At 51.9% G+C, this 69510-nt stretch overlaps 3 protein-coding genes across 7 annotated transcripts; all 3 read right to left on the bottom strand.

Annotated features, from left to right (window-relative positions):
* Positions 1–17181: 17181 nt before the first annotated feature.
* Positions 17182–26296, bottom strand: SERPINA3 (serpin family A member 3). 3 transcript variants are annotated; one of them, XM_032837420.1, is made up of 5 exons: positions 26219–26296; positions 24052–24705; positions 20615–20888; positions 18557–18707; positions 17182–17571 (listed from the first exon to the last, which is right to left on the bottom strand). In XM_032837420.1, the coding sequence occupies exons 2-5, from the start codon at positions 24686–24688 to the stop codon at positions 17368–17370; spliced, it is 1266 nt and encodes a 421-aa protein (XP_032693311.1). In that variant the 5' UTR covers positions 24689–24705; positions 26219–26296; the 3' UTR covers positions 17182–17367. The 3 variants fall into 3 exon arrangements, with proteins under 3 accessions (XP_032693311.1, XP_032693310.1, XP_032693312.1); XM_032837419.1 differs by having other exon boundaries at positions 26215–26288; XM_032837421.1 differs by lacking the exon at positions 26219–26296 and adding an exon at positions 25386–25406.
* An 11524-nt stretch (positions 26297–37820) lies between these two features.
* Positions 37821–48038, bottom strand: SERPINA5 (serpin family A member 5). 3 transcript variants are annotated; one of them, XM_032837382.1, is made up of 5 exons: positions 47948–48038; positions 41626–42258; positions 39997–40267; positions 39488–39635; positions 37821–38881 (listed from the first exon to the last, which is right to left on the bottom strand). In XM_032837382.1, exons 2-5 carry the CDS (start codon positions 42239–42241, stop codon positions 38693–38695), a joined length of 1224 nt encoding a protein of 407 aa, XP_032693273.1. In that variant the 5' UTR covers positions 42242–42258; positions 47948–48038; the 3' UTR covers positions 37821–38692. The 3 variants fall into 3 exon arrangements, with proteins under 3 accessions (XP_032693273.1, XP_032693270.1, XP_032693271.1); XM_032837379.1 differs by having other exon boundaries at positions 47958–48035; XM_032837380.1 differs by having other exon boundaries at positions 41626–42358; positions 47958–48019.
* A 6400-nt stretch (positions 48039–54438) lies between these two features.
* SERPINA4 (serpin family A member 4) lies at positions 54439–63305 on the bottom strand. Its single transcript, XM_032837378.1, is given in 5 exon segments — positions 54439–54994; positions 55940–56099; positions 56935–57208; positions 60918–61583; positions 63292–63305. Coding segments are annotated over 4 exon segments (1284 nt in total). The 5' UTR covers positions 61567–61583; positions 63292–63305; the 3' UTR covers positions 54439–54793.
* Positions 63306–69510: the final 6205 nt, after the last annotated feature.

Below are 69510 nucleotides of genomic sequence, written 5' to 3' on the forward strand. Positions count from 1 at the left end.
TCCTTCTTTTTCCTTCTTCTCCCTCTCCCTAGCTTATTCTTCCTCCCTTTCTTTCTCCTTATTTGTATATATGAAAACTGTTGGTCCCTCTAGCCCCTTTTGCAAATAAGGTGGGATAAGCAGGGCCCCATGTTAACATAAACATGAGGTAGCATTGCTCACAGACATGTTTTTCCCCCATGTTTAACCTCTATAGATCATAGGACAATGAACTTGAGCTCTAGGGTTGTTATTTACAAAGTTAGTTTATTTGAAAAGTTGGCAAGATGGAGGCAGGTTAATAGCAAAGGAAGAAAAGCACCTTACTTCAGGACTCCCAGCTTCAGCCACATTAGGCATCTCCCAGGCAGATAAAAAGAAGGAGAGCTTCCCTGGGCCAGACACCTAACACAGCACCTGAAACCCACTAGGTGCTTTATCAGATAGTTTCAAAATCCAGCTAAGTCCATCCACAAAGTGTGAGCACTGGAAGAGGGTTTTCAAATTACCTAGAGCAGCAGTTCTCGACTCCACTCGCCCATGAGAATCACTAAAGGAACTTTCTGAAAACACTGATGCCAAGGCCCATTTCAGAGCAGTGAGGTAAGAACCCGGGGGAGTGAGACCCCCAGGGTGGGGGGCAATTAACACCTTTCAAAACTTCCCAGGTGATTTCAATGTGCAGCAGAGTAGAGAACCACAACTTTAGATCCTTTAGACCACATTGTCGTTGAGCAGAGGAAGGGTGGGGAGTGAGAGGCGGTGAGGTGTCCGTGGTCAAGCTGAGAACCAGTAGTAGATCTCCTGGGTCCCCAGCCCAGGGAATGGGTACTCTGCCTCCCCAGGGTGCCAGGCCCATAGGCTCCTAAATGTTTTTGGGTTAGAACTTGGTTTACCCTGTCAACAACCCCAGGACAGAGGCACTATGTTATCCCCACAATAGGGGAAGTGAGTTCTTCCCCTTGCCTGAGGTTATACAACTAAAAAGGTCAGAATTCAGGAGAGAACCAAGGCCTGCCTAACCCGGAGGCCCTTGCGACCCAGGTCAGCCTAGTATTACTCTGGCCATGAGGCCTTGGGACAGTGCCAGCCACTTTCCCCTCCCTGGAGAAATAATAAGTTATATAATATGGTCATTAAGAATTGTTTCCATTTGAAATATTTTTTGCAGTGTCAGTTGAAACCTTACTTCAGGAACAAGGAGCAGAACCCCCCGCTTCGTCAGTGCACGCCACCCGCTGGGTCCCTCCTCCCCATCAGCCCCTGGCGTGCGCCCCGTGTGGAAGCGTTGTACTTGAAATGCACAGGGATAAATGCTCTAACGTTAGATGCTGGACAAGATAATGAAAAGAATGGGAGGAATTTGTTATTCATTCACCCGCCCTTGGACATTTAGATTGTTTTTACCTCTGAGCTGTTGTGAATAATCCTGCCGTGCACACGGGAAAGCAGACATCCCTTTGAGATCCTGACTTCAGTTCTTTCGGAGGTGTACCCAGAAGGAGGATTGCTGGATCATAGGGTAGATCTATTTTTAACTTTTGGAGGACCCTCCATACTGTTTTCCACGTAGCTGCACCATTTCGCATCGCCACCAGCAGTGGGTAAGGGTTCCAGTCTGTGCACATCCTTGCCTACCCTTATTTTTTGTTTTTTGATAATGGCCAGCCTTACGGGTGTGCCGGGATACCGTGCTGTGGTTTTGATGTGCATCTCCCTGATGATTAGTGGCATTGAGCAATCTTCTCATATGCCTGCTGGCCATTTGTAGGTCTTGAATATCCTTTTGAATGTCTATTCAAGTCTTGGTCCATTCTGCAATAGGGGTCATCTGCGTTTCTTGATGTTGAGTTGTAGGTGCCTTACGTCCTTGGGACATTAACCCCTTATTAGATAGATGGTTTGCAAAAATTGTCTCCCTTTCTGTAGGTTTCCTTTTCACCAGATACATGCAATGGAATATTATTCAGCCTTAAAGAAGAAGGGAATTCTATAATGTGTATGTGTGACAACATGGAGGAGCTTGGGGGACATTATGCCGAGTGAAATAAACCAGGCACAGGAGGGCGAATTCTATCTGACTCCACTGATGCGAGGTATCAAAAATAACCAAACTCATAGAAGTGGAGAGTGGAAGGGTGGTTGCCTGGGACTGGGGGAGGGGGGCGTGGGGAGTTGCTATTTAATGGATGTAAACTACAGTTACGTAAGATGAAAACGTCCCTGAGACCTGCTGTACGATGTTGTGCCTATAGTTAATGGTGCTGCGCGAACACTTTGTTTGTTAAAAGGGTAGATCTCGTGTTAAGTATTCTCACTATAACAACAACAAAAAGGAATTCAGCTGGATCTCCTCACTTCTCACTGTTTTCCCTCTAGAACCGCATGTGAGTTTTTTGTTTTTTTCGTTTTGCCAACCGCAGATCTAGCCAACGGAGTCCCCCCTGCGTCGGCAGGGCCTGGTTTTAAGGGCCACACCTTCGGGGCTCTCGGGTTACCCACCCGGCCTCTCGTAATGAGCAGACGGGCATCTGGGGTATGCGTGTGCACCAACCATATTGGACCACTTTTCTCGGCCACCCCTCCCCCAGGCTCAGGGCAATCAGAGGCCCAGATGCCAAGCCTGGTTTGGGGAGATTTTCTCCAGCAGGCCCTGACCGCCCCTGCCCACCCCCCTCCTCTCAGTCCTGGCAGCTGCAAGGGGGACCTCTAGACCTGCTAAGTGACAGGACTGTAGGGGCCAGGCGGGGGCCAGCTCCAAAGTGCCTCTGGAAACAATTTCTTCTGCTCTGCTTTGGGAGTCTGTGAAATTTTCTCTCCTGTCTCCCTGTTGCCTTCCTCTGCCTCCATTTCTGGGGTTCTGCCTACCCCCTCGCCCCAGCCTGCCCTCTACGTGCACACGTGTGTGTATGTGTAAGACAGAGGGTGCTCTGTGTTAACACTGCTCTCCTTGAACTCCATCTTTCTCTCCTCCGATCCTCGTGTGGGGACAGCCCGGGTTTGCCGGGGATTCCAGCCAGCGAGGGTCCCCCAACGGCCCACCCTGGCCTAGGCACCGCCTCAAGGTCCAGAGGATTCAGAAGTGGCTCAGACATGGTCCCGTCTACTGTAGGCATGACAGGTGGACACTACAACCAACCTGCCCAGGAGAGAGGGGTCAGGGCTCCGGACAGGTGTGGAGGGCACTGAGGGATTTGGAGCAGACATTGTTTCCAGTTGGGAGCTTGGAGGGGGAAATTACTTGAGCCTCTCTGTCCCTGAGTTTTCTCCACTGTCCAAGGCGAGAAGCCGTCCCTCAGAGGGTTGTGGTGAGGACTGAATGAAGGTATGTCACCTTCTGAAAGCCTGCCTGCAGGGGCCCAGGGTCATTCCAGCCTCCAGTTTACCCTTGTACTTGCCACAGTGCCATAGCTCATGGCCAGCATCAGGTGCCACCTAGGACCTCCCAGCAGGGCCACACTGCATCCCTGTCCTCCCCGTCCTAGCTGCGCCCTGCATCACAGCCAAGATCACTCACATTCTACCTAGGGGAGCAAGGCTCCCCCTGTGAGCTCTCTGGGGTGCAGGGTTGGTATTAGGCTGCCCTTTGCCCGGCGGATGGTTGACCCCACGTGGCCTGTGTTGCCAGGAAGTTTGCTGGTCCCAGAAGGCTGACGGGCTTTAGTGAGCTGCCTTGTTGCTGGAATTTTGTGTCACAGGACCAAGAGCCATGTGAGCAGATGGCCAGAGGGCCTCTCCTGGCTTTGGTAGGGTGGGTACTGGAGCTCACAGTGGGACTTTGGATCTGAGCATCCCTCAGGTGTGGATCGGGAACGGGGGCTTGGCCAGATCACGTTCTTCTTCTTTTTTTTTTTTTTTTTTTAAGATTTTATTCATTTATTTGCCAGAGAGAGAGAGAGTGAGCATGAGCAGGGGGAGTCACAGAGGGAGAAGGAGAAGTAGGCTTCCCACTGAGCAGGGACCCCCCCTCCCCGAGTTGGGACTCGATCCCAGGGCCCTGGGATCATGATCTGAGCCAAATGTAGATGCTTAACAGACGGAGCCCCCTGGGAATCCCACCAGATCACATTCCTTAAACCTGAGAAGGGGAGGTGGCCCATTGAGCAGGACTGCCCTCCCCACTCCCTTGCAGAGGCCCAGGGCTCCCAAAGCCTTGGAAAAGGTCACTCCAGGGTAGGTGGAAATTGCCTGGGAGCTGTGCCCTGAGGTCCCCCAGCACCTTAGCAGGGCCTCTGAAGGCAGAGCACCACCGTTCCCCAGGCGGGGCCAGGGGAGGAGGCCCAGATGATTGAAACGGACTCTCCACCAGTCCCAAAGAATGGGGTCCAGAACAGTTCTCATTCATCTGGGGAACGCAAGGGACACAGCTGACTCCAGAGGTGGGGATTCGAGTCATTTCTGCTGCGTCTGAACCCCCATGGGGGCATCCCTCAGCAAACAGTCCCCACTATGGTGCTCTGCCAACACTGAGGCCATCGCAGACTGCTGACCCCGGTCGTGCCCCGCTGCAGCTGGGCTGCGGGGACAAACGACCACCAACAAAAGAAATGTCTTCTCTCATAGTTCTGTATTCCCGAAGTCTCAAACCTGGCTGTCAGCAGGGTGTGGGCTCCCTCCAAATGCTCTTGGGGGGAATCTCTGCTTGTCTTCCGCTCCCCTTAGTGATGGCTGACATCCCGGTATAACCTAACCCTGTGTGCAGGACAGGGGTGCTTGGCCCAAGCTGTTGGGCAGACACTGAGTTTTCCTTCTAGTCATGCTTCTGCGGGAGGCTGAACCTCCCCTGGGGTTGGGGTCAATGTGCGCCGCCCCAGACTCTGGTCATCCCTTCGAACACATGATTCTGGGTTGACTTGCCTTGGTAAATTCCTTCCTCTTAAACCAGAAAAGTAGCCCCAACCCCTAACATGCCTCATCGTATGCCCAGACTCTCTGCTCAAGGAGCTCTGGCCCTTCATCGTGGTTGTTGGAGCAGTGAGTGCTGATGTCAGGACCCCTCCCCTCTGGGACTTCTGGCATCAAAACCTTGTGTTCTCTACAGGGGGTCCTTCGGGGTGGGGTCCTGCCTCTGACCAGGGAAGCCTGAGCCCCGGTGCTTGGCATGCCGTGTGTGTTCAACTGATGCTTGTGGAATGAATGATGGGTGAACCCTTCAGCTACAAAGGTCCTTCTCTGCTCTGGGACCCCTCCAGCTCTAAGCTGAGGCCTCTTGAGGCCCAAGGAGTCCCGGCTTCATCCACATCTTCTTCCTGATGTCAGACCTCCATACCTTACCCCCACCCAGAGGGAGCAGGTGGGAGCCCCTCGTTGCCTCTCAGCCAGAGCAAAAGGCCCCAAGGACAAAGTACAAAAGGCAGTCAGTTTTCCATGCATATCTGGAGCCCCATGAGCTCCCAAGCAAGCCAAAACCAGCTGCTGAATGAAATGGAAAAATGATACCTTCAAAACAATAGAATCGAAAGTTCTGTACACAGCTGGAGTTTTGTGTGACTGCAAATCAGCAAAATAGCAAAGGTGATTGAATTTAATTATGATTGTTCATGTCTGGGTGTCTGTTGATGGGCCGGTAATGTTGGATGGGAAATAAGGAAAGACACAGATGGGGGTGGGCGTCTGGGTGGCTCAGTGGATTAAGCATCTGCCTTCTGCTCAGGTCATGATTTCCAGATCCTGGGATAGAGCCTCGCATCCAGCTCCCTGCTCAGTGGGAAGTCTGCTTCTCCCTCTCCTTCTGCCCCTCCCCCTGCTTGTGCTCTCTCACTCTGTCAAATGAATAAATAAAACCTTTAAAAAATAAGAAAGAGGAAAGACATAGATGATTCAAAATCTTTATATTTTCCATCACATTTATTGTTTTTGTCTTCATTCAACAAAATCATGAGTTATCTTGTTACAATAGTGATCTTCGCACAAATTGGATTGATTGGAAGAAAGAGTTTAAAGGATGAATCTTGAATATCTTTTGTAAAATCTGTTCACATGTTTCTGAACCACGGTCCTGTGACGAAGCTGCTTTGTAGCTGACACCTTCTCTCTCTGGGGACAGTCTCATGGTTGCCTGGAGGTCTCAGTGCAGGTCACACCCCAGGGCTGGGCTTTAATCCAAGCTCTGGAGGCCATCACCTTGTGCTAAGGCCAGTCTTGGGGATCCTGTAGACGGTCTCCCACCCTGCCCAGCTGCATATTTCATTTACCCTGTGCACTATTGACCTGCTCAGTATTTTAAAAAATTGTACTGGGCACCTGGGTGGCTCAGTGGGTTAAGCCTCTGCCTTCCGCTCAAGTCATGGTCTTAGGGTTCTGGGATCGAGCCCCGCATCGGGCTCTCTGCTCAGCGGGAAACCTGCTTCCTCCTTTCTCTCTGCCTGCCTGTCTGCCTACTTGTGATCTCTGTCTGTCAAATAAGTAAATAAAATCTTTAAAAAAAAAAAGGGCTGCATTATATTCTTAAAAAAAAATAAAGAATTGAACTAATAGTCAGCATTCAAAAGCAGAAACATTGTCACCTAAAAACCTAGCTCTTTAGTTTCTCTTGAAATTTGAAAAGCCAGCAGCCCTGAAACACCTTTCTGCAAGGCAATATCCAACTGAGGCCAGCAGGAACTTAGGCAGATACTGTGGGAGGAGGGCCTGTAGCCAATCATCTCTTTTTCTGAGAAGCCCTCATTTCTGGCCAGTCACGTGGTTACCCAAGATGGAAGCCACATTCTCTGTCTCTCTGGCGGCTAGGTGTCTAGGGTCTGACCAGTAGGAGATGAGCTGAAGAGTAGGATGTAACTTAACCAGTTGTGCCTTTCAAGAAAGAGTGTGCCTCCATTTTCCTTTACCTCCTTCCTGTTGAGCGGAAGGTGGAGGCTTTGGTGGGTGGTCTTCAAGCATCCAGGAGAGGACAACACCCCAGGGGTGGCAGACCTACCATCTAGAAGCCTGGGTGAAATGGCTACTAGGTCTGCTCACATTCTTAGATGAGGTCAAAATTAACAACAACAACAACAACAACAAAAAAGATTTATTTAATTGAAAGAGAGAGAGAGAGAATGGTGGAGGGGCAGAGGGAGAGAATCTTCAAGCAGATTCCCTGCTGAGTGTGGTGCCTGACTTGGGGTTTCATCCCACATTCCCTGAGATCATGACCTGAGCTGAAACTGAGAGTCAGACACTTAACTGACTGAGCCATCCAGGCACTCTGGTCAAAATTTAAATTTTATCTCATCTAAGCCACTGTCGCAGACAAGCCACCTGTGGGTGGCTTTTGATGGGGGCTCTGTTTTCCAGTGTACCCCCTTTCCCACCATCCCCTGTGCTTTCCCAGTGCCAAGGTCAGGTGATTTCTGCTACTGAACTCACAGTGTTAATGTTTTTCCTTGATCCCTTCCTACTGCCCACCTCTGCCCTACACATTTGAGTTTGGGACACCCATTGTCAATCTTTGAGAAGCAGAAGAAAAGGAAGATACCTGTTTTCCAGTACTTTGGGGGGGCTGCTCACCCTTCTTTTTTAGTGGATCTCCTCAGTGATTCAGGGCCCCCCTCTCTGGGAAGGCTAATTTTATGGACTCATTGGTGCTCACTGGAGAAAAGGGAAAAAAAAATCAGTCAATTTTTTCTCTGGCACTAAATGCAAACTGCACAATGAGGCTTCCATGGGATGGCACAGTACAGACCCTGACCAGAGCTCAGTGGGCTCTTTGCACCTGACAGCTGCCCTCTTATTGCTCCTGCTGGGGAGCTAGTGAGACCCAGAGAAAAGATCTGGTCTCAAGGGTGTCCAACCCCAAGTGTGTCTCTGTGGCTCCTTTCTTCTGCACATTTGGAGACCCAGTGACCTTAGCCAGCTGACAGCCAACATCCCAGCAGTAGGGACTGGCATGGAGCATAACACGCAGAGAGTTACAAACCCCATTTTACAATTAGAACGGGCAAAATGCCTTTATTTAGGACAATTATCTTCCCCCAAAATGCTTATTAATCAGTGATCCCGAAGCAAGCTTTGTCCACAGACTTCAAAAAAGTATTTCCAGAATTGTGCTCAGCCTGACATATACACCAGGGGACCAGGGCCACTCCTCCGCCCTGCCGACCACACGGACTTGGCCCCTCCTTACATCCCAGGGACGGGAGCATCAGGCACCTGTTACCACAGGGGAGCTCACCTGACCAGCAGCCGCCTCGGCAACGCTGGGACCTGCTCAGGAAGCCCAGATCTCAGTGCCTAGCTCCAACTTACCAAATCAAAATCTACCTTTTAACAAGATGTCTGGTGGATCTGCGCCCATGAAGCCCGAGAATCCCCGAGATCTGGCCAAATGGATGAGAATGGGAAGCATGCAGGCTCTGAAGTAGAGCATTCGAAGCCTAGCTCTGCAGCTTTGGAGCTGGCCAAGCACGCTGCCTCTCATCCACTCTGAGCCCCAGCTACGGAAGGAGAGAAACGATCTTAAGCTGAACCATGTGAAGGTGCCCTTTCAGGTAGGTTAAAAAAAAAGCCAAATATAATCAATTTGGTAAGATTTCACCTAGCACTTATCCTATTGGGTTGTGGGACTCAATCTCAAAATGAGATAAAGTGCAGAGAGCACCTGGACCCCCGCAGCCATGCACGCCATACCACAGCCTTGACAGCCTGTGCAACCCTCACCCGGCATTCCCATTTCCCCTGAAACCATGCAGAAGAGCCAGGTGTACATGATCTCATTGCACCTTTTTCCTCAACAGAAGCCCTGGGCACATGAGCAGATGTTACTCTTACAGCAACGTGAAGCTTGTATAAGGACATCCACCAGCAGTCCGCTCCAGGAAGACTTCCCATTTCACTTCAGGTAAAGAATCAGAATCCCCAGTAGCCTGGGGAATGTCTCCAAGGCCACGCAGAGACTTCCATGATGACTCAGTCCCCAGAGCAGGGAACCCAGAGTGGTCCCCTGCTCTGTGCTCTCGGGACCGTCTAAGTGCCTCTGGGAGCATGATCCCGGTAGATTTACAATCCTTCCCAGGAAAAGCATGTTTCCCGGCTCCAAGTGCCAAGTCTTCACGAGGAAGGGTCAGTTGAACACAGTGCTGGGAGAGGGTGTGGGGTTGAGGTCAGGGCGAGGCCTGGGAGTGACCTGGAGGCTGATGGCAGCCATGGCCTCTGAGCCCCGTTCATCCAGCATCATCGTGGCCTTGTGAGTGACCTACAAGGAAAATTCTGGAATCACTGATTGACCCCACAGGAGGGATGGGGCGGGCTTTATTTTTATGCCATTTTTTTTTCTCTTCTCTTACTTAACCCCACCCTTAACATCCCTCCACTGACCAGGTCATCTACCCTTTTGTCCACCCTTTGGGTGGTGGGACTTACCGTCATCCACATCTTACAAATGCATGTGGTCTGTTTGTGGTTGTCCCCTCAGTCCACACACTAGATTCTGAGTTTGCTCTGGTCCCTGCTCCATCCCCGAACTCGATCTACACCTGGGACATAGTAATTCCTGGCTCGGCCTCATGTCGCCTCCATCATCACCTTCCTGTGGAAGGTCACTTGGTCTGAAGTCAGAGGACTCTCGTTCTTTGTCCCTCCCACCACACCACCCCATCCCTCCCACCCTACCCCACCGCACCCGCCCCAGGATGTGATCTTAGAAAGTTGCTTCTCCCACGTACTGCTCAGGGTCCCCAGTGATCTGATGAGGGTGTGGAGGTTCAGAGAGGTGGTGTAGCTTGCCTAAGCTCACACGACTAGGATGCAACAAAATTAGGTCTCAGACTAAAGTCTGTTTGACGTCAAACCCCTCATCCCTTCCTTCACCCTCCATGGCCCCTCCTGGAATGTGTAGGACATGGAGGCCACAGAGACCCAATGCTGTTTGTCAAAGAATCCAGGCCTTTCAAATGATTTGACTTGGCCTCAAACCCCGGCTTGATGCTAACTAGCAGTGGTGATGCTAACTAGCAGTGGTGACCAGGTGATTAGCCTCAGGTTCCTCATCTATAAAATGGAAGCACAGCACTGACCTCATTGCCTGAGTGGTACCCAGCAAATGTCCAATGAGAGAGCCAGAGGAGAGGGAGCTGATGGCGTCCATGGGCTATATGTTACCCCCAACCCACCCCGATTTGCCCTCAGCCCTCTGCTTCCTCCTTCTGTGATTCTCTCCCTGAGTGCGTGGCTCTGGGCCTTTCCCTGAAGCGACGGTCTCATCTGAACAGAAGCACACTGACCCCAAGCACCTGCTGGGAGTCCCCTGGCACCAAGTGCAGGTGAGGACTCTATCTACTCCCAGGGCAATGGCCCCGCTTCCCCCACACCCGTCCCTGGGTTCCAGAGGCTCCACAGATTTCAAGTCAGTGGAGTCTTCCCTAGCCGCCTCCCGTGATTTGGGAGGCAGCCCCCTTGACCTTTGAGAGGGTCCATTTTGTCCCTTCCTTCCCAGTCCTCCTGTTTCTTGCTCACGCACAGATCAGGTCTCATCCAACAACTCAGAGCACCTCCTCCAGGTGTCCCCTTTCAAGCCCTTGCTCCACCATGTCCTGGAACGTGACCTTGGGTGACTCACTGACCCTGTCCAAGCCCCGTTGCTCATGCTTGGTCTGGGACTAGCAGAGTGCTCAGGAGGAGGGCAGCTGCAGGAGGCATCTCGTGGTGCAGGGAGACATCCTGGCAGCCCAGGCTTGGCTCAGGCTCTCCTGCTAAGTGGGAGCCTAGCAACCTTGGTCAAGTCACTTCACCTCTTGGGACCTCTGCTTGCCCTCTCTGGGGTGGCACTAATATTCCCCCATCACAGAGTTATAGGAGTTCAAGGTGATTTTGCCCCATTCTGAACCAGCCCAGCACCTGGCACAGGACGGGCTCCCAGAAAGCCGCAGATACTGGGAACTCAGCAGACTTGAGGCCTCTCTTCCAGTGATTCTGAGATCTCAGTGAAGCCTAGAATCCATTTTAATAAGGAGGGTGAGCTGACTTTTACTCCACTGAGGGAGCTGCTGTGACCCTTTTCAAAGGTAAATCAGATTCAGGGCCCCTGGGCAGCAGAGTTGGTTAAGCCTCCAGCTCTTGGTTTTGGCTCAGGTCTGCATCTCGGGGTTGTGAGATTGAGCCCTGTGTCGAGCTCTGCACTCAGTGGGGAGTCTGCTTGACAGCCTCTACTTCTTCCTCTGCGCTCTCTCTCTCTGAACAAATCACATTAACCTTTTATAAAAGGTAAAGCAGATTCATTCCCTTGTAATTCAAGATCACCAGTGGTCGCCATCACACTGAGGAAAAATTCTGCACTTCTCACCACCTCTTAGGCCCTTGTCAGTCTTCTGACCTCACCTCTGACCATCCTTTTCCTCCCTCCCTCTGCTCTCATTACTCTGGCCTTCTTGCTACACTAGAACTTGAGAGCTCATTCCTGCCTCAGGACCTTTGCACTTGCTATTGGCTGCCCAGGACTGTGAACAGCCTTTCAGCAGCTCTTACTTCTGCACACTTCCTTGCTTCACTCAGTTCTCTGCTCAAAGGTCACCTTCTTAGGGAGGCCCTATGTCTGTCTTCCCCACCCTATGCCCTGCTTTATTTCTTTATGCTCCTCTGGAGTGATGTGAAATGTTTGTCTATCTTCCCTACTGGAAAGTAAGCTCTATGAGGGCAGGTATTCTGTCTGTGTCATTTACTTCTAGGTTCTTAGGACTCAGCATAGATCGGATATTCAATATTTGTTGGAAGAGCAAACAGCTCATGGGGTACCATTGGAATTCCACTCTAGGGAAGACTGGGTGGCTCAGACGATTAAGCATCTGACTCTTGATTTCAGCTCAGGTTCTGATCTCAGGGTCATGTGTTTGAGCCCTGCGTTGGGTTCCACGCCGAGCACGGAGACTGCTCTATGACTCTCTCTATGCCCCTCCTCCACTGCTCATGCTCACTGTCTCTCTAATAAAAAGAAAATTCCATTCCAGGGTTTCAGCACTTCCCCTACCAGCACAAGCACCATCCTTTGGGGCTCCACCCCTATCATCAGACCATCCCGAGCTCCCCCTGCCAGTCTCAGTTGGCCCCTGGGTTTGGGTTAATTATGATAGAATTGATCATCATCACATCACTCTGTCCTGCCTCTGATTTTCCATGTCTTCAGGCAGCCCTCAACCTTTTCGAACTTGAGCTCTCTCTGGAAAAAGAAGAAGAAATTGAAACGGCCCTGGGGAAAGCTTCATCTGAAAAGGTTTGCTCCTTACCATGTAGCAGCAGAGAACAGACAAGTCTCCATTTGTCTATTTGCCTGGTAATCTGCTTTGGTGGCTATCCTGGTTTTGTTGAAAAGTTTGTAAGACGTTCTTTCCCTTCTTATATTGAGCATTCATTCATGTGTTCATTCATTCATCGGCTGCACAAACATGGACCAGACGTCCATGCTGGGACCTGAGCTACATGCCGGGGAAGCAGAATGGATGAGAGGCTGCTGCTCCCTCTGGGAGCTTGGGTCCACTGGGAAGACACACACGGAATTCACAAGGGCAGTGTGTGTGGCATGGCCAAGTCCTCCAAACCAAAGTGTTATGAGTCACCAGGACACCATGATCCCATCCGAGCATTGTGCACACAGGAAAAATGAGACCCAGAGAGAAGCTTGTTCCTTCACTCCCTCATTCAACAAATAATTTGGGATCCAGGACATGAGGGACTACCTGGAAGAGGCTTCCCAGCCTCCATCAGAGGTGGCCTATGCAGGGTGAATGGGGAGTCTAGAGGAGGCATAGAAGGCAAGGAGTTCCTGGTAGGAGGGCTTCCCGGAGGAGGCAGTTCCTGAGCTGAGACTAGAACATGGATTGGTTAAGAGAATGAAGAAAGGAGTTTCAACAGAGGGAAGAGTATGTTCAAGGTCATGGAGGCGGGGCGAGCCAACACCACTCCAGGCAGCTGCCTACCCCTGCCACTTTTGGGGCTTGAGGGCGTGTGGATGCGTGTGTCGTGATGAGACACCCTTGGCAGGCTCACCAAGCTGGCCGGGGGTGGGGGGGGTGGCGGTGGTGGGACTCCTGCCCTACCTACCCACAGCCCCACACTCACCTGGAATCGAGTGCTTTCCAAGGTGCTGGGGAGACTCAGTGTGTCTGCCTGACCCTGGACACAGAAGTCTGTCCCTTCGGGAGGACGGTGACAGGTTGGGCCTCCGGGGTTAACCCAGAGGGTACTGACGCTGCCCTCGGCCCAATGTTCACTCTCAGCACAACCAGTTGTGAGAAAAACAACCCACCCCTCAGTTCAGGTTGTGTGGAGATTCATGCAGAGAGAAGAAGGAGTGATGCAACAGGGGTGATGCCCTGCCCTCGGGGCTGGTGTCCTGGGGCTGAGGCGCGACCCCACCACCGCACACTCTCCTGAGTGCCCATTTCCTCCTTCACCCTCCTCACCACTCAAGATGAGGTCCTGAAGACCACATTGAGAGACACAGGACACAGTCTCTAAAACGGGTAAAGGGCTGACCTGATTGGAACAACTCTCCACCCCCTCCGGCTTCATTCCTCCCCCTGAGGACACCTGCTTCCTGCCGGGCGCTGTGCCCGGGAGCGTGGATGCCTGAGCCATAGCTCTCGCGTGCAGGGAGCTTGCGTTATGAAACTTCAAGATGCTCTATTCCTTAGACACTTGGGCTATAGTGTTTTTTAAATGGTAATGACCACTTCTTCTGGAAAGCCAATAGAACTTTCTGCTTTCGTGCGGCGAAAACAGAAAAGTTAATGTGTACTCAGCAGAAAACGTCTTTGCAACACTTTTGCCATTCCGATGCCTTGTCCTTCCTGAGCTGGCTTGGTGGCAGGGATGGTACAAAGGTGGCCTGCGTACTGAGTGTGGAGACAGGGTTTATGTGGGCATGAGATTCCTTGTATCCATCCATCTATCCATCCATCCATCCAACCATCCCTCCACTACGGAGTACCCCGGCATGCAGAGGATGCATTGAATACTGGGGAATAAGACAGGGTCCTGTCTTCATGGATTTTTTTGTTTCAAATCTTTGTTATAGAAGAATTCAAGTAAATATAAAAAACAGAGAGAATGTCATAATGAACCTCACCTACCTCCAACAGCTTCGATTATTATTAATGTGAGGCCAGTACCCTTTTTTCTACTCCTTCCAGTCCCTTTTCCCCCTCAGGTTTTTTTGAGCAAATCCTACAGATCATTTCTTTTTACCTGTAAGAATTAAAAAAAAATTATAGCAATAGCCATGCATCACACCTTTAAAAAACCATAATTCCTTAGTATCAAGTCATTGTTTCCCTCACTGGTTCCTCGATGTTTCTTTTTATAGTTAGTTGGTTGGAACTGGGATCTCATGTGTCCCTGAGTTCATGTCTGCAAGCCTCCCTTTCTGTCTAGTGAGGTGAAATGCACATAACGTGAAATCAACCATCGTAAAGTGTACAATTCAGCAGTGTTGTGTACATGCACGCTGTTGTGTAACCGTCACTTCCCTCTTGGTTCAGATGGTGTCAGGCACCACCAACAGAGACCCCATCCCCGTTCTCCCCCCTCCCCGGCACCTGCCAGCCACTGATGTGCCCTCTGTGTCTCTGGACCTGCCTAAGCTAGGCGTTTTCTGTAAATGGAATGATGCAGTCTGTGACCTTTCGTGTCTGGCTTCTTTCACTGAGCACCGCGTGTTCATGGTTCACCCATGCTGTGGGCTGGGTCAGCACCCCATTCCTCTCTAGGGCTGAGTCCTATTCCCATGTGTGAAGGTACCACACCAGCCTCTGCTCGTTCCTTCGTGGGTGATGGTCAGGCATCTCTGGTCTCTATCACCTTCCTCACGAAGCTTTGTTTAATGTGACCCATCTTACCAAATGATGTCTTCTGGTTTCCCAACCTCCCGTATGGCAGTCTGAGTGTCACCTCTTTTCGCTCAGTCCAATCAGTGACATTTCCTAAGTATGTCTCAAAATGTCCCTTTTTCTCTATCTTCACGCCTCCATCCTCTGCTCAGTGTCCTATCACCTTCCACTTTAATTCCACCTACCGCCTCCTAGCCATGGAGGGGCCAGAGCAGGGTGGAATTTGGCGAAGAATTTGCTGCAAGGAAGTGAGTGTATTATAACCAGGAGACCTCAGTGCTGATCATGTTTCTGGCTCCCGTGTTTTCAGAGAGCTTCACACACAGATCATGGAGGTTCAGGAAGCACAGTGCAGGGCACCCCCCTTCCCTACCACACCAGATCACTCAGCCCTTAGGACCTCAGCAGGGCTTAGGGCCCTGAGATCCAGACTTTTGTGCTCTCTGCACCTTAGCTGGGCACCTCCCCTCTCTGCTGGGAATCCAGAGTTTTCTTAAGATTGCAGTCCTCCCCCCACCCCAGAGGTCACCAGGGGACTCCGTGGATCACGCAGATCTGGGTTTCATAAACTCACTGAGCAAGGGGGAGCTTCACCCAGTCAGCATCTCAGTCTGCCTCAATGGGGGAAGTTAGGGGAAGTATGTACGGGGTTTCCTGGGCTGCAATGAGTTCACGGTGGCTTTAGGGTGATAGAAAGCACGGTCGGAACTGACAAAAGGGCCAGGAGTGAGTGGTTTTAGCTTTAGAACCCGTGAGTCCAGGAAGAGTTACTTTTTTCTTTTTAAGATTTATTTATTATTGGAGAGAGAGAGGGAGAGCAGGGGGAGGGCTGAGGGAGAGAAGTCTTAGCACACTCCCTGCTGAGGATTAACTCCTTTTATTTTCTACCTTCAATCGCTCTTGCTGACTTTTACTATGTAAACACACTCAAGTCTCTCATTATTTAAAAAAATGGAAAGAAAATCCTTCCTTTAGTCTAAACGACTCTCAAGCTCCTGTCTTTCCTGCCTTCCGATGCCAAACAGCTATGGAGTGGTGTTGACAGTCGTAGACTCCCTGAGCCGTCTGCCCTTCTGCCCAACCCACCCCCAACTCCCGGTTCCTGCTCTCACCCTCCCCCGGGGATCCTTCCTGCCAAGGTCACCAAGGAACCAGCGTTGGACTCTCCCAGAGGACGTTCTTCGTCCTTCTCCAGAAGGGTCCAGCCCCATTCCACACCATCTTCTTCCCGGGGACTCTTCATGAGACCACCTTTCTCCTCCTGTGTCTTCTCCTGCTCTGTTCCAGTCTCCTTGCAGTCTGCTTGTCTCCTTACGTGTTGATGTTTGGGTAAGGGTGGCCCTAGGCCCTCGGCACCATGCACACAGAGATACCTGTCTCCTCTCATGGTCTCGCTGAACCACCAACTCACGATGACCATGACATCCATCTCTCTGACCCAGATTTTCTCACTGAGCTACAGATCACCACAGACAACTCAGACCCCACATGAGCACATCAGAGCTGTTCATCTTCCTGCAGAAAATTGTTCTTTTTGTAATCCAGAACTCACAGCACAGAACAGTGCATCAGTTCTAGTCTCCTGAACCCCCAGCCCCACAACCCGGACATCATCCGTGACTCGTTCCTGTCCTCTGCACAATCAACCACCAAGTCCTGCCGCTTGTACCTGTCGGCATCTCCCATAAGTGCCCCTTTCTCTGCACACCTGCCCAGTTCCCTGGCTTGGGCGAGAACGCCTGGCCGTTCCTCCGCCCCTCATCTCCCCCAGCCCACCCCCCGCCCCCACCATCACCCAGTTCCTGGTAACACCAGCAGAGGGATGACTGCGTGGCTTTAACAGCAGCTCTCCACAGATCGCTCATTTTCTCCCACCCTCCATGCCAGCTGCTGAGGGGTTCGTCTATTGGGGAGCAGTCGGAACTCAGAGGCACGTGACAAGCTCTGGCCAGGAACTTACAAAGTAGCTACTCTCCTCAGATTGGGGGTGTCGGGGGGTGGGTAAAAAGGAGGGATCCTGGAAGAGAGAAGGTCTAGGACTGAGGGGTCTAGGGGCTCTGCCAGATGGGGTCAGGGTCGGGGGTCAGCACGTGGCCACATCCTGGGCCCAGGGGAGGGAAAGAGTGAGACTGGAACTGGGGACAAGGGAGCCCACAGAAGAAGGAACCGGATAACACCACTCTCCCCTCCCCTCCCAGGCCTGAGGTCTAGGTGGGCTTGGCCACAGGCACAAAGCCTGCTTCCAACCAGGCTTCTGCAGCTGAAGGCAGAGGGGCCCCGAGCCTGGGTGAGACTGAGTCCAGTGGGAGGTCCTGGGGCTTAGGCTCCAGGCACAGGCAGCTACAGGAGCCTGGAGTCAGGCAGATCAGTGTAGAAAGACACAAAGAAAGTGTCTGGTCTGAGAGAGTTTATTGCCATCTGGAGGTTCAGAGCCTCCGATCAAAAAGTCCCCAGGCTCCCAGGGCACATGGAAGCCACCAGAATCATTGTCACCTTCTAAGGGATGAGCAAGGATGGGCCTGGCCTATGGCTCTTTGGTGCATGGCGGCCCAGGCTGCATCAGAGGCCTGGCACCTGAGAAGGACGGGCAGCCCTAGGCTTGGTTGGGGTTGGTGACTTTGCCCCAGAAGAGGATGTTCTTGGTATCTCTGTGAAGTATGGACAGCAGAAAGGGTCTATTGAAATGCACAGTCATCAGTGGACCAATTTTTCTGGACAAAAAAATAACTTTACTTCCTGTGGCGGCCGCAGCCTCCGTGCCCTCCTCGGCGACATCGAGCAGGGCCTTGTGGACCACCTGTGGGAACACGAGAGCATAATGCACTGTAGGTCTGGTGGGTGAGGGGTGAGGGGCCCGCCTGAGAGCCCGGAGGGGCAGACATTCATGCAGACTTGACCCTGGCCCATCACGGATTGGCGGGGTGGCAGGGGGATTTCCTCCTGACAGCCCGGTCCCTGGTTCTGAGTGGTTCTGATGCACAAACTGAGGCTCCCAGGCTGTGAGGGGTCGGCCCAGGATCGTGAAGATAAAGGGGAGGGGCCCCCTGATCTGGATGCCTCTCTGTCTGAATGCAGAGACTGTACTGCCCCCAAACACTCACTATTGGGAAGGGAACAATTGAAAGTGACTTTCTAGCAGCCTCTCCACCTGAAGCAGCTGCTGCGGATGTCCCTGGGGACCCACGGGCCTCCCTGCTCTTAGCCCTGTCTGCAATGACCTTGGCACCCTAGGCTACTTTGTGTGGATGTGGCTTCACATCCCTGAACCCCATAGGCTCCTTTACACACCTCCCTCCATGACCATGTCTTTTGGAAGGTGGGGTGCAGAGGAGGGCAAAGTGTGGCTCAGACACCCTGCCTCATTCGGAGGACCTTGTTTCTCGGAGCACAGTGCAAGGGGCCCTCTGTCTTTCTTTCACACCCCTCACACCTGCCATTCACACCCCCATTTTACAGGAAAACTGAGGCATCCAGCACTTTAGGTATTGGCTGCTGTCGGCAGTAAATGGGGGAGTGTGGATGGAATGGGGTCCATCCCCAGTTCACACCAGGCTCTTCCCCATGAATGGCTTCTGGGTCACAGTATATTACAGGGGAGGTAGGGACCAGCTTCTAACATGCTTGCCACCCAGCTCTCCTGAGCTTGGGGCAGATCCACGAGGGGGACGGGGTAATGAGAGATGCTGTTATTCACGCAAATTCAAGGTCATCCTGTTGTCCGCCCTGCCTTTACCATCAAGCTCAGATATGGAGGACAAATGATCTAACGTTTTAACACTCACCTGGGAAACTGCCAGGTTCTTCTCCCCTGTGACTCCTGACAAGTCGGCCTGGTGGGTGAAGACTTCCCTCACACCCAGCTGGGGAAGTATCCCTTCCAGATTATAGCTGCTGGAGATGGAAAACTTCGGCAGGTAGAGGTTGTCTATCTTCCTAGGAAGGGAGAAACAAGAATTTGAACACCTGCTTGCCTCAAGGCTCGCCTTCTCCCACCTCGCGGCATGGTCTTCCCTGGTTTCCTTTCTGACCACCCCCTTCTTGCTGGAAAGAAGTGCTCATTTCCTCAGTTTCTTGATCTCTCGTGCTGAAGGGACTGTGTTCGAAGGGCCTGGAGGGATCCTGAAACAAGCAAAGGAAGGTCCCCATCTTGGCTGTCTGGTGAGCTCCGTGAGAGCAGCAAGACTTCTGCTTCGGGGCAGAGCTGCTGGTGAGTTCTCAGAGCAAGAGCAGATACCTTCCATCTACAAGCCTCCCTCTCTCTCTCTCTCTCTCTCTCTCTCTCTCTGTTTGTATCTCTAAGACTTCTGTCATGGTCTGCCTGGTTTGGCACGAACCAGATCCGAGGAGGCTGTGACTCCCAGCAAACCCTGAGTCCCACGAGCAGGGAAGGTGTCAGTTTCTCTCCATATTCATTCATTCATTCATCCCCCTTCCATTCACTCAACACACATTCACTGAGCACCCACAAAGGGCTAGAACTGTGTTAAGTCAGGTGTCCTCAATGCTTTGTGAATCAGAGGTGTGTGAAAAATGTTCTAACCATTCACAACGAATCATCAGCCCTGGCCAGGTGGGAGCTAGAAACCGCCTCCCCGTGGCCCCACCCTCAAGGACCAGGCCCAGAATTCACTCTGCTTTGTGGGTCCTCCTTGACTTCAGTCATCCCAATTCCATATCCTAGCCTGTCTCTAACCTCAGGTTCATCTGAAACTTGACCACCTCTGACATGTCTCACGACGTGGATTGCTGCCCTGGGCTCCTAGCTGGTTGTCCTGCCTCCCTCCTTGTCCTCGTGGTCTATTCTCCACTCAGCCTCCTGGATGATCTTTTTTAAAACAGTACTCAGAACATACACTCTTTGGCCCAAGACCTTGGGATGACTCCCCATTTCACTTAGAGGAGGAAGAGGCAAGGTTCCCAGGGGTCTGCAGGGCGCTCCTGAACCCGAGCCGTCCCGCTGGGCCCCCTCACTTCTCCTGACTCTTGTGCTGCTCCAGCCTCTCTCACCTCACTAACCCTCAAACACACCAGACTTTGCACAGAGGCTTTGCATTGACTGTTCCCTCTGCCAAGAATGCTTTTCCCCAACCTACCCACAGGGCTCAGGTCCTCACCCCTTTCATGTCAATGCTCAAATATCACCTAATGGTGATCCTATTTAAAACCACGAACTACCTCCTGGTTGGTCCAGTTTTCCTTCTCATTTTACCCCACTCTATCACCCACCCACACACCCTCATTTCTTAATGTCCAACATACTAAATAACTGACCTATTTGTTATATCCCTCTATTTTCTCATTTTCCAGTGACAACGTAAGCTCCATGAGGGCAGGAGATTTTTGGTGTAATTGCGGACATGTCATCCGGGTCTACACCAGTGCCTGGCACCTACGAGGAGCTCCGTTAACCTACGTGACCTGAGCCAAATGGATGAACAGATTAATAAACGAATGTTAACGGCCAGCGCAGAGCTGGTGCTCAGAGCCCGTCTGGCTTTGGCCTTCAGCTGATCTCGGAACCATCTGTCCCCTCTGCCTTCAAGAGACTGAGACAAGGAGAGGGCAGGCATGAGGACTGGGTTGAGTTGAGGAGTCCCCAGGACCTGAACATGTCAACGTCAGAGGCAGCATCACCCCTGTCCCATTCAAGGTCATCATGTCTCATAGAACAAACATTTTCAGGCTCAAAGCCACACGGACAGCCAGGGCAGGGTGACCCCAAGCTCCACCTGTGTTGGGATGGCTTTCCCAGGGAGGAAGGAGGAGGCCCTGGGTGCTGGAGAGTCTGGGAGCGCCTGAGAAGGGAGGAAGGAGGGAAGGCCTCATCCCCAGGTCATCACCTCATCTGCAATGAGTCTGTCCACCTCCTCAGTGTCTCCGGGAGCAGGCTGGCCTCCACCGCCCCCATGCTGCCCTGGTCCGGGAGGATGAAGAGTGCACTGTCATTACTGGTGTACGGGAGCTCCACCATCGTGCAGCCCAGCGCCTCGTCTCGGAAGTAAGGTGCCCACACGTCCTCCAGGTTCATCATGGGCACCTTTACCGACCTGTGCTTGCTCACGTAGAACTTGGACTTGAAAGTGTCTCGGGGGTCAAAGGGTGTCTTCCATTTGGCTGAAGGTCAGAGAACTCCGTGAACACAAGGGCTGCCCTGCTCCGACCCCTCCTCCACCCGGGTTCTCTGGTTGATGGATACACTCCGAGTGCCATCGGCCCTGCCACCGGCCCCACCTTGGTCTGCTGGCAAGTGGGTAGGCCACTGGGGACGGGGTGATAAGCCACACAGGTCTGGTTGGAACATGACAGTGAGACAAAGACCTGGTTAATTGTGGTAAGTGAGAGACTAACAGGAGTTTGGGAATAGTGGGTGTAAAAGAGAGGTGGGGGAGAGGCAGGAGAGGGGAGAGATGGGAGAGGGGACCCCGAGCACTGTGAGGGGCGGCAGCAGGGGGAGCACGGGGAGGAACAGGGAATCCCTGACCCTCTAAAAGGGACAATACTAGTAACTCACTGGTAGTCATCGGCGTTACAATGTACAAACATGCCCACAGCCTGGTCAAACACGCCGAAACAAGGGGCAAATGGGGAATCTGAGGGTGGGACAGAGCTTGACTGAGGGGGGAGGGCATAGGGCATCCCCAGGAAGACTGGAGCCTTCAGTGAGGGGGGTGGGGAGAGCTCCTGGGGAGACTAGAGACCGGGGGCTTGCTGGGGAATGTGCACACCCCCTCACCCCCCACCCACACCCCACTGTTGGAGGCAGGAGAGGAGGGGAAAGCCAGGCCAGCTGGTGTGTCCCTAGGGCAGGCAGGGTGTTAGGAGGGACAAATCAGGAGACACAAAGAACAAGCAGCACATCGGGCCTGGATTAGCTTTATAGGGAAATCTTGTTTCTGGCCTTCATCTGCAGCCAGAAACACAGGCCCTGGGGGGATCTTCTCCAGGACTCAGCCAGAACCCCCAGTGCAGGCTTTCCGTGTCTCCACCCAGACTCCATGACGCTTCTATGGTTCTCTGTCTATTTTTGGTGCCCATGGGGACTGAGGCTCCACAGGGCCAACTCTGTCTGTGCATGCCCCGCCTCTTCAGAACTCATGGGCTGGGGAGGCTTGTGTTTGTCAAGTTCTGACCCGTGGGACCAGGCGCTGGACCAACTGGAACTTGAGAATGGGCCCTGTCCGGGATCCTGCCCTCCCCCAAGGTCCTTCTCCAGATGGTGACCCAGCTGACGCCACCCCCAAGATGATGGGGGGCACTGTTGCAGAAACCTGGGATGGCCAGGTTCCTTAAATGCTGTCTTCCCATGTAGACGGCACCTCCCTCCCCACCCCACCTGCCCCAGGCTGAGTCCCTGGCTAGGACAGAGCCCAGGTCAGAATGGCCCAGCAATGCCCAGACAGAGGGCTTCCTGAGCCTACGCACAGGCCCCTCTTCAGGGAGGAAGCTGAAGTTCATGCCCAGCCTAGAGGGATGTAAGGGGCCACTCCTTCCTCCTGGGAGCCAGGCATGTTTGAGTCAGAGTAACAAGCGCCAGTCTCCCTCAGACAAAGTGTTGCTGGGCCCCTCTGCAGGGACTTCCTACAGTGGCAGAACATCATTTGGAAAACCCTAAGACTAAGAGGGAACCCATGGAATGGGAGAAGATATTTGCAAATGACAGGACAGATAAAGGGCTGATATCGAAGATCTATAAAGAATGTCTCAAACTCAGCACCCAAAAACCAAATAACCCAGTCAAAAAATGGGCAGACGAATGAACAGACACTTCTCCAAATAAGACATACAGATGGCCAACAGACACATGAAAAAATGTTCCACATCATTAGCCATCAGGGACATTCAAATCAAAACCACATGGTGGGTACCTGGGTGGCTCAGTGGGTTAAGCCTCTGCTTTCAGCTCAGGTCATGATCCCAGGGTCCTGGAATCAAGTCCCGCATCAGGCTCTCTGCTCGCAGGGAGCCTGCTTCCCCCCCACCCCACTCTGTCTGTCTCTCTACCTGTTGGTGATCTCTCTTGCTGTCAAATAAATAAATAAATAAATAAATAAATAAAATCTTTAAAAAGAAAAAAAAACACATGGAGAGACCCCTTACACCAATTAGAATGGCAAAGATTAACAAGACAAGAAACAACAAGTGTTGGCAAGGATGTGGAGAAAGGGGAAACCTCTTACACTGTTGGGAATGCAAGTTGGTGCAGCCAATTTGGAGAACAGTGTAGAGATTCCTTAAGAAATTAAAAATAGAGCTACCCCACGACCCTGCAATTGCACTACTGGGTATTAACACCAAAGATACAGATGTAGTGAAAAGAAGGGACACGTGCACCTCAATGTTTATAGCAGCAATGGCCACGATAGCCAAACTATGGAAGGAGCTGAGATGCCCTTCAACAGATGAATGGATAAAGAAGATGTGGTCCCTATATACAATGGAGTATCACTCAGCCATTAGAAAGGATGAAGACCCACCATTTGTATCAACATGGATGGAACTTGAGGAGATTATGCTGAGTGAAATAAGTGAAGCAGAGAAAGACAACTGTCATATGGTTTCAGTCATATGTAGAACATAAGGAATAGCAAGGAGGACATTAGGGGAAGGAAGGGGAAACTGAAAGGAGGGATATCAGAGGGGGAGATGAACCATGAGAGACTATGGACTCTGGAAAACAATCTGAGGGTTTCAGAGCGGGGGTGATGGGGAATGGGGTAGTCTGGTGATGGGTATCAATGAGGGCACGTGTTCTAATGAGTGCTGGGTGTTATATGCAACTAATGAATCACTGAACACTGCATCAAAAACTAATGATGTACTGGGGCGCCTGGGTGGCTCAGTGGGTTAAGCCTCTGCCTTCGGCTCAGGTCATGGTCTCAAGTTCCTGGGATCAAGCCCCACATCTGGCTCTCTGCTCAGCAGGGAGCCTGCTTCCTCCTCTCTCTCTGCCTGTCTCTCTGCCTCCTTGTGATCTCTGTCTGTCAAATAAATAAAATTAAATTAAAAAAAAACTAATGATGTACTATACGGTGGCTAACTGAACATAATAAAAAAATATAAATAAAATAAAATAAATTTTAAAAATCCTAAGAGAAAACAATGCCTACAGGCAGGGCGAGGCCTCAGGGACCTGCCTCCTCCCCTCCCCCACCCCAGACCAGAGGCACCTGCTCCATGGTGGTTTCCCCAATAACACAGTTGACTGCACCAGGCCAGAATATGGCCCCAAAGTCTCAGAACTAAAACTCTGCTTCCAAACCCTAAGCCAGGCACTCACCTTTAAGGAAGATGTAATTCACCAGGACCATGGCTGTGTTCAGGTCAAGGTCCTTGACCAGATCCACAATTCTCCCCTGGGTCTGATTCCTCACGTAGTCATTGATGAGCTTCTTGGCGGAGGCAGAGTCCTGGAAGTTGGTGGAGAAGGCCTCAGAGGCGTAGAGCGCCCTGGCATCTTCCATGAACTTCTCCAGCAGCTTGAGCGACTCACTGATGAACATGGCGTTGCCCACGCTCAGCTGCAGCTCGTTGTTGGGTTGGTGGAGGGTTCGCAGCAGGTGCTGGAAACCCCGGTGGATTTCGGTGTCAGGGGTCTCTGTGAGGTTGAACTTGAGGCCTTCGAGGATCTCCGTCAGGGTGGTGTTTTGGGCCCCCAGGGATAGGAAGGCCAAGGCGATAGAGACGCTTAGTGGGGAGAAGATGACATTCTTGTTGGGGGTCCTCGAAGCCAGTTGCTTATAGAGGCTGAGGGCGAAGTCAGTGTTGCTGGAGGCTAATCGGAGGCTGTCCACAGGAGTTTCATTGTGTAGGTCCTCCTGGGTCACATTTGGAGGGTCAAGCACGCCCCCCGGGGCGCAGTGGACAGGGGGGCAGAGCCCAGCCACCAGGAACCCCAGAGCCAAGAGGAGCCACATCCCCTCTGTCCTCAATTCTGAAAAACAAAGCTCCTTTAAGTGTTGGGGGGCCAGATGGTGCCCCAACTGCCTCCCATTGCTCCCTCCGCCCCCACCGTGTGGCCTGTGTTCCAGCCTCTGCTTCTCTTAGCTTTGAGACTTTCCTGGGTAGGCACGCTCATAGGCACCCAACATACACAATTATATGACCCTCGAGGTATGTACTGTACGTACTGTACGTACTGTAATTTTGCCACTTTCCCCGAGGGAGAAACTGGGCGCAGAGCAGAGAGGGGCTCACTCACAGTCGCTGCAGCAAGTGGGGGAGCAGAGGGAGGAAGCTGGTCAGCCTGGCTCCCGACTCCTGGTTGGGGGAGAGCAGGGTGGGCTTCAGAGCTGCAGAGACCTGGACTGGGATTTCATCTGGGCTACTTGCCATTGCTCTGTGCTGACAAGTAAGTGACTGACCCTCTCTGAGCCTTGGTTCCCACCTCCGTACAACATGCTGAGTAGCTCCCATGAGACACACCATGAAGGTGCTGGGCTCCTAACGGGGTTGCCAAGGCGTCCCTCTTCCCACAGGCCACCCACTCTCTGAAACTGCCCACCATGCCAGAGCTGTGGGTCCGTGGGGAGAGGGGATGGAGGTACTGCAGGAAAGAGCCGGAGAGAGGGGCTGAGTTCAAAGCTGGTGAGAGCAGCCAGCAGGGTTGTTTACCTTCAGCCTCGTCTACTCAGGCCCAGAGTGCAGAAGAGAAAAGGTCAGCTTCAGAGGTGGGGAGGGGAGTACGGGAAGGGGAGGGGAGCCGAGCTGAGCTGCCTTCCATCCGCAGGCCAGTGGGAGGAGCCCAGGAGCTGTAGCTTCTGGAATTGTCTCCTCGGTCTGCTTACCCTGGGGCTAATGCAACCGTTTCTTGGAAAGAGTTAAACATCCCCGGCCCCGCCCCCGAATCATTTCTGGAGCAAAAGAACTTTGTTTGGACAAGTTGGCAGGCTGGCTCTGTTTCTGAGCAGCTTGTCTTTTCAGTTGCTGGACGGACACTGCCTGCCTGTCTGTCTGCCTTCTGCTTGGCCAGGGGCCTTGGAGGGGAGAGGAGCCGTAGGACAGTCCTCCCCTTAGAGACCCCCTGGACTCTGCCCAGAGGGACTCTGCCCACATCAGTCTGGTCCGCATCTCGCTGTGAGAGCAGTGCCCGGTCCCAGACAAGGGGAGGGGGGGCCTCGTGCCCTGGCGGGGGGGGGGGAGTTGCCTTCCAGAGCATCTGCTGTGGGGGGTACAGAGGTGGCTAAACTCAGAATCCCGTAGTGTGTGAGGCAGAAACGCCAAAGAGACCCTTGGGATATGCCCCCTTTTGCAGGTGGGAAAACTCAGACCCAGATGGAAGATATGTCTCCACAGGGCATGGCCTTTGGGGCCAGCCCTAGAGCTGTCCCCAGCGCTCTGGGATGCCCTTGCCAGGCTCCCTCCTGCCTCAGAGGCTCCAGACCAAGGCCTAGAACCTCCCTAGAAAAATGGATTCCTTTGCTCCTGGGATATCACGGATTACCTGCCGTTGCTGCTGGCTGTCCTCAGCAGATTCCAAAGCCACCGCCTGCCCAGAGTGCTGGATTTTCATGGGCGCTGACTCCTATTTACCCGTGCGAAGAACTCCTCCCCTTGCTTGGGAAATGTTGGCAAGGACACCCAAGTGTTCTGTTTTCACCTGGGGTAACCAAATAATCATTTCTGGTAGCATGAATTCATCAGAGCTAGTGGAATCAGCCAGTTACAGGAACAGCCCCCAACTGGCTTCTTAGAACAAAACAAAAAGCAACTTTCCCCTTTCATTTTTGTCTTATGTTTGTGAAATAGTCATTGAGGAGCATGTGAAAACTGAGAAAATACACAGAAGGACATTGATAACGGTCCCCCAAATTTCATCCCCCAGCTAACAGCTCGTGATTTCTGTTACAAGTCACTTTCTTTGACATGTGTGTGTATGTGATGTGAAACTTCATACACACACTCAGATATATTTTTAAAAATGCAACACTCTTTATTTGCCTGTAGATGGATTTGGGTTTTAGGCACCCCTCCCCTATTCCCAGATTGAGGGTGTCAGTCTGAGGAGCTCGAGCATAGGGGAGCACAGGGGTTGGGGGCCTCTGGTCTCAGGCACCCTCCATCCTGGGCAGCTTTCTCTTCATCGGAGGGCCCTTCCACTCTTGATTCGCACTCAGAGATGTGGTGACCTTGAGGTCTCCTTGGGCTTTCTCCCAGGCCTTTCTTGGGCTCCTGAGAAAACCTTTTCCTTGATCCCTCATGGTCACGACCCTCCATCCATGACAAACTCCGACAGACGTAGGGTGCCACAGAGCATAGCTGGGAAACCACCAGGTTGTCGGTAAGGGTGTGGCTGTGGCCTGCCGGGAATGTCGCCAGCTGTGTGTGGCCTCAAGCAACTGGAAATCCCTCAGGCTTAACCTCCCTGTCTCTACAAAGCAGATAGTGACATTTTCCTGGCAGGGTGATGCAAAGGGTAAATGACATAACACGGATCATAAGCTTCCTTCTGATAGGACCGTTTGTGCTGTGCTGTGTCCTGGGGTACTTACCAAGTTCGTGCTGGCCAATAAGCACTGAGGTGACTAAGGAGAGTTCCGGTTCCATCCTTCCTAAAATGGTGGCTTAATGCCCTTTTAGTTTCCAAATATTTTCAGAATTGAATACATATTATAATCTTACACAGAATCCCAGGGTCTCCTGGGTGGCTCAGTCAGTGAAGTGTCTACCTTCAGCTCAGGTCATGATCCCAGGGTCCTGGGATTGAGTCCCACATCGGGCTCCCTGCTCAGTGAAGAGCCTCCTTCTCCCTCTGCCCCTCCCCCTGCCTATGTTCTCTCACTGTCATATAAATAAACAAGGTATTTTTTAAAAAATTACTCAGAATTCCTTGTATGCAAATAATGAATCATGGAACACTCCATCAAAAACTAATGATACACTATATGGTGACTAACATAACATAATAAAAAAAATTACACAGAATCCCACAGAAATAGTGGTTAAAACAAGGCTACAGTTTATTTCTCACTCACATCCGTTCAGGTGTGGACGTGGGTTGATTTGGCAGCTACACTTGGTCGGGGGCCCGGGCTCCTTCTCTTTTGTTGCTCTGACATTCCTGGAGTATGTTTGCTGGGTCCTCCCCCTCCTCCTTTCACTCTATCCTACCAATTACAGAGAAGCCCTTCCCCCAATGGAATTTTCTCTCTCTCTCTCTCTCTCTCTCCCTCTCCTTCTCTTTCTTATTCCCAAAGCCTCCCAATCCTGAACCCTCTACTTCTCCGTGAGACCTGAAATCATCATTCATTCCTTCAGGGCCATCAAGTGGCCCTATGGGTGGGGCCGGGTGGGGGTGCTTTGTCCGCAAGCAGAACATCTACTAGAACATCAGTGCCCGCCGTTCCTGGACTGACCGCCTCTTTGTATAGCCCCAGTCCTTCGTTTTGTTGAATAGATCTCTGTCCCTTTTGCATCTCAAGCATTGTCACCAAGCCTTGTGCTATGCCAGCCTCCCGAAAGAGGAATGTATGACTTGCCCAAGGACCCTTAGCTGTTAAATGGTGGAGCTGGTGGAGTTTGGGCAAAATCAACCCAATGTCAAATCCAGGCTCTCCCGACCTTCCCATGCTCAAAAAAAAGAAAAAAAAAAGAAAAGCGTTTCCATCCTTGAACTTATGACAGAAAATGCCAATCTTGGGAGTATAATTCTCTTAAGATTTTATGTATCTATTTTAGAGAAAGTGAGAGCAGGGAGGGATAGAGGGGGAGTGGGAGAGAAAAATAATCTGAAGCAGAATCCACACTGAGTATAGGGCCCAGCCCCATGGGACTTGATCCCACGACCTCGAGATCATGACCTGAGCCAAAACCAAGAGTCAGACACTTCACTGACTGAGCCACCCAGGTGCCCCTTGGGAATATAATTTTCTTTTAAAGATTTTATTTATTTATTTGAGAGAGAGAACAGTGAGAGACAGCATGAGGGGAGAAGGTCAGAGGGAGAAGCAGAGTCCCCATGGAGCTGGGAGCCCCATGTGGAACTTGATCCCAGGACTCCGGGACCATGACCCAAGCTGAAGGCAGTTGCCCAAGCAGCTGAGCCACCCAGGTACCCCGGGAATATAATTCTTGTACAGGTGTTGAGGACACTTTAAAAAAAAAAAAAAGATTTTATTTATTTATTTGACAGACAGAGATCACGAGTAGGCAGAGAGGCAGGCAGAGAAAGAGGGGGAAGCAGGTTTCCCACTGAGTAGAGAGCCCGATGCGGGGCTTGATCCCAGGACCCTGAGATCATGACCTGAGCCGAAGGCAGAGGCTTTAACCCACTGAGCCACCCAAGTGCCCCAGAGGACACTATTTTTATAAGGTGTGGCTTGTCCATAGGTCTGAGTAGGGAAGGCTGCCTCTTTAATGTGGATTGGGGTCCCAGCTGAATAAGGGCTGTCCTTGCCTGTCCCCATGTCCTACTTGGGACAACAGATGGGCATTTTTCTCGGACTTGAGATGGACCGAGGTAAGCAGACCAAAGGGAGCTGGAAAGTTCCACTTGGCTTTGGCGGGGTCAGGGCCAAGGTCTCCAGCAGCCTACTGCTGGGGCTCAGGGCACCTGGCAATGTAGAGAGAGACAGGCAGAGGCCAGAGGGGCACTGGCCTTTGGGGTCCGTTTGGGTATGTCTGTTGCACCTGCCTCAAAGGGGAAGATGGGAAAGTCAGACCACAGGGGCTCAGCCCCGGACCTGAGGCTGGCAGGTGCTCTGTCTGTGAGACAGTCACTCTTACTGTCTCCAGCCACATATGGCATCCATCAAGACTGGACTGACTTGGGTCTTGCAAATGTGACCATTGTGCTCTGTTGACCGTTTTCCATAGTTCTCACCTTCCCGTTGTTACCACTGATTTCCGAATGCCAGTTTGGCACAGGCAGGCTCCAGAAAGCCTTAGGAAAAGAGTTGGGCACCCCATTTGGGCTGCGGTTGCATGTGGAAAAGAGTGTACTTCTGGGGTGCAACCAGGGCAGGGGTGTGTGGCAGGAACCCGAGTAAGAGGGTGTCCCACCTCCACAGAACAGGAGAGGCTGGGAGGGACAAAGGCCAGATCCTTCCAGAGAGCTTCTTCCTGGAGGCTGGGGAGGCGGTGGTCATGGGAAGGGCCCCACTTAGCCAGGCTCCTCCCACGTCACAGCTCTGCCACCACCTACCAGCTGGGTGACTTTAGGCTCGTCCTTTCACCTCTCTGAAACTCCTTTGTCAATCATTGCTCCTTAAATAATTCTTAGGAAGCAGAAATGAGACCCTGATAACTGCCCAAGCCCCAGAGTGGGTCGTGCCTTCTCTCCTCCAGGCCAGTGAGTGGACTCAGCTCCTGGAAGGAAAAGTACAGAGGGCGGCCCGCTGCCTCTGACACTCAGTCCTCTCTCTGGCTGTGTTTGCGCTGACCTGGTTTCCTGTGGCTGGAGATGCTGGCTGCGGATCGGAGGCGTGTTTGCCAGCTCCCCTCAGCACCACCCTGACTGTGCCCCCATGAATTCCGGGTGCCCGTGGGAGGATCTGGCCGAGCAGGAGCAGGGACACTTCCCACCTCTGTTTTGCTTGCAGCTTGGTCATCTGTCCCTTTAAGGAGGAAGCAGCTTGCCATCATCTGCTCATCTGCTTTCATTTCCTGTTCTAGGCCGCATCTGGGAACTCCTGGTGAACGGGGACTTTGGGTTCGGAGCAGCCCTGTCCCCGACTTACCCCTGACACCCTGATGTACCCTGAGTTTTACATCTGAAGGAAACGGAGGCACAGAGAGATGGCACAGGTTCCAGGTGGCAGGAAGCCCACGCTCCTGCCCTCTCTGAGAGACGTGGTGTCCATCCTGGCTGGCCTAGGCCCAGCCCCACCGTGGTGGCCCACCAACCTCAGACCCAACAGCCCTGCTGAAGGCAGCTTTGTCCTCGCTCTGTGCCAGCCCATGGCCGGGTCCCCGCATTTGGTCTGGAAAACACGGCTGGTGGCCCGGCAGTGGGTGAGAGGTTTCTGACGTTAGGGTCGCGGGACGGGAGGGGGACCATAGGCTGCAGAGCTCTTGGTAAACCCAGGTATGGTTGAGGGGAAGCCCTTTTGAGCCCCCACTTCGTCCCACACCCCCTCTAGCAGTCTGGGCTGGCCTCAGACCCTCTCCCAGGCCGCAGGCCCTTTCCAGTCCCCCAGGCAGGAGGGTGTCCCATCAATCACCTCCCACATCTCACCTGGGGGGATGTGACTCTTTCCAAGCTCCAGAGATTTCTGGTAAGAAGAATGTGGACACCACTGTCTCCTTGGCGTCTTTCCTAAGTGATCTCTGAAAAGGATCACACCGTAAATCGAACCCCCTGCTGTTCCCTGCCCGCCCCCAACCTGCCTGTTCCTTCCTGCCTCCCAGTGAATGGTGCCTCTCTCTCTCCCAGACTGGGGGCTTTCCCCCCGCCCCTTCAGTGTGGGGCGGGGTCTCCCTCCTCCAGGTCCAGTTCTGAGGCCCCCCACTCCAGCCCCCTCCACTAGCACTGCTTCCCACAGCAGGGACCCTCAAGCTGTGTGCTCTCGTCCCCACCAGCACCCTCCATCCCATTTGCTACAGAATCGCTTTAAGAATATGGGTCCTCTATGTGGAGAAAGGGGAACCCTCCTACACTGTTGGTGGGAATGCAAGCTGGTGCAGCCACTCTGGAAAACAGCATGGAGTTTCCTCAAAAAGTTGAAAATAGAGCTACCCTAAGACCCAGCAATTGCACTACTGGGTATTTATCCCAGAGATACAAACGTAGTAATCCGAAGGGGCACGTGCACCCAAATGTTTATAGCAGTAATGTCCACAATAGCCAAACTATGGCAAGAACCTAGATGTCCATCAACAGATGAATGGATAAAGAAGATATGGTATATATATACAGTGGAATACTATGCAGCCATCAAAAGAAATGAAATCTTGCCATTTACAACAACATGGATGGAACTAGAGGGTATTATGCTGAGCAAAATAAGTCAATCAGAGAAAGATAATTATCATATGATCTCCCTGATATGAGGAAGTGGAGATGCAATGTGGGAGGTTTAGGGGGTAGGAAAAGAATAAATGAAACAAGATGGGATCGGGAGGGAGACAAACCATAAGAGACTCTTAATGTCACAAAACAAACTGAGGGGGGTTAGGGGGGAGGGGAGTAGGGAGAGAGGGGAGTAGGGAGAGAGTGGTGGGGTTATGGACATTGGGGAGGGTATGTGCTATGGTGAGTGCTGTGAAGTGTGTAAACCTGGCGATTCACAGACCTGTACCCCTGGGGCTAATAATACATTATGTGTTTATAAAAAAATAAAAATTTAAAAATGAAAAAAATTAATAATAATAAAAAAAGAATATGGGTCCTCCAGGGCCCTGTCCCTCTTGGAACCCTGGCAGCCTCCCCTGGTCCAGAAGCCCCTATATGTTCTAAACTCCCAGCCCCACCCCTACAGTTGGGACACCAGACCTCAGGGGCCTGAAATACACTCCGCAGAGCAGAGCTGTCTCTACAGAACCCACGGCCCCCCAGCTTGGACCAGGAGAAGGGAGGGTTTTGGCTTCCTTTACAGGCAAGGAAACCTACTGGAACATTCTGTCTCAGGCTTCGGTTTGATGCAATCATGGGTGAGTCAACACCTTTGTTATACTTTGGGCTGCACGTCGTGTGGCAGGAGGCCTCCCGTGGTCCTTTCTGGTAGAACCAACCCTCCTTTGACTAGGCCAGATGTGTCCCCACTCCTCTTCCCGTGCTGTGTCCGTGATTGTCACTTCCCCCATCTCTGCAGTGAAACTGTTGGCTTCTGGCCAATGGGGATGTGCTTCTCGCTCATCCTTGCTCCCTACAGAGAGAGCTGCCAGAATTAGCAAGCAAAAATGCTCACAATGCCTGGGCCATACTTCTACTAAAAAGTGATTTATTACCTGGAGTTCTCATTTAGCTGGGTGTCCTGTATGGTGTCACCAGCCCACCTGCAGGGTGTGTTGGGGGTCCCACCCAAGGAAGAGGGAAGTCTTAGGCAGTGACCTGAGGCCTTGCAGAGGCACAGAATCCTCTTGAACCAGCTGGCTGTCCCCTCATTCATTCCTCCAATGAGAACCCACTGTGGGCCAAGCCCTATGCCGGGCACTGGAGTGGAGAGGCAACTTTAGGGCCCTCACGGACTTCATGGTCTTTGAGAGACACAGACACTTGGAAAGAAGCTAACTATGATATGGAAAGTGCTAGAGGGAGGCACGGGGAGCTGGGATGCCAGGGCTGGGCTGGGGAGTCAGGAAAGCTCCCCGGGCAGGGACCTCTGAGCAGAGTCCCAAGGAAGGGCTTTCAGTGCTCAGATGGGCATGAGCTCCAAGGTGCACTCGGGTTTTGTGGGTTTGCTCCCTGGCTGTTGGCCTGAAAAAATTAGCTGGAAAAACACCTGAAAGCAGAGAGCATCTGGGCCCGTGAGCCCCTGCAGGATGAGGGTCATTGGGCCCTGAGCGTGGGTGGGTGGCAGCTGCAGGGAGGAGGGGGCACCGAGGGCCTGGGCCCAGTGAGACAGCCCTGTCCCCCGACCAGTGGAGACACCAGTTCTGCATGTGCATCTGAATCTGGGGACGAATGGACACCTTGTGTGTCGGCTCATGGGCACACCCGGGAGCCCAGGCTCAGGCCCACACACCCCAGCTCCCCTCATACTCCTTCACCCCCCTTCCCAGGCCTACCAGACCCACCTTCCCATTCCCATCCCAGACCGGCCCCAGGGCCCTTAATATTTGCAAAGGAGCAGGGACCCGATCAAGTCCACGGACGGTTTGTGGCAGCCTCTCTGGCAGGCTGAGGCAGAAGGAGGGGCTCCCAGAGAAGACTCTGGAGGACCCCCTGCCCCCAGGCGTCCAGCGGATGCTCAGCTCTTAGAACCACTGAGAAGGATGCGGTGGGATTAGCCACAGAGCAGCCACAGCTCTCCAGCAGGCGGGACATAGGCACATGCGTGTGTGTGTGTGTGTGCACGCGTGCGCACATACGTGTGGGCTGCAGCGTGGCTGTGTGTAGGAGCGTTTTGCTATCTGTACCCTGCCTGTATGCCTTCATGGACAGTCACCATGAGTGGTGGTTTATGGACACACACTGGGCTCTCCCAAGTGCCGAAAGGACCTGGCCATTTTGGAGCCACCTCCCTCCTACCTCATTCCTTGCAGAAAGGTGACAGATAATCCGTTCAGGGGTGCGGCTTTGCAGGAAACTGGAGAAGGGCACCGATGTCACCTGCTTGCCATCCCCGATCCCTCGAAGCAGGAGGCTCTCTGACTCTTTGTGAACGGAGACATACGTGCGGAGGCAGAGGGCAGCGCCAGGCATCAGCGGGTGGCATCCAGTGCCAGGTACACAGGTGGCATCCGGCGGTCACTCCCTGCCCCGGCACCCTACACGGTGACATGGGTGCAGATGATGAGTGAGACTCCGGTCTCCAGCCACGTGTGTCCTCTTTCAGTCCCGCGAGCGGAACGGACTCTCTGCCGTCTGAGTCTTTGCTCGTGATCTTCACCCGGTCCAGTCCTGCTTGTCCCTCAGACTGCAGCTTCCATGCTGCCGCCTCAGGGCTCCCTCTGGACCTCCAACTGCAGGAGGTCTCCCCATCTGTCCCTCTGGCACCCCACACTTCTCCTTTACTGGCCTCCAGCTTCTGCCTTTACAACCCACTCCCGCCCCTATCCCCTCCTCTGCTTTGCTTTTTCTCTTCCTTAACATTTTTCTAAAGAAAACAGCTTTTTATTTCACAACAGGTTGTGACAGACGGAAAAGCAGTAAAAACAGTGCAGGGAGTTCCCATGACATAAACATCTGAGGTCTCTGCGGCGTATTTATCGAAACGGAGAAGTGAATGTCTGTACAATGCAGACTTACTTGTATTTTAACAGGTTTTCCACTACTGTCCTCCTGCTCTTCCTGGATCCCATCCAGAAAAGCACATTACGTTTAATTTCCTCGTCTCATCCATTTCCCCTGGGGGGTGGCAGCTCCCCAGGTGTCTGGGGACACTACAGACAGGTGCGTTATGAGCAGCAGAAATGTATTTCGCAGCGATCCAGGGGCTGGAAGTCCGAGGTCAGGGCCAGTGTGATGGGTGCAGAGCCCCCTTTGGTCACAGGCTTCAGGTCTGTGCCCTGCCTCAGGAAGGAGCAAGGGAGCTGTCTGCGGTGCCTTTCCCAAGGTCAGGAATCCTACTGATGGGGGCTCCACCCTCATGACCTACCCACCTCTCAAGGGCCCCTCCTCCTACACCACCTTGGCGGGGTGGGGGGTGGGGGGGCATTAGGGTTTCGACCGCTTAGTTAACGTGATGGGCACCAGTGTCCTTCCCTCCCTGGGCTCTGTTTATAGAAGCGAGGTGCCCCGTTGAGCTCACTCGCCACAACTCTTGTCATCAACAGACATGCGTCATACTCTATTTCTTTTATTCCTTGTTATTTCTTTATTTCACTGTCTCTCCAGGCAAGATCATAGCTTCACCAGGGCAAGGATTTGGGGGATTTCCTTCCTTTATCTCCAGCACCCGGGACAGTTCCAGACACAGAGTGGGCGTTGGATAAACTCCTCAGACGAACCCATCGCCCTCACCACAGTTTGTACTCCCAGTTTATCTGTTCGGTTAGCTGGTGGTGGCCAGAGCCCGTGTCTGCCGGGCCACGCTTGTACCCTTGTATGAATTCCAGGCCCGAGGCCCCGTCGGTGGCCCCTACACAATGGCCCTTGGCTGAAAGAATGTAAATAAGCAAGAGTGGGAAGGGCGAGCTCGCTGGGGTGTGAAATGTTTCCTCTTGGAGTCCAAGGTCATTTTCCTGGCCCAGGTCTCTGCAGAAGAGGCAGGGGGGCAGAAGTCCTCGGCCCTAGCATTGTCTTCTGAGTTCTGGAGGCAGTGGGTTCGCTAGGGGAGGTCCTGAGAGTCCATGTGGTCAGAGAGGGAGATGATAGTGGATTCCCAAGAACAAACTGGGAGTTGGCAATAGCAGCAGGAACTCGAAGGGAAGTGGCTCCTAAGGGCTAAGTTGTGTCCCCAACCCCATCCATCTGTTGAAGCCCTAACCCCCAGCACCTCAGGATGACGTTGTATTTGGAGACAGAGCCTTTAAAGAGGTGATTCAATTAAAATAAGGTCAGTAGGGTGGGCTCTGATCTAGTCGGACCAGGGGAGACTGGGAGGCCGAAGAAGAGGTTAACACCCCGAGAGATGGCCATGTAAGGGCAGAAAGAGAGGAGACCATCTGGGAGCCCAGAAAAAGGAGAGGGCCCTCCGGACGACCCAACCCTGCTGATGCCTGGGTCTCAGACTCCAGCCTCCAGGACTGTGACATCACACAGTTTCTGCTGTTAAACTGCCCTGTTACTGGATAGGACGGACGAGGTCAAGGGGAGAAAGGGCCGGTGGGGCACTGGGGGAGCAGGGGCACGCGGTGCGAGCGAGCACCCCCTACAGGGCTGAGTGGAGGTGTCTGCTCGCATGCCAATGGGAGGGTGAGGCACACACTCAGGGGCGCTCAGGGTGTGATGCGGACCACCAAACCACCCTAATATTGGGAGGAAAGAGAACAGACAAATGGCAGCCTCATGTTGTCGTGGGACCCTCGTGGGTCCCTGTCCCAGATGGCAACACAGGCCCCTCCTCTCCTTTGCTCCCCTTCACACCCCCTATCCTGGCCCGGAATAAGGTCTCCATGGTTCCCGCACACACCAGCTCACTCAACACCATTCTCCAGCCCTTCCCTCTGCTGGAGTCCCTTCCCTGTTCCCAAACCTGCTGTCTGTGGAAGGCTTACTTACTCCTTAGACCAGCTCAGTACCATCTTTTCCAAGAAAGCTTTCCTGATCTCTCCCTCTCTCCCAGGGGCTCTATCATTTTGTTCATCCCAGGATTGTGTGACAATTGATTTACGTGGCCTGCAATGACACCCAGCAAGGAGCTTCCATGTGTGACATGAGGTGTCGTGGAGCCCAGCCTGCCCTCACACCTGGTAGCTGTTTTGTGGCCATGTGACCATGTGACCATGTACCCAGTGACCTTCAGACAATGCTGGACCTTGGTCTGACACACAGCACACCGACTGGACCTCCCCTTGACCTTGGGCTGGCTGAGCAAACAGTAAGAGAAAGATCTAGGCATTTCGCAAGGGAAAGGCACACAGGAGCCGATCTGACCCCGCGAGGAGGCCCAATCCTGGAACGCTGACCTGAGCAGAAATCACAGACGCAGACGAGCTGTCCAGGTCCGGTTGCAGCCATCCACCTGGCCATACACCAACACAGGCACCACCCGGGTCCCAGAGCCTGAGCCTCTCCCTGACCTCAGCCTCTGGGCAGGCACTTATGTCCCCTCTGTGAGACAGGTACACTGACAGACTGTGCTGAGGGATTCCGGAGATGACAGATGCAAAGTGTCCCCAGAGGGCTGGCCCAAAGTAGGTGCTCAGTACTTCGGGGTGTGGCCAAAGCTTGGGGTTCTGACATCGTTTGGTCTAGGGGTTATTCTTGGGCAACACAGTGCAGACTCTGGGATCAGAGTGGTAGAGGCAGCCTCATGGGGGTAGAGGGCAAGCTGAGGGGCAAGCACTCAGATTTAAGGAGGCAGCTAATTAGGGGACAATGTGAGTGAAGGGCTCGTTCACTCAATCATTGATTCTTTAAAGTGTCCGATCCCATTCATTTGATAGATGAGGACCTGTCTGTAGAGGCTTTCATAAAAGAGGAGAGAGGATAAGCTTACCTGCACCCCATGGGGGCAGATGACTGAGAGGTCCCTGACCCAGGCTTCTGGGACATATTCATGTCTTCCCTGCAGCAGAGCACAGGGTTGAAAACATGCATCTGGGGGGCCACACTCCCAGGGTCAAATCCTGCCTCCACCCCTTAGAAGCCACGTGACTGGGTTAACAGCCTGCTCTCTGCAAGCCTTGCCTTCTCCATCTGTAAAATGGGGAGAACCATGGTACAGGCCTCAGGGCAGATAAATGTAGCCAACCAGGTAAAGCTCCTAGCACCAAGCCTGGCACATGGAAAGCTATTGATGTTGCCCTTCCCAGTGTTATTTCCATAAGGACAATGACACCCCGTGTTTGCAACATGCTGTATTGTTATTGTGGACACTAAAATTCACAGTTAGTCATCAATGTCTTCAGTAGATATGGCAGTATTTGCAACGGGCCTCTGGGCTACCCCCCAGACAACGCCAGGAGGTTGTTACTGAAACCACATGATGGCTCGATGTTGTCATGGACCATTTCCACCCTGCTGTCCACTTGCTTTTCTTCAAGGACAAGTAGCGCTGGAATATCTTAAAATCTACCTTGACTGGCAGGGAACACCCAGCTTCCTTACATAACGTCAAGGAGCCTTTAGCCCTTCACCTAATCCTTCATGGTATGCATGGGGGAAATAGAGGTCCAGAGAGGGGCAGAATTATCCCAATGTCCCCCAGCTGGTTAGCTGGGACAGAAGCCCCATTCCAGACTCTCATTTCAGTGTTCTCTCCACACCATGATGAACTGATGGTTGGCGTGGTTGGCAAGATGAGGGCTCAGCTTGGAAATACATTTCTTGATAGAAATATCTACCAGAACAAGCCTCCTACAGAGCTCTGTGTCACTGGGCTGGAGGTCAGGGACCTGGATTCTGGGCTTCTCTCTACCACTAACATGCTGTGTGACCTTGGGCAAGTCAACCAGCCTCTCTGGGCCTCAGCGCTAGACTCCACCGAGGAAGGGTAAAGGCAAGACCAAATGCTCCTGAAGGATCTTCAAGGTGCCCACGTTGTGCAGTTGTGTGAGAAGAAGCAACCATTAGTACGTCAATACTATGACTATTATTACTTGTAAAAGCCTCATTAGTCCACGAAACCTGTGTCAATCACCAGCTCCCAGCAGACAGATGCCACAGTGTGCCTTCAACTTCCGCCACCTGTGACCTTCCAGGAGACACACCCACCTCAGGGGTGGGTCACTTTGCCAACGAAGAGAATATTCGTGGAGTTCTCCACAATGACCATCAAAAAGGGCCTGTTGAATATGACCCTTTGGGAGCTCATCGGAGCCGACTTGAACATGAAGATGGTCTCTGTGGCTGCAGCCGCTTTGGTCCCTGACTCGTCCACCTCCACCATGGCCTTGTGCACCATCTGCAGAGGAGACATCAGGAGTCACTGAGCCACCAGGGGCTGGGAGATGTCATCCCAGGAGACAGTAGAGCTTCTGCCTGTGACATCCCTGTCCAAGTCTCTGTGACACCAAGCAGGTAGCTAATGACACAGCTGTGTGGCTGCCGTGCACTGGGATCTGTGCCAGGAGGTGACTGACTGCGCCTGTGCTGTCCATTGAACTGTCACGGCATCCCACAGCAAGGCTGTGACCCTCCAGTTTTATAGAGAGGAAGGTGGCACAGAGAGGTCAAGTAATTGTTGGAGGACACACAGCTAGTGAGTGAAGGAGCTAGCACTTAATTCTTAGTTTTGATTGCTGAATGAGAGCTCCTGCTGAGACAGGGAGCTGCATATGGTTTCCCATGGCGCATAGGATAAGACACAATGAGAGATTTTTTGCTTCTTAAGGGAAAAGAGGAGAGTGAGAGAGAGAGGAAGAGAATGTGGAATGGAATGGAATGGAATGAAAGGAGCAGAGTGGAGTGGGGTAGAATAGAATAGAAGAATAACATGGCATGGCATAGCAGAGGAGTAGAAAAAAACAGATACCTCTGAAAGCAGGAGCTCAGGAGCTCCCGAGCTCACCTCAGACACCTGGATGCTGGAGTGGTTGGTGATGCCAGTCAAGTCAGCATGGCTGGTGAAGATGTCACTGATGCCCAGCATGGGGAGGACCTTCTCCATCTGGTAGGAGCCCTCAATGGAGAACTTGGGAAGGTAGAGCTCAAGCTGCCTGGAAAGAGGACAGGAACATTCTGAGACTCTTCCCAGAGCGTTGGCTCCCCGAGCTCATGTCCCCGCTCTCCCCCCTCGGCTTCGTAAGCATCCTCCAGCCCCTCATCTAGAGCCCACCCCACTCTGGTCTTGGACCTGGGTTGTCCCAGAGGTCCCTGCCTACTCTCATGGCTCCATCAGGAAAGCGGGTGGGTGTCCAGCCCTGCTCCCTCAGGCTGGGGCAGGGCCTGGGGGCTGGAACCTCATGGGACAGCTCCAGGCTTGGAGGCCGCTCCTGGGCTGGGTGAGACCTTCCCACCACGGCTGTGTCTCCCCAGAGGTGAGCAGGGCCAGACTGGTCCCATGTCACCTCAGAATACCTCTTTGTGAACATCCTGAGCCACTTCCTCAGCGTTTTCTCATTCAGTCCGTTCTCCAGCTGTCCCATCCTGCCCTCACCGGGGAGGATGAAGAAAGCGGTGGCATTCCCTTGGTAGGGGACACCCACCACCTTGCAGGAGAGGTTTCGGTCTAGGAAGTAGTAATAATGGTCTTCCCCTTTCATCATGGGCACCCGCACCACGGTCTCCGAGGTCACATAGAAGTCCTGCTTTCGGGTGTTTTTGTGGTCAAAACTTGTCCTCCACTTAGCTAAATATCAAAATGGGAAAGACATTAGAAATGCTTAGCTGCAAATGAACAGTGTCAAGACAGTAAACCCATCAAGCAGAGCTTGTCCTCCCCAGCACAGTCTCCTTGGGGGCAGGGACAGCAGAACTCCTGGAATAGGAAGGTGAGTCTTTTTATAACTTCGGGGATGTGCCCGAACTTTCTGTGGGCCTTTTCCTCTGACGTGGGCCAAGCAAGGAGGATGCTTTTCATGTCTTTGGAGGCCCTCAACCGCTTAATGGAGTTTGATTCTCTACTGTTTACTCAAGGTCAAACACCCTCGGGAAAAGGGTCAACAATACAGACGATGGACAAATCGAAACTATACCTGGGAGAGTTATTCTGTTTTTCACTCTTTTCCCACTTTTGGATTTTGATCTATGTTTGGGAGAGAGGTTTGTAAGGTTCCTGGACACACAGGATTCTTGTTACGGAGAAGCCCTCCGTTTGCCTTGCTGCTCCGTCTGATTCCTGCTGCGTCTCTACATCAGCGAGATACAAGTAGTTCTTTCCATCTAATTAGTAGTCACCAGATTTGGAACCTACCCCAGGGCCCCCCCTAACCTATGTCACAGTTGTCCCCTGCAGCCTGGTGTCCTAGAGAGAGCCCTGCTCTGGGAGACAAGAAATCGTGGATTCCAAGCTGGATGTTTGCTTGCCTTCTGTGCTTCTAGGAAGGGGGAGGAGTGAACAAGCCAACTATTATCCCCTTTCCTCCTTCCTTCCCCTCCCTGCCTTTACTCACTCCTGCCTTCCCACCCTTGGCCGGACCCCATACGGGCACTGAGGGGCTCAGCATCTAGAAGGAGAAGCAGACATGAGAGCCAAGGTGAGTAGGGGTAACCACAAGAAACGTCAAGGGAATGAAGATGAAGAGATCATCTGTCATGAGAGAGGGGGAGAGGACTCTCCATAGGGGACAGGGGCTTGTCAAGGCGTTTCTCGCTGAGGGAACAGCCCCTAGGAGGGCACAGGAGCAAGGATGTGGGGGTACGGGAAGGCCCTCCAAGGTCTCTCTTAGACCCGCAATCCTGCCCTGAGTGGTCCGGTGGCCGTGGCGGTCTCGTGCTTTAGATCCAGCGTGGAAGCTGTGACTCCAGGGCCCACGGAGAGGACCCAGCTCTTCCCGGTGGGGGAGACAGCAGCCGGGGGTCACTGACACCCCTTTACGCCCTCAGAAGATGCCTGCTTAGCCTCGGCTGCTTGTTGGCCTCACTCTGTCAACAGGCCCCAGAAGGGACTAAATCCACTCCCACTCCTTGATGCGTGTGGGGATTGGGTGCTCTTTTGACCAAAGCAGCAGGAAGGAGAACGTTCGGGCTGGCGCGCAAGGGTCTTACCTTTAAAGAAGATGTAATTCACCATAATCATGACCTCTGTGCTATCCAGGTCCTTCACCAAGTCCGCAATCTTGCCTTGAGTTTGCTTTGCCACATAATCATTGATCTGCTTCTGGGCCCCTGCGGGGTCCCCAAAGTCAGTGGGGAAGGTGTCTGCCAGGTACAGCGTCTTCATGGCACTCAGGAAGGTGTCCTGGAGGTGCACCTCGGGGCTGATGAACAGGGCGTTTCCGAGGCTCAGCTGGACGTCCTCCCTGGGCTGGGCAAACTCCAGCAGCAGCTGGTGGAAGGTGTTGTGGAGCTCCTCCTCCGAGCCCTCCCGGGGACGGACGCCCAGGCCTTCCAGGATCTGCTCCTTCGTGTGGGATCGCGCCCCAAGGGACAGCATGGCCAGGGTGGTGGAAATGCTCAGAGGGGAGAAGAAGATGTTCTGGTCGGGGGCAGCCGTAGCCAAGGCCCTGTAGAGGTCAAAGGCAAAGTCCCTGCTGGCGGGGGCCATGGTGCTGAGCACGGGTATCTCCTTGGCTCTCTTCTTCGTCTCCCGCGAGCGGGGGCGGAGCAGGCTGGCACCCGAAGGGGTAAGGAGCATCAGGCACAGGAGGAGGGAGAACTGCATCGTGGCCGCTCCTCGTTCTGAAAGGCAGGTGGGAAGGGGTCCTCTGGAAGGGTGCACCGCTGGGGGGAAGTACGTCAGGCGCAGGTCCCAGGGAGGTGACCCCCTGAGTGGCAGAACCTAAGGGAGATGAGGAGCCTGTGCGGTGGGGAGAGAGGTTTTGGGGAGAGCATGGGGGCTCGAGGACTGAGACTCGGGGGACTTGGGCATCTGAGGGTCAGAAAGGGAGGAGAAGGCAGAGCGTGCAGACCTGAGGTGGGGGCTGGCCCCCCGGGGGCAAGAGTCCTCTCATCCACATCAGGGCACATGCTATAGGGGGGGTGGGGTGGGGGAGGGCAGGGCTCTCCCTCCTTTTGCCTGATCAGCATCTCTGAGATTCCCAGGGAATGAGAAGCCTGCCTCCCAAGTGGCCTCTGACTGTCACTTCGACCCCTGGGGACAGAATTTGCAAGGCCTGGTGGCCCTTTGATGAACTCAGACCAACTTCCCACCCCACGGGCCCCTCAGACTGTTGGTCTACCCTTGTTTACTCAGCAGATACATACTGCGCATCTCCCAGGTTGCAGGCAGGGTGCCAGGCTCCAGAGACTCATTGGTGAACAGGCAGATGCCAGCTGGTTCTTTCCTCCTCTCCCCTGGGGGGCTGTGCTAGGACACCAGGGCCATCCTCAAGCCTCATCAGAGGTGCATGCCTCCCCCGCAACCCCAGGAGGAAATTCTGCACTCTTAAAGTAAACACTCCAACTTCCCTCCTATTCTATGAGGGCTGAATTGTGTCCCCCAGACTCCTATGTTGAGGTCTCAACCCCTAGCCCCTCAGAATGTGACTATATTTGGAGAGAAGGTCTTTAAAAAGGTCATGAAGTCAAAATGAGGTCTTCCTGGGGGGCCTTGATCCAATCTGGCCGGTGTCCTTGTGAGAAGAGATTAGGACCCAGACACACACAGAGGGGCAGCCATGTGGGGACCAGGGAGGAGACCAGCATCTGGGAGTCGAGGAAACAGCTTTGCCAAAACCTTGAGCCAAGACCAGTTTTCTATTCTGTGATGCTTTGTCACGGCGGCCTGAGCCAAACATCTCCTCTTCCTTCCATCCCCCAGATGAGGGGGCCAACTAGGTGGGCCCTGGGGGTCTTCAACCCCTCTTCTTCGTTCTTCCCGCCCACCTCCCTAGACCCCTCCTCTCCAACCAGAATCCTTCCTGTGCCCAGGCCTGCCAAAGTCCCCTGTGCTCCTGGTCCCCTGTGATGAGCGCAAACTCTGCAGCCTCCTGGGTTCAAAGCTCGGCCCTGCTACTTCCTACTAGTGCGGTTTGGGGCAAGTCAGTCATGCCCCGTGCCCTGTCCCCCACCTGTCTGTACAGTGGAGGTGACGCTGTACCTGGGCCAGAGAGTGGCCGGGAGCTTTAAGGGGTCAGCATAGGGCAAGCGTTGCGGTTGGGCCTGGAGCAGATCTGGTGCATGGAAGGGTCAGCCATGGCTGTTGCAGGTTCAGGGTCAAAGCCCCACCGAGATCCCCCAGTTCCTCAGCTATGCTGTGGGGTACACGCTCTCACCACACCCTTGCTCTTGTGGGGGGGCCGGCGGCCTGTCTGCTGAGGAAAGCTCTCAGTGGTGAGAACTTCCCCGCGACTGGGTGGTCTTCTCCCACGGACAACATGTCATCAGGTCCCTGGCCTCAGGATCCTCCCAGAGTCACATGACTCCCCCCAAACCCCAACACCAAAGGGCCCCAAACAGCTGCATTGGACATTTTATGCAAAGTGGCCCACTATAGGGTGTGGGGGGATGCCAGTGACCTTGGGGTTCAGGCAGACCTGGGCTGCAGTCCTGTCTTTGAGCAAAATCAGATGACCTGAGCAGGCCATGCCCACCCACTCTGGCCTCCACATTGCACCTGAGCTCACAAAGGAGGCTCATCTAGAATGTTCTGTCTGCAGACACTCCGGACCCCCAGAGCCCCACACATCAGCCTCTGCCGTTATGGAGGTTCCTTGAACCCACCTCCGTGGACCTCACACCCACCGGCAGAGGCAGGTTCTGCTACTGGCACTATTCAACAGAGGCGTCCTCTAGAGCTCAGAGAGGCCGAGCCACTGGCTGGTGGGGGCCCAGCTTGGGCTCAGACCCAGTTCTGACACTGTGATAATGTGATAATGTGATGTGCCCTAAACCGCTGCGCCATGTGGCTTCCCTGGATGCCTGGCCCTCCTTCCGTGCGACAGCCCCCGGTCTTGTTGTCCCCCACCCTGGCAGCCAGCGCCGTAGCTGCGAATCTGCAGATGATTCAGCAACAAGGTCCGGGCTTCCCAGGCTGACACCCCCTTTCTGTGTGCACCTTAAGAGTGCGGGTCTTTAAAGGACGTGACGGGGTGGTTTAATCTCTGTGTCCTTTGAACTTGTTAATTTTACAGCACAGTATGGTCCCTCCCGCAACGTGTCGGGGCGTCAGGGCAGTGGGATGGAGCTGAGCAAACATTCAGCTCCACACCCCCCCTCCCCGCCCCCATTATCACAGATTAACACCCAGCTGATAATTACTTTAAAGGAAATGCTTTCAAGGAAGAGTTGCAGACACAAGGGAGTGTCCTGCTTGGATGGAGCCCAGGGCTCAAGCAGGAGAGAGAGTTCTGGCCTCCTGTCCTTGCAGATGCCCGGTGGCCTTGGGCCAGTCCCTGTCCCTCTACAGGCCTCACTGTGTTCATAATCAACTCAAGGTCTGTCATGTGCTGTGGCCAGTAACCTTTCTCTCCACCAGTTCCCCACCCCGTATCCCGCCAAACAGCAGAGGTCTAATGGGCCACAGCCACTTTCCTGGTGCCCCATGAGTCTTCCTGGACAGCTGGGTCTCTGTGGAGGGGACCCCAGCTTCATCCACTCTCCCCTGGGCTGCAGGCTTGGGACCTAGAACTCTCGCTCCTTTGGGGCCCACTTTATCTCTTATGAAAGCCAGACACTCTACAGACATTATGACATTGAACCATCCACGAGAGTCAGCATCATGAAGACCATTTCACAGATGGATAAACTGAGGTTGAACAGAATAGCACAGCTTGTCCCAGCTAATGTGTGATGGAACCAGGATTGAAATCCAGATTCCTGGGACTGGTGTACACACTGCCTCTTGTCTTCCTTTCATGGTTCTGAGACAGGAGACCTCGTTCCTCCTCTGCTGTAGCTCCTGGGGAGGATCCCTGGGTGTCACTCAAGCTGTTCACCTATATGAGCTCATTTATCCTCCTCCACAGCATCTCGGAGTTGGTATCATCATCACGATACAGAGGAGGAAACAGAGGGTCAGAGAGATCTCTTCTGAGAAAATGGGGCCTCAGGGAGCTCGGTTCAGGTTTCCCAGGGTCCCAGCCTGTGCCATCACACCCCTGGTCTCTGGTGGAAATATGCAGCTTTGACAGAGTTTTGTGTCAATTTGAAGCTGGGGCGAGTCTGCTCCAGGCCCTGGGAGCCTGGCCCTTGGGAGACCGGCTCTCAGGCAGGAGATTGGAGCCTGGCCCAACTGACTCTCTAGGCCCCTGATTCCAGCGTTTCTGCAGATGGGCCCAAGGTCCAAGGGAGGAGAGCAGATCATTCAGGTTCCTCTGGCATCCCAGGCCAAGGTGATGTGAGCCGGCTGGTGCAGGCGGGTGCGGGCAGGCACTGGGGCAATCCTCCCACTGATCCCCACAACCCATGGACTCAGAATCTGCTTCATTTATTCCAAATGTTGGGCAACAAAGTTCTACCGGGTCAACTTTGGACTCAGCTGGGGGAGGTGGGTGGCGGAGGTCTGTCCACTGATTGCAAAAGGAGATGTGAGCCTTGGGACACAGGCAGAGAGGGAAAAGCAAAATCCCAGTTTCCTCTATCCTAAAGATCTGGGAGAGCTTCCTGGCAGCAGTGACTCAGGGAACTTTCTTAGCCTTCCTCCCCACCTCCAGACCATCAGTGAGGTTTATAGGTTTCTAGCTCCAGAGCAGCTCTGACATCTGCCAGCCTCTCCCCATTTCACCTGCCATGTCCTTCAGAGGCCCTGTCACTTTTCACCCACCCACTCCACTTCTCCTCCTGCCCCCAGAGCCATTCTGAAGACATCTCCCTTGGTCACCCACCCCGGGTCACAGCGCCCCACCACCTAAGAAGGTCATTGCTGCCCCCAAGGTGTTGAGGGGCAGGACCAGCTTCTCCCTGGGCCTTGGGCCCCTGCTTGAATCCCACTGCTGGTGATCCCTTGCCCGCACCTGGCCCCTCCCTCTGTGTTGTTATGCTCTGTAAGGGCCCCTTGATTGTCTCGCTGCTCTGTTGTGATGTAAGCGCGAGCCCACATGGGTTTGCTGGGGTCTTCCGGCATTCCGGCCTCTCTCCCCAACAAAAACATGTGCTCCCAACAGAGAGGACCGGCACCAACCCTGCTCTCCCTGTGAGATTTGCAGTCAAGGGCTGGAGATTTTTGCAGTCAAATGCTCTACCACTGAGCTATACCCCCTCAGACCCCTTTTTGGAATGAATGAATGAATGAATGAATGAATGAATGAATGCCTTCTCTGTGGCTCAGGGGTTTTAGACCCCATGCTGGACATGGAGCCAGGCTGGGCTCCCAGGACTTGCCAGCTCCTGTCCTGCTGCCTGGCTCCCATTTCCCGTTTCTTTCTTAAAAACTATTTTATTGAGGTCTGACTGACATACCAAAAGCCATACATCTTTCCCATGTACACCCGCGAAACCACCACCACCACCAACACATCCCTCGCCTCCCCCTTCTATTGTTGTATTTTTTTGCCAAGGGCCCCAGCTTTAGGAAAACTGAACAGTACACTTATTTCATGTCGACATTTTGCTTATTTAACAAAATGCCTGGGCTGCCTGGGTGGTTCAGTCGGTTTAAGCGTCTGCCTTCAGCTCAGGTCAAGATCGCAGGGGATAGAGCCCCACATCGGGCTCCCTGCTCAGAATGCAGCTTGCTTCTCCCTCTCCTTCTGCCCGTCCCCGCTGCTTGTGCACACATTCTCTCTCTCTCATTAAATAAGTAAAAGCTTTAAAAACAAAACAAATAAACAAGAACCAAATCGCCAAACAGCGTCTGGAGCTTGAGCAGCCAGCCTCCGGGCCGGGCAGCCCTCACTCACGGAAATGGAGATGTTCCATACCTTCTCCTGATTTCTCAAGGTCCAAGATTGCAGACACAGAAAACAATACAGAAGGGCTCTGGGTTACGGAGCCCAGCCTTGGGGACCAGACGCTTCGTCCCCACAACCTAACTTCGGGGTTTCTCTGCCTCCTCCCTGATCTTTATCACAGGGACTGTCCCGTGCCTTGTCGGGGGTCTACTCACTGGATGCCAGCGCAGCCCTGTCTCCAGCTGCACCAACTACAAATGTCTCCAGCTGTTGCCAGATGTGCCCCAGGGATAAAGTACCTCCTGGGTGACAGCTAGCACGAACTGAATCTTCAAAGCAGCCATGCATCTTGCCTATAGGGACACTGAGGTGCAGACATGTGGAAGGTCGTGCCCAAGTTCACACAGCCAAGGGTGGGGTTGGGGGGACGCTGCTGCTTCCAAGGCCCTGGCTGCTTCCCCATTACCGCAGAGAGTTTTCCTGGTCGCTCTGGGACAACACCAGAGCTTTGAAGCCCTCCAGATCCCATAACCTGAGTCCTGTCTTCACCGTTCCCCACATACCCTTAAGCTCATGGACCCCCTGTCTATCTTCAGTACCTGTACTTACTCTGTCCCACAGCCAAGTGTGCACGCAGTGGAGGTCGCAGTCCCTCGTGCTCAGTGAGAAGCTGAGTGTTGGGACTGGAACCAGTATTTGCCACTGACCTTGGTTGGGCCCTGACTCCACCCACCTTGGCCCTGCCCCGTCCTGTTCCACAGGCTTCTAGCCAACCCACGGGCTGCTGGCATAGCCACTGGAGCCCTGACCCAGGCCACCAGCTCACTGCCCTGCCGCTGCCAGCCCCACACAGACCCCTGTTTGCTTGCAACGGCACAGGATCCCCCAGGGAGGACACCGGCTGCTGGCATTCCAGACACAGAAAAAGGGACACCCTCTGGTCGGCCTCCCTTTCTCCAGGTTGATTCCATATCTCCTGCAGCCACTCGGCTATACATCTGGGGAAGTGCTGTGTGAGCCCAAGATCTCCGCAGCCCTGTGTGCTTGCTGGATTCATTTACCAGTGAGAGTCTGGTGGAAACTAGAGGGACTGCGTGTCACCACAGCTGGATGAAGGGACCATTGTTTCCAGTCCCTTGGCTGTGCGCATAACTTAATTGAGGCTCAGAAAGATGGAGGGACTTTTCAGAGTCATGCAGCAAATTAGGGACAATGTGGGGCCAAGTGCCCAGATCACCAACTTCAAGGTCAGGGCTCTCTACCTGTATCTAGGATTTTGGTAGGCTCATCTGGACTCCCCTTTCCAACCTTGAAACGGGGGCTCTGGAACTCAGCCCCATGATTCCAAGAGCATTTCCAAGATGCTGGTGCAGGGTGCTGGCTCAACCCTTGTCTCATTCCTAAGGTCCCCATGCCCCGGTATTAGGTGATCCGTGTGTGGCCATGACCCAGATGTTGTGTGGGTGAGCTGGGGTGTGGAGTTGGCAGAGGAGACAGGGGGCTGGACATTGCCCAGGGGAAGCAGTCTTGGTTTTTGGCAAACAGGGTCCCTCTACTGCCTCTAAGACCAGGAGGAGACTGAACTCAGCTTTAGTCTAGAGCCTAACACAGTCACTACCAGACATTGAGCACTTGCTTTGTGCTCACTGCCCTCCCAATGAGCAGGAAGGTGGGTACTAGTATACCCATCGAATTAGTGAGCAGGCAGAAGCAGAGAGAAGTTAGGTAATCAGCCCAAAGTCACACAGCTAATAAAGAGAAGCATTAGCAAGAAGAAAGCTAGGTCTTTTCTGTCCATTGTGCTATGTGATGTTGCAAAAGTCCATTTCTTCAGAACCTAGAGATTCCTAAGCTATGCTCTGTAGAGTGGAAATCATATTATGCACCTATGCGGGGGTGGATAATCTTCCCCCCAAAGATAGCCACATCCTAATGCCCAGGATCTGTGAATCTTCCCTTATATGAAAAAAGGGACTTTGCAGATGGGACAAAGTTAAGGATCTTGAAGTGGGGGGGGCTAGCACAGATCACCCAGGTAGGCCTTTTTTTTTTTTTTAAGATTTTATTTATTTATTTGACACAGAGAGAGAGAGATCACAAGCAGGCAGAGAGGCAGGCAGAGAGAGAGGAGGAAGCAGGCTCCCCGCTGAGCAGAAAGCCCGATGCGGGGCTCGATCCCAGGACCCTGGGATCATGACCTGAGCCGAAAGCAGAGGCTTTAACCCACTGAGCCATCCAGGTGCCCCCACCCAAGTAGGTCTTAAACATAATCACAGGGGTCCTTCTAAGTGAAGGCCATGGGAAACCCAAATCCGAAGAAGCAGATGATCATGGAGGCAGGAGAAGACCATGCGATGTGGGGATGCTGAGGAGATGTGATGGGCAAAGATCTCCAGAAGGAAGCCCTGCTAACTCTTGATGTTGACCCAGTGAGACCTGTTTTGGACTTTGGACCCTTAGGAATTGTGGGAGAATAAATGTGTGCTGTTTTAAGTCACTAAATTTGTATTGATTAGTTATAGCAGGAACAGGAAACGAGTGCAATATTCCCCAAATGGATATTGGATATAAATGGATATTGGGAAGATGGGACTGACCACGATAGGAAGGACTTCTCCGGCTCTGTGTGCTGCTCCTGGAGACAACCCATGGCCTGCATCTAAGCCTGTGTTATAAAGAATATCTTGAGAATTTGGGGAAAGTCTGTGGCCACCCCGACTTCCCCTTGCTGCTCAGAAAGGGCTCTGAAGGAAGGGGGCAGAGACTGGGTAGGTTCCAAAGAGAAAGGTTTGGGGGTGAGGTCTCAGGGCATGGTGACCTGTGTTTAGCCCGCTGGGGCTCCCATAACAAAATGCCATAGACTGGGGGACTTAAACAGCAGAATTTATTTTCTCACATTTCTGGAGGCTAAAATTCTGAGATCAAGGTAACATCAGATTTGGTTTCTGGTGAGATGTCTCTTCCTGGCTTGTAGATGGCACCTTCTGACAGTGTGATCACATGGGCTCTTTGGGCGTAAGGAGAGAGAGAGGGCAAGAGGCAGCTCTGATGTCTTTATGAGAAAATCCTCTTTGTATAAGGACACCGTTCCTGTGGGATTAAAGCCCAGCCCTGAGGATTCATCTAACTGTAATCACCTTCCCAAAAGCCCCCATCTCCAAATACAGTCACATTAAAGGTTAGGCCTTCAACATGTGAATTTTGAGGGGACACACTTAAGTCCATAACAGCCACAGCGAGAGAGTAGGATGGGCTGGTGGCCATAAAATAGGAATTTAAAGGACTCAATAGGTCATGATAGATTTATTTTCCCATTAACACCAAGAGCCGCAGAGTGCCATCTCAATAGGTGAGTTTTTCCCTGGGCATAGGTGGGTTCTGTTCAGTCCACTGAGGGTTACAATCGGAAATGCCTTTAATGAAATGGGGGCCATTACTGACCCACCTGCCTGGACCCCGACACCGTCAGGCCACTTCACCTGTTCAAGGAACCTGCAGCGTATGAAGTTGTGACTTGCTCTAGAGGACAGGGTTGTGACAAAAGATGAAATGGGAGACTAGTTAGCATCTGCGGGGCACCAAAGACGTGTGCTCTATGTATAATAACTCATCCAAAGCTCGAAACGGGCTTCCATGTTAGGTAGCATCGTTGCCATTTTACAAATAAGGGAACTGAGGCACAGAATACCCCATTCCCCATACTGTTATGGCTTGAACTGTGTCCCCCCCCAAATTGAAGTCCTAACCTCCATCATAACCATAAAGTTAACCTTATTTGAATATAGGGTCATTACAGACAGAATCAGTTAAGATGAAATCATCCTGAAGGGGGTGGACCCTTGATCCCCCATGACCAGTGTCCTTATAAAAAGGGGCAATCTGGGCACAGACACACACAGAGAATGCCACAGACGGCCAGCAAACCACCGGAAGCCGGGAGGGAGGTCCGGAACAGATGCTCCCTTACAGCCCTCAGAAAGAACTGCCCTGCCAATGCCTTGGTTTGGGACTTCCAGCCTCCTGAACTCCGACGTAATACATTTCTGTTGATTAAAACACCCAGTCTGTGGTGATTTGTACCGACAGACCTAAGAAGCTAATACACACAGACATTGGTGGCGGCCAGACTCAAACCCAGACATTCTGGCTCCAAAGTCTATGTTCCATACCTGGGAATTCTGTGGCTTCTTGATAACTCCCATGAACATGGGTACCAGGACTCTCTCCCCACAGGTGCTCAGAGCAGGGAGCATGGCAGCCACTGGCCTTTGCTCTGCCACTTATGAGAGGGGCACCTCACCTTCCCAGGCAGCCAGGGATGAAACGGGCTCTTTCCTGCCCCTCCCCTACCACACTGAGTCCAAGCCAGCGGCTCCTAGATCTGTAGCTTCATGGGACCCCATGTCCACCTCCCCTCTCTGCTGCTACAGCTGCTGGGGGTGGGGCTCTGTGCCCACTTATGGGGTGGGGAGTGGGAAATGAGGTCCGGAGAGGTCAAGTGCCTGCCCCACAGCACAGGGTTAGAGGGGAAGCTGGGGCTGCGCCCCTCCTTGTTTCCACCCAGATTTCAAGTGCCTCCCCCCTCCACTGGGGAGATCCCTTGCTTTCCTGATGGCCCCCACCTCGTCACTGTGTGCTGAATGGCAGAAAGAATAACGGAGAGAGCCCACGCGGCATCTCCACACCCACTTAGGAGAGCCATGCACACGCATCATTCCACTGGCATCTGGGGGCCCGAATGCTCATAGTGTTCCCATCACCGCCCTCTGCCCTCCTGCTGCTAAGTGCAGGAAGGTTCCATTTTTCCTCTGGAAGAGACCTGCTGAAATCACAAATGCATGTGGCCCCTCGGAGCGCTGAACGCTGGTCCCCAAGAAGCGGGTCCCCAAGGGGCATAACATACCCAAGGAGGGGACCCCATAGGGGAGCAGCAAAGGAGAAGAGAAGGAGGCCAGGGCACCACTCTGGGGGATAAGTTGCCCTGCCTGGAGTCTTTTTTTTTTTTAATTGATTTCTGGGTTTAATGTTCCAAAAGGGCATTTAGAAATCTGAGGAGTTGGCATAAATATTTACCCAATCGATGCCAGGGATGAGTCAACGCGGTGGTGCAGAACAAACATCTCGGGGACCTTGTTCAGGGCAGAGCGTTTTCCATTCATTCATTCATTCATTCATTCACCAAATAGCAGCTGAGCCTCAGCCACACACCAGACCATACAGTCCACCCAGGGGCCAGGTTCTGGGGTGAGTGAAGGGAACGCAGGTTGAACAGAGCCCTGCCTTCCAGACGTTCTATCTAATCAGGGCCAGGGGAGCAGAGACTATGGTCCGCCCACCACGTTTGATGGTAGGATGGCAGTCCGCCTTGGGGAGGGTGCGAGGCATTTGTAGGAAATCCTGGCAGATTCTCAGAGATGGGGAAGGGGGCTCTCTGGAGACTGGGAGCCTGCAGGGAGCAAAGGCCTGGAGTGGAGGCTATACGACAGCCTGGGGAAACAGCTCGTTTCCGTGGCTGATGTCACTGGACGTGAGAATACAGGAGGAGGGACTGAGGTAGGAGAGGCAGGTGGGGACCAGGTCGGCAGGGCATTGACTGTGGGTAGAGGACGGCGAGCTTTATCTTGTTGACAATAGGGAGCCACTGAGGGCTTCCGATCTGGAGAGGGACAGACTTCATCAGAATAGGGGAGCATCACTCTCAAGGCTGGACTGAGGGTGACAGCTCCGCTTTCCTCCCCTTCATCACACCCAGGCTTCATGTTCCCATGCCCCTAAGCCACACCAGGACCAGGCCCTTTCACCCAACGGGCTTGAATCCACCCACCCATCTGCCTCCATAGGGACAGAGTGGGCAGTGTCAGCCTGGGCCGGACTTCAGCTCCTGCCTGGCTCTTAAAAACCAGAATTCAACTTCCCAGCAAGTGCAGGGGAAAATGGATCAATACTTTCAGTAACGTAACTGCTTTTCAGCCAACCAAACCAGGGGATAGAAAGGAGGGTCTGCACTCCTCTGAGCATGGGAGGGCACAGGGTCCTGTAGCATTTCCAGTACCTTGTCAGTATAGCTCGGGGCCGGTATGATGAGCTCAGTACTTTCCTTCTCTGGGACTTTCCCTTACCAGTGTTGTTCCCAGGCTGTCCTGTCCAGCTCAGGGTTGTGCTTTAGAAGCCAAGGGAGAGAACCTCAAAATCTCCCCTTCCCATCCTCTCTAGCTTCCTTCCACAACAGCGTTCCCACCATAAGCTCTTGCCCTAGATACTGGTTTCCTGGTTTCCCACAACAATCTTATTCTTGTATCTGTTAGCATGATGTGGGCTGGGGACCACCTCCCATAAAGCCTGGATCATTGTGACTCTGGATCAATCGTCTCAATGCTAGCCTGTCTCTCCAGGCATCAGTAGAAATCAGGGTTCGTGACAGCAAGACTCCTGGCCTCTGACACACTGGCCCGAAAAGAACACCCCAGGGCCCGGCTGGGGAAATGCGTTTGCCACACATTCCTGAGATTGAGGACAAACACCGCCAGGGGCGGCCGGCCTGCCTCTTCCTGTGGGAAGAATAGAGGTTTCTTCTCTAAGACTCTGGGTAAACCCTGGCTCAGAGAATTCACCCCACATAGTACAGACATCTGAGTGGGGCCATCTGGGTCAGTCCCTATCAGCCAGGTGAGGAAGCAGACCCAAGAAGGGAAGAAATTGGCCTGAGGCCCGAAGCTGATCAGCAGAAGAGTAGAACATAAGCACGGGCCCCCAGGCTCCAATCTCACGTTCTTCCTTCTTTCTGCTGTGCATCTTTGACCTTGGCTGTTGATCCTGGGGGACTGGCCCCATCTCCAAAGCAAAGGAAGGGACGGTGCCTGTGCCACCCCGGGGGAGAGGGGAGCTGCCTGCCTTGCTGAGCCTTCCTCACTAGGTCGCTATGGCGACTACTTTGGTGCTTTCCCAGTAAAAGCCTTCAGAGCCCCGCTCTAGAAATAAGGCGTCCATTCTGCTGGGGACAGCCAACTGCTGACATTGCTCCCCCCTTCCATATACACCTTGCCAAACCACTGGAACTTGGGACATCTCACCCCCATGTCCAGGGCAGGGCAGAGCAAACCCCAAAGGTATGGAGAACAGGGATGCATTTATTGAGTATCTACTATGTGCAAGGCACCAAAACATGTTCCTCATAGCCATCATTGTATTTAATCCCTTAAACCACCTAGCAGAGTTTCTCCCACTATCCAGGGTGGTGCTCAAAGAGGTGAGATGATCTGCCCTGAGAGCTGGGTGTCTAGTCCACACTTATCTCATACCACCTATGTCCCTCACCCTCACCAACAGCTTCTGTCCAGGATCTCAGGATCTTCTGTGTCCACCACTCCAAACACAGAGCTGCTCACACCGAGCCCCCCCTGGGCCACATCATCCTGCTTGTAATAGAAGAGCCAGCCCTGGGAGGGCTATGGTTTCGTGGGGTTGACAACCTTGCCCAGGAAGACGATGCTCTGATTATTGGTGGAAAAGATCACCACGAGGAAGGGCCGGTTGAACCGAAGGATTCTGCGATTGTGCTGGGCAGACATAAAGGTCACAAAGCTGCCAGTGGCCGCTGCTGCCTGGGTGCCAACCTCATCCACCTCCAGAATGGCTTTGTGAAAACTCTGGGAAGGAAATCACAAGGGTTACCTCTAAGAGAACATGAATCAGAAATTAGGGAAGCCTGGACGAACCAGAGATCGCTGGAGATCAACACTGCAGGCCACTTCCTGGGGATCCCACAGCAAGAACATCTACACTGGGGAGATCTGTAAGCTGGATGACCTCTTATTTATAGGAATAATTATTTCATTTTTTAAAAAAGATTCTATTTATTTACTTGACAGAGAGAGAGCACAAGCAGGCAAAGTGGCAGGCAGAGGGAGAGGGAGAAGCAGACTCCCCGCTGAGCAGGGAGCCTGATGCAGGGCTCAGTCCCAGGACCCTGGGGTCATGACCTGAGCGGAAGACAGACTCCTAACTGACTGAGCCACCCAGGTGCCCCTCAGAATGATTATTTCTATCAGCAACTGAACACTTACTATGTTCCTAGGGCTCTTTTTAAATCTTCATAGCCATCCTAGAAGGGTGATATATTATGGCTCTTTTGCAGACCCACACTCACCCTTCAATGCCATAAGAGGAAGACCTGGAATTCAACTCTGCAACCCAAGGCTCTACCCTGGCGTGCACTTCTGTCTTCTTAACTAAAGTCATAGGTCTCTTTCTCCTATCAAAGTGATCTCTGATACACACACCCCGGCCAACCTCGTCGGTATCCTCCTTCTATTTTATCAATGCGTTTGTCTATACATTGTGATCTGTGAAGCCCACTTTGCTGTGACAACTCCCTGAGGACAGCGGTGGGATGAGCGTGGGATCCCCCGTGCCAAGTACCATGCCAGCATGGGAGTGGGCTGGTTCGGGGATGCCCATGTCTGCAGATGGCTGAATGAAACCCAGGCTCTGAGATTTCACATGGGACAGAGAGAACACCCATAACCCAGCAGTCCCCAAGGGGCAGAATTTCCCTACCAAGTCTCCAGGCATGGAGGGCCACAATGACTTACCTTGGACACCCGCAGTCTCCGCTCTTCGGTGATGCCGGAGAGGTCAACCTCCTTTGAGAACAGGTCCATGAAGCCCATCTTGGGCAAAATCTGATCTAACTGATAGGAGCCAGAAATGGAGAACTTGGGGAAATGTAGCTCGAGCTTCTTATAAAAATACCTGAAGGAGGCATGGGGTTACACAAGTGAGGGACCCCAGTGCACTATGCTCCTTTTGACTGCACCCTCTAGCTGGCTCCACTGCATCTGACTTTTCTCCAGTGTCCCCAGGGACTTAAGGCCAGGCCCCTTCGCCCTCAAGACTGCTCTCTGCAGGAACTCCCTTGGGAGATCATCTTCAGCAGAGGGGGCTTTCTGTGGGCAGGCCAGGTGCCCAGGGAGATGAAGTCTCCCTGTGTGGTAGCTTTCCCTTCACCTCTGTTGGGGTCCTATGGTTTTCACTTACATGGGACCAGATGATTTTTTTGGCTAGAATCCCTCTGTCACATAAGCTGTGCGAATTCTCCATCCACATGTGGCCTTAGGCTGAGGCCCTTATCTATGGGCCCTCATCTATAAATCTGAGGCCCTTATCTATAAATTTTTCCCATTTATAGCCCCAGGATGATAGAAAACTACTTCCTTGGATGGGTGGATGGGATCTTTTGAAGTCCCTCTGTGCTAGGAACCTTGACGGGAGGTCTACCCACTCACTGCACAGTTGGGCAGACCCTCGGAGAGCCAGTGTCACCTCACCCAAGTCTTGTGCGCTGTAAGGGCTACATCTAGAATCAGGAATCTTAACTCCTAGGTTCTCTTTTCACTAATGGGGCAAAAATCGTATTTCAGATATAACAAGAGAGTTCATCAGCGAGGGAAACCCATGGAAAGGCTTAAAGCAAATAAGAATTCTTTCATAATTTGACAACACCCCCATGTAGGGCACTGGCCTTCCTTAGAAGGGTCCATCTGAAGGGCAATGCTGTAAACTCAGCACCACAGGTCACATTGATCACCTCTTCTGAAGCAAGTTGTTTCACCTTGTTAGCATCTCTGGAGTCAAGACCTCCTCCACATTCGCCATTTTCCCTCGGTCCGGAAGGATGAAAAAGGCCACCATGTTTCCTTGGTAATCCATCCGCAGCACCGAGCAGGGCAAGAATCGGTCATGAAGATACCAGTGGTGCTGTGTGTCCTGCAGCATCATAGGTATCTTGACGACAGTATTCTCATCGACGTGGAAGTCTTGGGTAGTAGTCATCGAGGGAACAAATGGTTTCTCCCAAAGAGCTGAAGGGAAGATGGAAAGAAGGCACAGGGCACCTGGGGACTAGCAGGCCAACTGTTTAGCCAAGGGAGTGTCACTCCCACAGCCGTGAAGATGCCCCCCTTACTATTTCATCATGGTGTACCACTTAGATCCTTCAAAACCTGACCTGCCTAAGAAATGGATTCTCTCAGGGCTCATTTAAAATGGGAGATACAAAAGGATATCAGCAACATTGTTTCACGTCTTCACCATTTAAAAAAAAAATTATTTACTTATTTGTTTTATTTACTTATTTCTTTTAGAGAGAGAGCGAGAGAGCATGCAAGAACAGGGAGGGATGGGGGAGAAAGATGGGAAAAGAATCTCAAGCAGACTCTGCACTGAGCATGGAGCCAGACACAGGGCTCGGCGCCATGACCCTGAGATCATGACCTGAGCTGAAACCAAGAATCAGACACTTAACCAACTGAGTCACCCAGGCACCTCAGGTCTTCACCATTTAATTTACATTGCCAACCTGATGTTTATGTAGTTGTAGCTTATTATGACTTTGTAGTGTACTTTCTTGGTTAAAAACGAGGTTGAGCAATCTTTTGTATGTTTATTGACCAACAAAATGTCCCTCTCTTTTCTTTTTTTTTTGTTTTGTTACATCAGTGCTAGTTCATGTTCCTCCCCTGTATTTGTGTAGGGTTGTTTCTTAGTGGTTTGCAGGAGTCCTTTCTGAACACTAGTTGTCTATCAGTAGTGTGAGTTGTAAATCCCTTGTCTCTCTCTCTTACTTGCCTTTTCACTCTAGTAATGGTGTGTTTTGAAATTCTTAACTTAAATGCAGTGAACATATGAGTCTTTTTCTTTGTGGTTAGGACTTCTGTGTCTTGTTTAAGACAACTTTCCCTTCAAGGTCATAAAGATACTCTCTTACATGATATTCTAGGAGATTTAGTCTTCTCTTTTGCAAAAAGGACTATACTCCACCTAGAATAAATACTTATTGTTGGTTGAAAGGAGGGGTCCAAACCCATTTTGTTCCCCTTGTGGGTACCTAGCTGTCCCAGCACCAGTGTTCCATCATGGCAGTGATGGGGGTGATGCCAGCTTGGACAAATACCATATGTCTCTGTATCTATCTGTATCTATCCATGGGGCCACTTCTGGACTCTATTCTGGCCTCACTATTCTGTCCCATTAGTCTATTTGTACTTCACAGCCTAAATTAATATAGATTTATGATAAGTCTCACCTTCTGTCAGGTAAATTTTCCCATCTTAACTATTCTTGGCCTTTTGCACCTCCATATACAGTTTAGAATCAGCTTATTAACTGCCACCAAAAAAAAAAAATCTGTTAGGCTTTTGATTGGGATTGCATTAAATATTTAGATTAATTCATGAGAGAATTGACATCTTTACATATTAAGTCTTCCTTTTCATGAACATAGTATATCTGTACTTTTAAAATTTAAGTGTAATATCTCTCAAGATAATCTTCTCTACAGAGATCCTATGCATCTTTTGTTTGTCTTCTTCTAGGTACTTTTCAGTTTTGAAGGTAAGCCACAGTTGTTCTCCCCTTTACCATGTGAGAGTGAGAGAGTGAGGCCTGGGGCTAAATTTACATCCCAAAGTTTTAGGTAAAACATCTCTATCTCCTTCTTATTTCTAGGGAACCTCTCACTCTCAGGCCGACAACACTAACCCAACTGGAGCTAAGTCTCTTTCAGGAAGAGAGCACCCAAACCCTTCTTTATATTCAGAGCTTTGGGTAGGTTGATGGTGTATACTATACATTTAAATTACATTGATGATGCGTACTCTACATTGAAATGGTTCTATAAAATATCGTGCAGCCATTAAAGTAAGATCTAAATAAAGTTTTCAATAGCATAAAGCTGTGCGTGCACACACACACTCACACACACAAATGCATGTAAAACCTGGTAAATCTGAATAAAGTCTATAGATTGCACCAATGTCAATTTCCTGGTTTTGTTTTTGTATGACAGTTATGTGAGATGTTATCTAACCTGGATGAAAGGTACACAGGATCTCTCTGGACTATTTTTGCAACTTCTTATAAGTTTATGGTCATTGCAGAATTGAAAAGATTTTTGAAAAAGTTTTCAGTGGTACATAAATAATTCCATGTGTAGAATGCAAGCGATGACTGATTTGGCTGGATTGTTAGTCTGGGATTGTTTCCCAGAATCTGTTCTCTATAGATTCTGGGTTCAAGGTGGTTACAGTTGTAAGATTGGGAGGTAGATGTGAAAACAACCCTCACATGCTGAAGGTCTTCCCAGGAAGATTGGATGATGGACAGACCTAGTGGAGCTCTCTGTCTTCCAGGTTGTCCATGCTGTCCTCCAAGTTCATTGTCCAACATTAGCCCTCCAGAGCAATGTGTCCCTAAGTCACTACCAGGTGCCTAGCATGGGACTCTCCAAAGTTCCCCCTACATGGACCCACTGTGGTGGTTGGATGTGCCTGGCATATAGATCCTTAATAAGGTCCAAACTTTCACTTGCACCAAGGACTTCACACTGTCCATCCAATGTTGTTTCCTCTAGGTCTTCATTTGACTAGAGTTGAGTGAGGTCCAATTCCTATAACAATCCCCTTTCCCTTAATAATCATGGTGTCTTTGCTCCTCTGATGGAACACTGATGATACACACTGTACAAATCTGTCCCCATGCTGTGATTTCAACTGTTAATATATGTGTGTGAATGGAAGACGGGAATGAATTAGGTGAAAATGTTAACACTGGTTGCCTCAGGGTGGTAGGATTATGGGTAATTTCTACTTCTCTTTTATATCTTTATGTGGTTTTTAAATTTTTTTTTTGTTTTTAAAGATTTTATTTATTTGAGAGAGACAGAGATATGGACAGAGATAGTGAGAGAGAGCACAAGTGGGGAGAAGAAGGAGAAGCAGGCTCCCCAGTGAGAAGAGAGCCCAATGCGGGACTCAATCCCAGGACCCTGAGATCATGACCTGAGCTGAAGGCAGGTTCTTAACTGACTGTGCCACCCAGGCTCCCTCTTTATGTGTTTTCAAAGGTCTTCGAAATGAGTATTGTTATCATTAGATAAATTACAATACTCTAATTATTTATTGAGTATATATAATTGTCAGAGATTAACAAACCTCTTTCGCAAAGGGCCAGAAGGCAAATATTTTAGGCTCTATGGCAACTGTTTATCTCTGTGGCTGTGTGAAAGCAGCCAGAGACAATACATAAATGAGTGGGCATGGCTGTGTGCCAATAAAACTTTATTGACTAAAACAAATGGCCCAACAGATGTGGCTGGGGGCAGTAGTTTGTCTATCCCTTTAGATCCTCTTCTAAGGAGTACACAAAAATGTCACATAATTTGATCCTCAAAACAAAACTTTGAAGGAAGGACTCTTATTATCCTTACTTCAAGCAAACAACCCACCCTGCTTACACCATTGGTAAGTGACAGAGCTTCGCTATGAACCCAGCAGTTCACCTTGTGCATTTCATACATTACTGTTACAAAGAAAATAAGAAAATATGTCTAAAGACATGAGGAACCTCAGTACTACACAATCTTAAATACCTGATGCTCTCACGTGAATCTGCTAAGGATTGCTTGACCCTATCTGACCCCATCCCTCCACTTTCTCTTTTTTAAATACCTAATCCATCCACAAATCAGAAGAAGAGAGAAGCTAGAGGATCTACCAACAAACCGAGTCTTACCTTTGAAGTAAATGTAATTCACCAGCACCATTGTGATGTCCGTGCTCAGGTGGCTGACCAAATCCACAATCTTTCCTTGAGTTTCCTCTTTGACGTGGTCATTGATGAGCTGGGTGGTGCCCACAGAATTGTGGAAGTCGGTGAGGAAGAGTTTGGATTCATAGAACGCCATGCTGTCATTAAGAAATCCCGGAAGGATCGGCAGGTCCTGGCTCAGGAACAGGGCGTTGCCCATGTGCATCTCCAGCCCGTTGCCCGGGAGTTGGAGAGTGTGCAGGAGGTGCTGGAAGCCCCGGTGGATGTCCTGCTCAGACAGCTCCGTAAGGTTGAAGCCCAGACCCTCAAGGATCTGGGTCTGACTGTGCAAGCGGGCCCCCAGGGACAGCATGGCATAGGAGGCAGAGATGCTCAGTGGGGAGAAGAAGATGTTGCTCCCAGGACTTTGGGAAGCCATCAGGTGGTAGAAATGGAGAGCAAAGGCTGTATTGCCTGGGGCAATCTTGAGGCTGGGGGAGCCCTCACCTGTGCTTGAAGCCTCCTGATGGGGGTTGCCCATATGATCCTGGAGATAGTGCTCAGGATTCACTTGACCATGACAAAGGAGCATCAGTCCGGCCAGAAGGAAGGGCAGGAGGTTGGCAAGATGCATCTTCTGAGGTCTCCCAACTATAGGAGGAAAGAGAGTACCCAGGCAATTCCCCGACAGAACATTCAACCCTACTGAGAAGTCGGGCAAGAGCAGGGTGATAAGTGACACCGTGAACTTGTGCAGATGACTCTGCAAGCGACTAGCAAACACCTGGCACTTTCCCAGAGTGTGGCAAAGATCATACTCTGCAGCAGTGCTTTAGATGAACAAAGCCTGCTCCTCATGACCACACCCCCTGTATTTCCCATCCTTCTTAGCTCTGCAAGGCACTCGCCCCTTTTCTCATCCCAGAGACTCCAAAAATGACTTCATCAGGTCACCTAACTGGTAAGTGTCTGAGCTAGAGCACAAAGTCTCCAGACTCAGCCTGGAGCTCTTGTTACCATTCACGTTTATTCCTTCAGCCCAGGAACCCACTGCAGCAAAACACCAAAGGTTATTTTAACTTCTACTCCACCAACACCCGTGGTGTGCTTTACAGTTTACAACATCATTTTAATGCCATTTTGTTTGACCCTCTTATCTCGGTAAAGGTCAGTAGAATGGGCATTCTTACCATTGCTCCATGCAGATAAGATCTCTGATGTTCAAAAACTGATCTGCCCAAAGTCCCAGGAAAAGGACTGGTCTCTTCTCCTAGTAAATTTCACCTGCCCAAAACAGGGTGCTCAATTTTCCACATCAAATCTGCCCTGCTGCCCCGGTTCTCAGCCCCAAACCCGGTTGTCATCCCTAACCTGTGTCTGGCTCTCCACCTCCCCACCTCATTCAATCTTTCTGTATGTTTGGCAGGGTCTTCCCATGACCCCTGAGCCTCTCCACTGTTGTGACCCTCACTTAGGCCTCCAGCGTCATTCACCCAGACCAGGCGTCAGAAAATTTTTCTTGAAAAGGGCCAGAGACTAAACGTCTTTGGCTCTGCGGGCCATACGGTCATGTTACAGCTGCCCAGCTTGGCTGTGTTGGCTGGGAAGACGTCACCCACAAGGCATGCTTATGTGTGGCTGGGTTCTGGTGAAACTTTATTTATGGACAATAAAATGTGAATTTCATATGCTTTTCATGGGTCACAAAATATTGTCCTCCTTTTCATTTTTTCCTACCATTTGCAAATTTTGTATTTATGTTTATATCTTATATTTATGTTATATCTTGCATTCTTAGCTCAGGGGCAAGACAAAAATAGGCAGTGGGCCAGATTTGACCCACAAGCCACCGTTTGCTGAGCCCTGACTTAGACCGCTGTTGCTTCCTACCTGGTCTTTCTATTCTGTTTTCCACCCAGGAGTTGGAGTGACCACTTCACTCACCAACTTCACACCCGTCCCCAAAGCATGGCTTCCTACCAAGCTATAATACCTTCTCCCGCCCTAACCTTCACATGTGTGTTTCTCTCTGGCTTTGCAGCAAGCTACCCAGAATTCCACTCTGCCAGGCACCCTCCAAAAGCACCTGGATCAGGAGCCAGAAGACCTGGGTCCTGAGTCCTGTGTGGCCTTGCATGAGGCTGTTTCTGGGCCTGGGCACCGGTTCCCCCACGGGTGCGATAAGAAGGTTGTGCAATCACGCATAGGGGGTCCTTCCAGCCAGGAGGTGTCACCTCTGGGTCATTCCTGGTCTTAGCACTGGAATTTTTATGCTCCAGAAGTGCCAGTCCTGAGCAAACTAGGATGATTATCACCCTCCCTTTCAAGTCTCAATTGTAGCCCTCAGAGCGTTACTCACGGTCAGTCCTGGTATGGCCCCCCAGGCAGCTGTCTGAGTGCTAGAGGAAGCCGAGGAACGTGGCCTGGCTTTATGAAGCCCAGGAAGGTTGGCAGAACCTGTCAGCTCCACAAGCACCACCTGCCACCTCCCCTATTAGGTAATTATTAATGAACAGACCTATGGGTGCAGCATGGAGTCTCAACACAGAGAAACTCCCCTGAAAGCTGGCTCAACCCTCTCAGGGATGACCCCCCTTCCCTCCAGGGAGACTCCAACAGAGTTTGCCCCTTGCTGTTTATGTCATGCACTGAGGTTTGCCTGGCACATCCTTCCCCCTGAGGCCAGGGGGCCCGTTAGTGGATGTGGTCTCCCCATTGCCCGTCATTGGCCATGTGAACTCAGGCACATCTATTCCCTTCTCTGGGTTTGTTGGGCCCCCCATCCCATCCACCACCACCTCTTATAAAATGAAGAGGTGGACCAGACTAGGGGCAGCAAACCCCAGTGCCTTCACAAATCTGGTAAGGCTGCTTCCAGGGTGACATAATGAGGAATGGTGGGCATGTGGAACTAGAGAGGGTTAGCTCTCTGCAACCATCAGGACCCATTAGGAGGGGCTGGATCCTGCCCTGGGCCTTCAGGTTGCAATCCTGGACTATGTGATTGCCCAGACACCTTCCAGCTCTAAAGGTACATGAGTCAGTGACAGAACCCTCTGAGGTTCTGTCATTTTGGCCTTCAAGGACAATGCAACCCGGGGCAAGGGTGGCATGGGGTAGGAGCAAACCCCTCCATGGGCCAGGAACCCAACTGCACCCTTCCTTTTTAATTATGGATCTTGAAGCTGCTTTATGTACAGTGATCGGTGAGCCTGGGCACCCTTGGACCATTCTGGGGCAGTTGAATATGGGGTGACATATAGCTGTTTCTTAAGCCTGATGGGGAAGAAAGAGATGTGGCCCTTGGTGTCCTGAATTAGATGCCCTTGGCATTCAGGTTTCCATTAGTTGGCTTTTCTGAATGTGTCTCCAGGAGCTTGGGGCTTTGACTTCATTGGAATGTGTACCACTGAGCACCAAAATTGGGTTGGGAGCCTGGAGCTGGGCAGAGCAGTGGCAGGGGCAGTACAAGCACAGGCTTGGAGGCAGCTGGCCTGAGGTCTCCATCCCAGCCTGTAGTTGGGCTCCAAGAAGTTCAGGGGCCGCGTCCAAGTTCACACGACAGATATGCGTCAATACCAAGGCAAGAGAGGAACATGCCATGCCAGGTAAGAGTGAAAACCCATTACCCGCTTGCATCCTCCTCTGTTACCACACACATGCACACCACCCCAGGAGGACTGTCTTTATCCCGTTTTACAGATAAGAAAACAAAAGCCCAAAGAAGTTGCCAGCTCAGATTCCAGGGTTAGAGCAAAGCCCGTGTTCTTTCTCTGCTTGGAGAAATCTGCCATTCTTCTCAAATAACAGCTCTGGTTTTGTTCTCAGCAGGAACCCACTTGATAGAACATGTGTGGCACACAGTAGGGGCTCCAACAATAGTCACTGAGTAAATGAGTGAAGGCAAGATGGTGATGGGTTCTTGAGCGTGAAAATCAATTATTCCCTTTCCAGAATCTGCAACTTGGGTTTTCCTTCCTTAGCCTGGCGTCTGCAGTGAGTTTCAGCTTGATGAAGCAGATGCTGGGGGGACAGTGTGTGTTTGGGACAGCTGGAAAGACAGGTGCCCTGAACCCAGTGTGAACTCATGGCGACTGCCCTTTGGCTCCTGGACTCTGCCCCTGCAATGCTCTGGATGGAGCCGGGCTTTGAAGTCAGACAGACATGGCTCGGCTGAGCTGGTGAACCCGAGGCAAGTCACTCCACTCTCTGAAACTCACTTCCCTCTCCTTTCAAATCAGGAGCAACCACTAATCGGAAAGGCAGACTAGAGGGGACCGGGCATCCCCAAATATGTTGGGCTCCCCCTCCCGCTCAGTGGCTTTCGTTTCCTTCTTTCCTCCTGGATTCTTGCAGAGGAGAAGAACAGGGACTGCGGGCCCTCAGTCCTGGCCCCGCCATCAGCTGCGTTAACTTCTTCCGCTTCTCCTCTGTAAGCCTAGGGCAAAAATTGTTCCAAATCTCAGGCTTGTCATGAGAAGTCAATAAATTCGTGTCTGCAAAGTGCTTAGAGTAAGTGTCAGCAACAAGGGTGCCATGTAAGTGGGAGTTATTCTGTCGTCTTAAAGTTTGTACACTGTTCATTTATCCCTAAATGTGTAAATACGGCTAAATCCGTGTTTTTAACTTTTTTTGCATTGTGGTCCTGACATCTCAAGAAAGCCCTGGACTCTCTCTCTAAAACATGCACATACTCTCAAATTTTACAATTTAGGGAGTTTCTTGAATTGCACAAAGCCCATGGGTTCCCTGTGTGCTAGGAGCCATTTTCTCCCACAGGAAGCATCCCACAAAAATGCAAGTATAAAAATGACCTTGAGATCCTTAAAGGAGTCACTGCCTGAGAGCCTGGAGGATAGGAACCGATAGCTGGCAGCACTGGTGGCAGGCCGGGCTCGGCCACTAGCTCAGAGCTCACTCCCGTCCAGCATCTGGCTTATCCTCAGGCCTCTGTGTGAGCATAAGGAGTGTGAAAACTTTGCAAGGTATATCCCGGAATGCCAGGAATTTCTCATTCATTGTCTGTGAGGTCCAAGAGGGCCACAGATCATGTTACAGTCAGATTTGCATCTCTTTATCAGAATAGGACTGGCCTATAGAAGATGCCTCATAAAAGTCAGGGAATGAATGAGTGAAGGAATGAATGAATGGACAGCAGAGGCTCTGCTCAAAGCTTGGGTGGGGTGCACACCTGAAAACAGCAATGATCTCAGCAAGTACCTTTTTAAATAGAAGAAAAGCTCCCTGACCTGGAAGTCCAAGGTGGAAGTGGAGAAGCATGGGGCTTGACCATTTATCTCTGCCCCAAGAAATGCTAGTGGATTTCACTGCTCCATGTGGGGCTACTGCAGGGGCAGGGTCAAGGTCCCTGAGGGGTAGCTGCTTTCCCAGCATCTGAACAGTGGCCTGAGCTGTCCCACAGTCAAGAGTCTCGCTCCCTTGGGACCCTCCCTCTCTCATTTTGCAGCTTGAGACCCAGTCCTTTGTGGATGTCCTGGTGTCCCAAACCATCACAGGTGTACAATGTAAGCTGTCCTTCCTCCTCACCACTCCCGACTCCTTTCTCATTCCCTGGACTCCAGCGGGAGCCAGGATCTTACCCTCAAAAGAGGCTGTCATTGTTTTTCAATGGATGGTCAATGTAATAATGGTTGTTAGGAAAAATTGGGAACGTACGAAGTCTAAAGAAGAAAAGAAAATCATTTCTAAACCTGTCACAGTTAGATTTAACTTATTTACTTCCAGTCTTTTTAAAAAAATGGGTGTGTGCACATGCAGAATATCAACAATGAGGCCCTTCCTGTCTTGGTTTTGATGGAAGCACAAAGACAATTAGTGCTACAGTCCAGAGGACCCCCTACCATGCAGAAATTTCTCAAAAAGGGGTCAAGAACTGGTCTCCTGATGCTTAAATCCTTTATTGGCATGAATGAAGATTTAGAAGTGGAGAGAAGGTGCAACCAGGAGAGGGATTACAAGGGAGGCCCTCTCCTCCACCCTGTTGATACCAGTGGGGTCACGGTCTCAAGGCCAGCTTGGTCCCATTCTGGTGAAGGCCCGCTTCCTGGTTTGCAGACAGCAGCTTCTTGCCATGCCCGCACATGATGAAAGACAAGGGTGCTCTCCAGAGCCTTACTTTTAAGGGCACTAATCCCATTCACAGGGGCTCCACCGTTCTGACCTAATCACCTCCCAAAAGCCTCACCTCCTGACATCTTCATCTTTGGAAGCCAAAATTTCAACCTGTGAATTAGGGGAGGACACAAACCTTTAGACCACAGAAAGGGCAGTCAGTAGGGGCAATCAAAAACACAACGTGCACCCCTGTGGTTAAGGGGGGCCTAGTGAACTGGGGCCTGCTGCTTGTCTGAAACATCCTCCAGGTTCCGCTGGGCTGGTCCAACCTCTGGGGGCTCACAACATCTACTTCCTGTTTCTCTCTGCCTCATCACTTCCTGCCTGGCTTTGAGCCAGGTAGATATGCATGCACCCACGTTATGTAGCACCAGTAACAAACCACCCCAAATTTAGGGGCATAAAAGAACAGCAGGCATTCAAACCACCACATCTTATGTCCCTACTAGACTCTGAGCTTTTTGGAAACAGGGTCAGGATTTTATTCATTTTTCCCTCTGTGTCTGTCCTCTTCCCTCTAATGTTTGATGCTCAGCCCAGAACAAGCCCTGTGTGAGGGTCTTGTGTTGGGTGGTTTAACCATGTTATGCTCTCATGGGATCCTACAAGGTATACTTTCTCCTACTAACTGGAAGAGCAAGTTAAGGCCAAGAGAGATTAAATATCTTGCTTGTGGTCACAATGCTGGTACACGGGAGAGCTGAGGTTGAGCCCAGGGATAACTGATTCCAAAGCCCAAGATGATAACCTCCACTTTTGACTTTTATTGATAGAAATGGGTTGATGAACCTTTGCATAGTGGTCAGCCAGTGCCCACAGTTTTCTTTAACTGGGCGATGCTGGGAACTGACAGACACAGAGAGACACCGTGTTTGACCCTGACCTTGCTAATTCCTGAAGCCACACTTAAGGTCACAGTTTGGAGACATCTCCCTGGTAAGACCACACAAGAGGCTGGGAAACTGAAGGATTCGCTGCTTTTTGCCCAAGACTGACATTCCTCAAAATGCGGGCTGGGGTCCTCCATAAGTGGGTACTTGCTAAAAGCGAGGGACCACAGGCTTTCCCTCAAGTTTCTTGAATAAGAATCCTGGGGCCGGTGTAGAGTGGGTTCAGGAATTGCATTTTCATGAGTTCCCCAAATGAGTCCTGAAAAATAATCACCCAATACTGGAAGCCAAGGGGCGTAGTCCCTGCGGTTTGACATTTCACCACAAGAGGGCGCGCCACCACTGCTTTATCGCACAGGCGTCTCTACTGTCAGGCATTCCTGTAATGCTTAACTCAGGGCTTTGGTTGAAAAAAGGGCTTTTGTGTTTAGGAAAGCACAGCTGTTCCTCTGCTATTCTGAAAAAGCATTAAAGCTAGCTCATTTAGCCAAACGCCTCCTCTTGCAGGGAGGGACCGTACACGTCTAAAGCAAGTAAATGGTCTCAGTTCAGCAAGCAGAACTGGTCTCAGAAAACAAGGCACAGCCCTGCACACACTACGACAGACCTCGTTCCCCTCTGAGCTCAGACTTGACTGCAGGGTGGAGGAGAAATAGAAAGACCCACTGATCCTTGCATTCATTTACTGACTTGCTCAATCATTCTAGCTATTTACTGAGCTCCATCATCGTGAGCAACATCACTGTGGCATCCTTTGCGGACTCGGGGGAGGGTGGGCAAACACTCAGCTATAGCCACACTAGTATGCAGTTCTGAAGGGGAAGGTCAGGAGTTGGCATTGACCGTCCAGGGATTTGCTGTCACCAGGGGAAGGAGGTGGAGATTAGGAGGGGTTTCCTGAGGAAGGGACTGGAGCTAAGCAGATGACCCCAAGTTAAAGCAAGGCGTTGCAGTGGAGCACAGGGTTCTAGAAAGGGGAACAGCACTGCAGTGTCTTGCAGAAGAATGAGGCACGGAATGGTGACAGATGCAAAGTTGGCAGTGTCCCTGGGAACACACATGAAAGGCAGGCCAGTGGGAAAGGACAGGGACGGGTGGGAATCAGGGATACACAGGTACTTAAGATGAAACCTTGACCCTAGGGGGCGGGAGATAAGGTCTGACCAGGAACAGCAAGAACACGAGAATAGCCCTAGGCAAGGTCATAAGCCATCGGGCAAGGGATTGGAAGGGTGACATAAGGGCAGGCTTCATGGAGATGACATCTAGGTTGAACCCACTTTGGTTTGATTTAAGGGTGTTTGGCTCCTTCCTCTGATTTTGCAGAGCAGCTATCATCTTAGCTAGGAGGGTTTTCTATCTGACCCTGAGCAAATTATTCTAGAAGGGAAAAATCATTCTGATTGGAGAGGGAAGGGAGGGGATGAGGACTTTCTGCTCTTTAGGGCCAGCTTTGCCCTCCAAACTCTCTCTCCCCAGCATGGCTCCAGCCTACTCCAGGCTCCTCTGCAAGCAAGGCCAGTTCTGTAAACCCCAGAGCAAAGTTTAGGCTT

The sequence above is a fragment of the Lontra canadensis genome, unplaced genomic scaffold (assembly GCF_010015895.1).
Source record: "Lontra canadensis isolate GAN:19392208 unplaced genomic scaffold, GSC_riverotter_1.0 scaffold98, whole genome shotgun sequence".
Lineage (NCBI taxonomy): Eukaryota > Metazoa > Chordata > Mammalia > Carnivora > Mustelidae > Lontra > Lontra canadensis.

What these genes read in the sequence shown, in the direction of transcription:
- SERPINA3 (XM_032837420.1), bottom strand. Translation starts at nt 24,688, where the DNA reads ATGTGGCTCCTCTTGGCTCTGGGGTTCCTGGTGGCTGGGCTCTGCCCC. An exon ending in GAATTACATCTTCCTTAAAG is followed by an intron (nt 20,889 to 24,051) that starts GTGAGTGCCTGG and finishes TCTGACCTTCAG; the next exon opens with CCAAATGGAAGACACCCTTT. An exon ending in AGAACCTGGCAGTTTCCCAG is followed by an intron (nt 17,572 to 18,556) that starts GTGAGTGTTAAA and finishes GTGTTCCCACAG; the next exon opens with GTGGTCCACAAGGCCCTGCT.
- SERPINA5 (XM_032837382.1), bottom strand. Translation starts at nt 42,241, where the DNA reads ATGCAGTTCTCCCTCCTCCTGTGCCTGATGCTCCTTACCCCTTCGGGT. An exon ending in GAATTACATCTTCTTTAAAG is followed by an intron (nt 40,268 to 41,625) that starts GTAAGACCCTTG and finishes TTTGATATTTAG; the next exon opens with CTAAGTGGAGGACAAGTTTT. An exon ending in CCAGCATCCAGGTGTCTGAG is followed by an intron (nt 38,882 to 39,487) that starts GTGAGCTCGGGA and finishes TCTCCTCTGCAG; the next exon opens with ATGGTGCACAAGGCCATGGT.